This window comes from Oryctolagus cuniculus, chromosome 1 (genome assembly GCF_051225735.1).
Source record: "Oryctolagus cuniculus isolate XC-2025 breed Fujian yellow rabbit chromosome 1, ASM5122573v1, whole genome shotgun sequence".
Taxonomy (NCBI): Eukaryota; Metazoa; Chordata; class Mammalia; order Lagomorpha; family Leporidae; genus Oryctolagus; species Oryctolagus cuniculus.
This window is the reverse complement of record NC_142867.1, coordinates 6,255,201-6,321,820: the sequence shown is the minus strand read 5'-3', so window position 1 is coordinate 6,321,820 and position 66,620 is coordinate 6,255,201. Positions and strand designations below refer to the sequence as shown.

The window sequence follows — 66,620 nt, the reverse complement described above, 5'->3', positions numbered from 1 at the left end:
CTCCCCAGTCCCATCATGCACTCCGTACGGTGCTCAAGCCCCCAGACCCGCTTGCCCCTTCGGTGTAGAGGTTTTTTCTTTGCCCCGCCCCACAGGGGAGTGTGCCCACCCCTCTCCTGCCTGCCCAGGAAGCCCTAGCGCACAGCCAAGCCGCTTCTAGCCCAGCCGTGAACCCCTCCTCTTGGTGCGCGGGGCATTTGACCCAAGGTAAACACGGCCCTCCCTGACTCCATTGGTCACTTCCTGTGCCCATGACCTCTGCCACTCACACTCTAGAAATCAGACAGATGTCACAGGACTGTGTCTTGGTCAATGACAGACCACATACACAACGGTGGCCCCAGAAGAGATCCCTCGGGGGCCAGTGTTGTGGCGTGGTGAGTTAATCTTGGACACAGGTGTCCCATATGGGCAAGGTTTGGGTCCCAGTGGCTCCACTTCCAATCCAGCTCTCTGCTAATGCACCTGGGAAAGCAGCAGAGGATGGCCCAAGTCCTGGGGGCCCCTGCACCCACGTGGGAGACCCAGATGGAGCTCCTGGCTCCTGGCTTCAGCCTGGTCCAGCCCCAGTCATGTGGCCGTTTGGGGACTGAACCAGCAGATGGAAGATCTCCCTCCCCCGTAATGCTGTCTGTCAAATAAATAATATTTTTTTAAATAAAGCAAGCAAGCGACCCCTCAGTGACTTTGTAGCTGAGTTTGTGAGAGTGCACTCCAGGGCTTTGCACAGGGAGAAGATTCCTAGTGATGTGCTTCTCTTTTTTAAAAAAAGATTTACTGGGGCCAGTGCTGTGGCATAGTGGCCATTTGGGGAGTGAACCAGTGGATGGAAGGCCTCTCCCTCTCTCTGTCTGCCTCTCTGTAACTCTGCCTTTCAAATAAATAAATCTTAAATTTTTTTAAACATATTTATTTATTTATTTGAGAGGCAGAGTTACAGAGAGAGAGGGAGAGACACAGAGAGAGGTCTTCCATCCACTGATTCACTCTCTGAATGGACAGAGCTGAGCCGATCCGAAGCCAGGAGCTTCTTCCGGGTCTCCCCTGTGGGTGCAGGGGCCCAAGCACTTGGGCCCTCTTCCACTGCTTTCCCAGACCCTCAACAGAGAGCTGGCTTAGAAGAGGGCAGGTGGGGCACGAAGCAGGGTCCGTATGGGTGCAGGCTGCGGGCGGAGGCTTAGCCCACGGTGCCACAGCGCCCGCCCCCTAGTGGTGGTTTTTCAGAATGGGTCCCCGTCATCGCTGGGTAGGGAGTTAGCAATCAGCCTGTGTATGAGAGGGGCCTACGGAAAACAAACTTCCGTGGAAAGGCGTGGAGCAGCCTCCCACGCACGCCTGGAAGCAGCCCGGTATTTTACACTTCGAGTCCTGTCCACAGCCCAGCAACTGCGCCCTCTGCCCGGAGCCCAGGGGCTACTGCGCCCGACAGCACTGGCGCTCAACCCCCACAGCCTCCCCCACGGACACGCGTGCCCGGCGCCGCGAGGGCTGCTCAGCCTGGTAACGTGGCTGACACGACCTCGGGAGGAATTTCACCTGTTGCACGCCGGCAAACCCTTTGTCCAGGGCAAGCAGGAGGAGGGGCAGGAGAAGCTGGACCCCACCCTCTTGTGAGCCCAGGCTGGGTGCGGAGCGTGCGCTCGGCCCTTTCCTGAGACGCCCCCCGGGCTGTCAGGGGTCTGGCTGGCCCCTCACCTCTGCTTCTGTCTCACGGCTGAACTCCTGTGTGAAGACAAGGACCCGGGGCAGCCGATCTCTGGATTCCCGGGGACATGGCTGAGGGGTGCGGGCTCTGGTTAGAAGCACACACAGAGCTGAGTGTCATTAGAGCAGCCCCACACCAGGCTACGGCTGTAGTTAGAACAACCACACAGTGAGCTCCGACTGTGGTTAGAGCACTCACGCCGAGCTCTGGCTGTCCTCGAACAACCACACAGCCACGTGCACTGAGCTGTTTGCAGTGCACACAGCAGGCCCACGAGCCACGCCCACTCCCTGACTGTCCCGCAGCTGAGGCCCAGGGAGAACGAGGCACCCGCCCGAGGTGTCAGGTTTACTTCCAGGCGCTGTCTGCCTGTCCACTGGATCCATCCCCAACAGCCAGCCCAGCAGTGCGGTAATGAGACCCAGATGCTCCGAGAGGCTGAGGAACTTGGCCGTGGTCACCCCCTGGGGAATGACCTCGCTGCACCGCAGGCGCTGGTGGTGAGGGCCCGTGGGGCGTCCTGCAGCCCAGGCCCTGTCATTCCCCTGAGGGTCAGGGTGAAGCCAGGGACAGCCACCTTGGGCCCCCTGGCAGGCTGCCGCTCTGGACAACCCTTGGCCTGGCTGTCCTCAGAGGATGGAGCGGGGACAGAAAGCTGGTGTCCCTCCCTTCCACTGTGTGGATGGCAGCCGATGGCCAGGTGACCAGTGGTCTGGGTGTCTGTGAGAGGGAAGTAGGGTATGGGATGGCAGCACGTACAGCCCACGTCCAGAACGGAGGAGGCTTCTGGGGGCACCGAGTGCAGGCGGGGGCGAGCGGCTGGTGCCCAGTGAGTCAGCACACACAGCAGGACCTGTCCCAGGCCAGCGCAGGGCAGGGGCGCAGGGACTCAGCACCCAGCACAACGACGCCTCCGCCCTCAGGAGCCTTCTGCCTGGCGCAGGACACCCAGGGACGCGCCTCGCTCCCGCCCCTCATTCCTCCTGTCTGTTAGATGGGTGGGTCCCCGCCTCCCTCTCACTCACTCATTTGTTCATCCAAGGAATCTTCATCGAGTGCCCATCATAAGCCAGGTCTTCTCTGCCCCCATGGCGCGTACAGTTCACAAAACACTGAAAACAACCCAGGAAACACAGGAGGGGACTTCGCAAAGTGTGTGGAAAATGGAATTAAAAGGTAAGTTTGTGGGGCCAGCGCTGTGGCATAGCGGGTAAAGCTGCCTCCTGCTTTGCCGGGATCCCATATGGGTGCCGGTTCGAGTCCCGGCTGCTCCCCTTCCAATAAAGCTCCCTGCTAATGGCCTGGGAAAGCAGAGGAAGATGGCCCAAGACTTTGGGCCCCTGTACCAGCGCGGGTAACTCAGAAGAAGCTCCTGGCTCCTGGCTTCGGCTTGGCTCAAGCCTGGCCATTGCACCACTTGGGGTCGCACCACTTCCACTGGATGGAAGACTGTCTCTCTCTCTCTCTCTCTCTCACTCTCTCTCGCTCTCTCTCTCTGCCTCTGCCGCTCTGTAACTCTGCCTTTATTGATGTAAATAAATAAACGTTTTTTTAGAGAAAGGTGAGTTTGCCTTGCTGTAACCAAAAGCTGAGATCCATCACAGGTGTGGGATCTCAGACGGTTCCTAGGAAACACGGGTGAGATGCCTCTGCACGGATTTCGATGGTCTTGGGAACAAAAGCATCTGTTAATCCCATTTCCCGTGAAGGCGAAGGCTCAGGTAGCTGATGAGGACTTTGAGAACCCGCAGGGGAGAGGACGCCGAGCCGGGGAGGACCCAGCTGCTCTGGGGGAGGCTGTTCCAGCCGGCGAGGGCAGGGAGGGGGGCACAGAGCATGTTCAGGTGGGCAGAACAGCGAGACCCGCGGAGAAAGGAACCCGGGGGCTTTAGGAGCAGAAGGGTGAGCAGTGTCTCGGGGGGAGTGCTGGGGAGGCCGTTTGATGGGTTCCAGTCTTTTTTTTTAATATTTATTTTATTTATTTGATAGAGTTACAGAGAAAGGTAGAGACAGAGAGAGAGGCCTTCCATCCTCTGGTTCACTCCCCAATTGGCTGCAGTGACTGGAGCTGCATTGATCTGAAGCCAGGAGCCAGGAGCTTCCTCCAGGTCTCCCCCGTGGGTGCAGGGGCCCAGGCACTTGGGCCATCTTCCACTGCTTTCCCAGGCCACAGCAGAGAGCTGGATCAGAACAGGCAGAACTCGAACCGCATCCATATGGGATGCTGGCACTGCAGGCGGCGGCCACTTTACCTGCTATGCCACAGCGCCAGACTTGATGTTGGATTCTAGTTGCCAATTTTTTTTAAGATTTATTTATTTATTTGAAAGAGTTACACAGAGAGGGAGAGAAGGAGAGGCAGAGAGAGAGAGAGAGAGAGAGAGAGGTCTTCCATCCACCGGTTCACTCCTCAGTTGGCTGCAACAGCCGGAGCTGTGCCGATCTGAAGCCAGGAGCCAAGAGCCAGGAGCTTCTTCCTGGTCTCCCACATGGGTGCAGGGGGCCAAGGACTTGGGCCATCTTCTATTGATTTCCCAGGCCATAGCAGAGAGCTAGATCGGAAGTAGAGCAGATAGGACTCGAACCGGCGCCCATATGGGATGCCGGCGCTTCAGGTGGTGGCTTTACCCGCTCTGCCACAGCACCGGTCCCTCTACTTGCCTTTTTTTTTTTTTTTTTTTTTTTTTTTTTGATTTTTGCATCAATGTTCCCGAGTAGTGTGAGTCTATAGCTCTCTCCACGCTGCCATCCAGATGTAGGGCTCAATGTTTGTCTCGTTTAAGGAGAGACATCAGCCGTGTTCTGAAACAGCTTACAGATCATTGGGATTTTCTGGTCTCTGGGTTTTCAAAGACTTCCCTTATGAAGCCATCTGTGCCAGTGCTTTTGTTGTGAGGTAGTTCTTTAACAATGTTCTTTATTGTTTTGTTTTTTTGATTGGATATAGATTTGTTTTAAAAAGGAATTTTCCTGGGGCCAGGTAAACACCCTGGCCTGAAGGCACCGTGCTGATCTGAAGCCAGGAGCCAGGCGCTGAACAGGAAGAGGAGAACTGGGACAGAACTGGCGCCCCGACCGGGACTAGAACTCAGGGTGCCAGCGCCGCAGGCAGAGGATGAGCCTAGTGAGCTGTGGCGCCAGCCAAGTTGGCCTTCTCTCACTCATCAAGGCAGCGTGCTGTGAAGATTCCTCTGATCTCCACACCTGTAGAATCCACAGATTCTGATCCGCACTGTTGTCATTATTGTTACTTTTTAGAATTTTTTAAGATTTATTTTTATACTATTTATTTGAAAGAAGAGTTACAGAGAGAGGCAGAGCCAGAGAGAGAGACAGAGAGAGAGAGAGAGCACTCTTCCATCCGCTGGTTCACTCCCCAAATGGCTGCAATGACAGGGATTGAGCCTGGCTGAAGCCAGGAGCCAGGAGCTTCCTCCAGGTCTCCCACATGGGTGCAGGGGCCCAAGCACTCGGGCCATCTTCCACTGCTTTCCCAGGCCACAGCAGAGAGCTGGATTGGAAGTGGAGCAGCTGGGACTTGAACTGGCGCCCATCTGGGATGCCGGCGCTGCAGGCAGTAGCTTTACCCGCTACGCGCCAGCGCCAACCCCTCTCTGTTTACTGTCCTCTCTCTTCTGCTTGTGAAATCTGTCCCTTCAAACGGTGCGTTCGTGCCCCCACCCGCCGCAGTCCGACCTCTGAGTGCACATTCTCAGTCTTCAGGAGGACTTGGTCTTGCCCTTGGTGGTTCTAGATCAGCCTCAGGCCCAGTGGCCACACTGTCCCCTCTGTCCTCGTTCCCGGTTCCTGGCTCAGAGCTTGCGGGCAGAGAGAGCTGCCCGGGGATTGGGTGCTTTCTTTTCATGCGGGGCGCTCTGGAAGCGTGGACACGCTCTGCTTTCTGGTCCGCTGAGGCTGTGGCTCGGGCGTGTGCGATTGCTGGCACTGCTGGGAGGGCGCGCTGGGGGCAGGCACCAGGCAGCCTGGTCCTCCGCAGCTGCCCCGAGTCCCTCTGTGGGAAGTCTCTGCCTTGGAGCGTGACGCACTGGCTCTGTCACTCCTTTAAATTCCATCTTATTTACTTGAAAGGCAGAGTGGCAGGCAGAGAAACAGACACAGAGTGAGAAAGAGATTTTTCACCTGCTGGCTCAGTTCCGAAATGACCGCGGAGCCGGGGCGGGGCCAGGCTGAAGCCAGGATGCAGGAACCCCACCCTGCTCTCCCACGTGCGTGGCACCTTCTGCCGCCTCTCTGGGTGCGTTGGCAGGGACTGGATCAGAAGCAGAGCAGCCGGGGCTCACGCTGGCACACTGACACGGGATGCCGGTGTCCCAGGCGGCGGCCTGACCCGCTGTGCCACCGTGCCCACCTCCCTCCCGAATTCCTAACACGCGCCTTGGAGCCCACAGATTCCGCCCTGAGAATTGCTAGCTGGGCCCCCGACCTCGGCAAACAGCACTTTCATTGTGATGCCTGCTTGCTAATTTCTGCTTGGGCCCAGAAATTTCGTCAAACAACCTTTCTTCATTTCAAAATTGCTCCTGTTTGCTTGTTTACCTTATGTCCCGTGGGGAAAGCAAAGAAGCGAGCTGACAGCCGACATGCGCTGACAGGTGCTGCAGGCTGCGTCGCCTTCGTTAAAGAGAATTAGTTCTTAAAGATCGTCCCAGATCCAGCAAGGGCTCATTGCACAAGGAAGTGCGGAGATGGGTTAGGGGTCTGTGACGGCAGTGGTCTTGGCCTAGCCTTGGCCCAGGGAGGAGGCCGTGGGCAGGGGAGGAGGGTATGTATTTGGGAGATATTTTTGAGCTACAGAGGATTTAGTGAGGAACTGAATGCTGGGGGTGAGAAAGAGGGGGAAATCCTCCTAGCCCTCCCCCAAGAAAGAGCTGGCTCCTCCAGCAGGGAGAATGCTCTCCCAGGGCTGCAGCAGCCAGGACGGGGCCCGGCCAAAGCCTGGAGCCAGGAACACCATCCCGGGATCCAACTCCTTAGCCGTCAGCTGCTGCCTCCCGGGAGTTTCCGCCATCAGCAGGCTGGAATCAGGGGCCAGAGCTGAGAATCAAACCCAGGCAGCGGGGCGTGGGATGCAGGCGCTCTCTCGTCACCAGCATCTCAACTCCCCCCACCCCACCACGCAAAGCTGTTGCTTTGTGAAAGATGATGTTGGGGCCGGCGCTGTGGCACAGCGGGTCAGCGGCCTGGCCTGCAGGGCCGGCATCCCACATGGCTGCCAATTCAGTCCTGGCTGCCCCACTTTCGATCCAGCTCCCTGCTAATGCGTCTGGGAAAGCAGTAGAAGATGGCCCGAGTGCTTGGGCCCCTGCTACCCACTTGGGAGACCCGGAAGAAGCTCCTGGCTCCTGGCTTGGCCTGGCCCAGCCCTGGCCATCGCAGTCATTTGGGGAGTGAACCAGCAGATGGAAGATCTCTGTATCTGTCTCCCTCTCTCTGTAACTCTCACTTTCAAATGAATGAATAAATCCTTTCAAAAAGAAAGAAGAAAAGAACAGCTGAGAGAGCAAGGCAGAAATATCTTTAGGGCCAGCTCCGTGGTGCAGTGGGTTAATCCTCCGCCTGCGGTGTCAGCATCCCACATCGTGGGTGCCGTGTTCGAGTCCCGGCTGCCTCTCTTCCAATCCCGCTCCCTCCTGATAAACCTGGGGAAGCAGCAGGAGATGGCCCAAACTTGGGTCCCTGCCACCCACGTGGGAGACCTGGACGGAGTTCTTGGCTTCTGGTTTGGTCCTGCCCCAGCCCTGGCCGTTGCAGCCATTTGAGGAGTGAACCAGCAGATGGAAGCTCAATCTCTCTCTCTGTCACTCTGCCTTTCACAATAAATAAATAATTTTAAAAAACCACAAAAATAAATAGCAAAGAAGTTTGTGGAAAATGAAATTAAAAAGCTTACTTTGGTAAAAAAAATTTAAATCCAATCATAAGATTTTTCATATGCATTTTTCATGAACTTTTTTGACACCTCACATAAGTGCACCAACCTGATGGGATTTCAAGAGCATTGTGGTGAGTGAAAAAGCCAGCCTCGGGCCTGCCCTGTGGCGCAGCAGGTAAAGCCTCCGCCTGCAGTGCCTGCATCCCATGAGTGCTGGTTTGACTACTGCCCTCCACTTCCGACCCAGCTCTCTGCTGTGGCCTGGGAAAGCAGTGGAAGATGGCCCAAGTGCTTGGGCCCCTGCACCCATGTGCACGACCTTCATCATGACTTTAGATCAGCCCAGCTCTGCTCTTTGCAGCCATCTGGGGAGTGGACAACTGAGTGGAAGATACCTCTGTCTATTTGTATTTCTTTCAAATAATGAAATAAATCCTAAAAAAAAATGTTGAATGCCCATAAAACTGGGACATCTGAATTAGGTCTGCCATGTACTTGTAGTTGTCTGTGCTGTGAATACAAACCAAGATGGTAACACAGCAGGAGGAGGGGAGAGCCACGGTTGTGTTTTGCTGTTTTAAAACATGATGCTAATTTTTGTATAAGACTCTAAAAAGATTTATTCATTTATTTTCATTTATTTGCAAGGAACAGTTACAGAAAGGCAGAGAGAGAGAGAGAGAGAGAGAGAGAGAGAGAGAAAGATCTTCTATCCAATGGTTCCCTTCCAAAATGGCCGCAAAGGACAGAGCTGCGCCGATCTGAAGCCAGGAGCCAGGAGCTTCTTCTGGGTCTCCCACACGGTGCAGGGGCATCTTCTGCTGCTCTCCCAGGCACATTAGCAAGCAGCTGGGATGGGAACTGGTATCCACGTGGGATCCAGCGTCACAGGCAGCAGCTGAACACACTGCGCCCCAAGACCAACCCCAAACCCACATTGCCTTAAGTGATATTTATGTGATTCTCAATTCTTTCAAAATAAAAAAAAATTAAAACTCTTTTTCCATGATGTGGAGATGTCACTGGCTCCCAAGGAAGGGGTGGAGGCATCTTGGGGGTGGGGATGAAGCCATGGACCCGGTACGGACTCCAGCCTGATTTTGGGGGGCCGGCCTGTCTAGGGGATCCATCCGACTGTAGCGAGTATCCTCTCGTGTGGGGCTTTCCAGAGCCCCCGTGGAACCTTGGCTCGGCCCAGCTCTCTGCTGGTGGTTGTCGCTTTCCGTGGGGCTGCCCTGGGCGACACGAAGCACGGCTCCAGCCTGGGCACCCGTGCCGAGGCCCCGGGACCCTCAGCTTCCTTCCTGGGGGAGGCCGGCGACCAGCCCAGGAATGGAACAGGAGCAGGCTCTTAGTGGGGTCCGGGGGGGCGCGGAGGGCAGGCCACGGAGGCAGAGGGAGCGGGCCGCTGGGCGTGGCTGCAGGATCTACAAGAAGCAAGCCATAGGTGGAGCCAAACCCCTCCCCTTCCAAAGCAGAGGCCTGATTGGTTGGAGCGAGGGTGCGGCGGGGTGGGGCAGGGAGGGGCGGGGCGGGCCTTGGACTATAAAAGCTGCTGGCTGCACGCAGTTCTTCAGACGCCTTCTGAGCTCAGGTAAGCCAGGGTTCCTGCGGGAGCCAGAGTGGGGGTGGAGGGGGCACCAAGGGGCGCGACAAAGGTGGGTGCTTTGGGAGGCGGGCGGCCTCCATCTTTAGCTGCTTGTGAGGCCTCAGCCTCAGTTACTTCCTTTGAAAAAGTATCTTCCGCTGCTCCCACCTGCGGATGGGATCAGACCCAGCCCTGGCCTTAGGAAGCCTCCGCCGGTGGCTGCAGCGCGGGGCTCGGGCCAGGCTCGGTGCACCGGTGCGCAACCACCAGCGCCTCTTTGCTTCTTTCTGGCGTCCCGGGCCCCCTATGCATCCTCCCAGCTGCGTTCTCTGGGTCCCCAACTTCTGCCTCCCCACCCTGCACTCCCGGTCCTGGTCTCCGGCGGACCAGCCTTGCCATCCCTTAACGTGGGCGAGGCCCAGGGGCCAAGGTGTGGAGTCCTGAGGCTGTCTTCTCTGCAGGTCGCCCTGCTCCCGCCCCTCGAGATGAGTGACAGCCTAGTGCCTGCCTCGGTCTCCATGCCGACTTCTCAGGAGGGGCTGGAGGCCTGGGGCTTTCCAGACTGGAACTCTGGGCTCCTTCCCTTCCTCCAGCGCCGCCAGCTCCGGGTTTTCCTCAACCTGCTGGGTGAGTGTCGGGCTTGGTGGTGGGGCTGGCAGGGGAGGAGTGGAGGGCCAAAGGTGAGCACAGAAAAGGGCTACCCCCTGCCCACGCCCTCCCGGGCACCCCCAGGATGGCAGGCGGGAGGCCGTCAGTAAGACGTGGGCTCCGTGGCAGCCTGGGCCTTGGTGCGTCTGATGCCGCTCGTGTCTGAGGCCGGCCGTGGAAACCGGGTCCCCTGTGTCTCCTCTCTCTACCCCAGAGAACAGAAGGATCTGGGACTGCCTCCACGAAGACCGATGCTTCAAGTATTCAGACAAGGTGAGGGGGCAGAGTGTGGGTCGAGGCTGCGGTCCCCTGAGGGGAGGTCGTGGGGTGGAGCGCTGCTCTTTCCCGGGGCCCCCTTGCCTTCCACATTGAAGCCCCTCCCCACCGATGGCCCTCTCTGTCCCTGCACCCAAGCGCTCCGGGCGGGAATGAAGCCAGCGGCCAGGGGCCAACTCTAACTGCCCATGTCTCCGCAGTACCTGCTGGCCATGGTGCTGGTCTACTTCCAGCGCGCCCACCTGCTGCTTCACGAGTACACCCAGGACAACTTCTTCCTGGCGCTGTGAGTGGCGGGGGTGGGCTGGGGTTGGACGATGAGAGGGCAGCGGCCTGGCCTCTGTTCCCTGACCCCACGTCTCTGGATTTAGGTTCCTCGCAAACGACATATATGAGGACCTGCAGGGAGCCAAGGTTCAGATTATCATATCGGCCCTGGGGGAAGACTGGTACAATCAGAAGAGGTGGTTCCTGCACCAGAGAGACAAGCTGTGGGCCCGCATGGACTTCCGGGCCATCGTGAGTCGCCAGAGCTGTGAGGAGGTGCGGCTGGGTCTGCACGCTGGGGGTGGGGGGCCAGGCCTGCACCCCACTCACTGTCCCCCCCACCTCCAGGTCATGGCCGGTGAGCCCAACCACTGGGCCTGGTCTCGCGAGCGGTGCCCCCTCCACGTCGGGGTGCGGGTGCATTACCCCTGGTCCCCGCGCTGCGACCCCCTCTGCTCCAACCCCCGCTGCGCCGTGTGCCCCTTCCTGGGCTGGCCCAACCTGCCCAGCACCAAGCCGGCACCACTCCCCTACCTTCCCCGGACCCCCCCTGAGTGCTTGCCCTGCTTCAAGTGCCTCTCGGTGGTCAGAAGTTTCCCTGAGGGGAAGATTCTCGTCATCTTGTCCCCAACACCTGCAGACAGAACCTGGCCCCGGCTCCCGCCACAGTAAGTGGGGCACAGCAGCCACAGGGAGCCCGGGGGGGGGGGAGGGTTGGAACCAGTGGGAATCCGTGAGCTCTGCACTCCCTCTGCGACCCTCACTGTCCTCTCTGCCCTTCCCTCAGCATGGCCTGGGCCTCCAACCTGGCCTGGGGCTCCAGCCAGGCCTGGGTCTCCTGGGCAGTGGAGCCCACGGAATAAACGCCGCCTGCCTGCCCACCAGGACTCTGCCGTCTGCACCCTTCCCGGACCTCAGCCCTGCCTCCTCCCTGCCTGCCCCTGTACTCATCTGGTTATGGCCCCTCTAATAAACTTGCGTCCTGTGAGGTCCTGGCCTGGCTCCTCGTTCTTGGATGGCAGTGGGAGAAGGGTTCACCTATGGGCACAGTGGCCATTCGTGGCCTGTAGCCCTAGTCCTGTGAATGATGAGGTCTGCACGGGGAAGATGGGGTGAAGTGAGACGAGATATCTGCAGTTCTTGGAGAGGGTCTAAGAACTGCCTGGAAAACCCTGCATTGGGGTGCAGCTCTAGAATGAATCCAGAAAGGTTCAGGACTTGGTCTGCTTGGAATAAAATCTGGGCCTTCCCTGAGCTGCAAGCATGCGTAATATAAATATTATTGGGCCCAGAGCTGTGGCCTAGTGGGTAAAGCCACTGTTTGCAGTGCCGGCATCCCAAAGGGCATGGGTTCAAGTCCTGGCTGCTGCACTTCGGATCCAGTCTCTGCTGTGGCCTGGGAAAGCAGTGGAAGATGCCCGAGTCCTTGGCTTCCTGCACCCGTCTGGGGTACCTGGAAGAAGCTTTGGCTTTGGATCAGTGCAGCTATGGCCATTGCGACAAGTTGGGAAATGAACCGGCTGATGGAAGACCTCTCTCTGCCTCTCTGTATCACTGACTCAAATAAATAAATCTTTAAAAATGTATATATATATAATTATTATAATACACCTGCCCCCCAAAAAATTAAAAAAAAAAAACCACAAAAGTCATGGGTGGGGAGAACTCAAGAGTGAATTTCTTGTGAACAGAAACGGGACGCCTTCCAGAGCAGGTAGAAATGGGGCCTGCGGACCCCGAGAAGCCAGCCTAGAGGGGTGGTTGCAATGTGGTCTTTGAGCCGGCTGGTTTAATTTCATTTATTTATTTATTTGCGGAGTGCTAAGGCTTTATTGGAGAAAGGGCATCCATCAGGACGGAAGGCACAGAGAGACAGCGCCCAGTCACTCATACTGGGGGCAGGCCATCGGGAGGCTCAGCCGAGAGCAGAGGGCCCAGCACCAAGCCGGTGGTTTAAAAGTTCCAGGTCCCTGTGGGGTGAAGTCCTATGCCTCTAGGGCTTCATCTGTAGAATGGGTGTAGTGTTGAGATGGAGGTCTGAGTGACAAAGAGGATTATATGTATATTTTTTAGATTTATTTATTTGAAAGTCAGAGTTACAGAGAGAGGAGAGAGAGAGGCCTTCCGTCCAATGGTCCACTCTTCAGATGGCCGCAACAGTCGGAGCTGCACCAATCTGAAGCCAGGAGCCCCTTCTGGGACTCCCATGCAGGTGCAGGGGCTCAAGGACTTGGGCCATCTTCTACTGCTTTCCAGAGAGCTGGTTCGGAAGTGGAGCAGATGGGACTAGAACCGGCACCTATATGGGATGCCAGCGCCTCAGGCCAGGGTGTTAACCTGCTGTGCCACAGCACTGGCCCAGAGAGGATTATTTCTGACCGGGAAGCACAGTTGCAGGTCTGCCTAGACCGGAAGTCAGCCTCCTGTTCGGGACGCCAGCCCCCCCCCCTCCCCCCCCGCCTCCCTGCTCTGGAAGCGTGACAGTGACCACACACAATCAAATGTAGCTCTAGTGAAACCAGGGACACGTCTCTGTGCCCGGGTCCTAAGATCCATGACCACTTCTTAAGATTCAATTTATTGGCCGGCGCCGCGGCTCACTAGGCTAATCTTTGCTTTGCGGCGCCGGCACACCGGGTTCTAGTCCCGGTCGGGGCGCCGGATTCTGTCCCGGTTGCCCCTCTTCCAGGTCAGCTCTCTGCTATGGCCAGGGAGTGCAGTGGAGGATGGCCCGAGTATTTGGGCCCTGCACCCCATGGGAGACCAGGATAAGTACCCGGCTCCTGCCATCGGATCAGCGCGGTGCGCCGGCCGCAGCGCGCCAGCCGCGGCGGCCATTGGAGGGTGAACCAACGGCAAAAAGGAAGACCTTTCTCTCTGTCTCTCTCTCTCACTGTCCACTCTGCCTGTCAAAAAAAAAAAAAATTCAATTTATTTGAAGGCAGAGAGAGAGCTCTTGTATCCACTGGTTCACTCTCCCAATGTCCACAGCAGCCAGCCATGGACCAGGGCAAAGCCAGGAACCAGGAGCTCCATCCGGGTCTCTCACGTGGGTGGCAGGGACCCAAGCACTTGGACCATCCTCCACTGCTCTCCCAGGTGCATTGGCAGCGAGCTGGATCAGAAGTGGAGCAGCCGGGGCTCCATACGGGAGGCCGCACCACAATGGCAGCTTACTGCCCTGCACCGCTCGCCCCTAAGAGGTTTTGGTTTGTTTGTCTGTTTGTTTTTCCAAAGGAGCGAGAGTTTTATCGTAACCAACAATACATAACAACTGTGCCCATCCTGAGCAGTTTCTCCGGGACTCTGAATCCCACAGGACGTCTAAACTCTGCTCTGGCTAAGAAGCATCCGGAGCGGGCTCTGACCGTGGAGTGCCGTGGCGCCGCCGGCCATCCTCGGCACGGTCAGGGTGGAGGCCGCCATAAGAGATGCGCTGGGTGCTCAGTAGCAGGACAGGGGTCTCCACGGGGTCTCCACAGATGGCCGCGTCCAGCCAAGTCGTGGTGGCATCTCCCAGCTGTCTGCGGATCGAGTCGAGGACCATGCTTAATTGTTCAGAGGGTTGGGGGTAGTGTGGGTACACTGCTTGTGAGGATCCATATGGGTTAAGCCCCAGTCTGCAGGAATGGCAGCCCTGGTTTGAGTCCTGGCTGCTCCACTTCTGAGCCAGCAGCCCGCTGATGCTCCTGGGAAGGCGGCAAGGGAGGGCCCCAGTGCTTGGGCCCTGCACCTGTGTGGGAGACGGAAGAAGCTCCTGGCTCCTGGCTCCTGGCTTCAGACTGGTGCAGCTCCAACCACTGTGGCCATCTGGGGAGGGAACCAGCAGATGGAAGACCTCTCTCTCTCTCTCTCTCTCTCTCTCTCTCTCTTTGCCTCTGCTTCTCTTTAACTCTGCCTTTCAAACAAATAAATAAATCTTAAAAAAAAAAAAAAAACAAAACCCTGTCTAAAACCATGCTCTGTTGCTGTAACCAAATACCACAAACCACATGACTTGTTAAGGACAGGGGTTCACTGTGTGGTGGCCAGGACCTCGGGGAGTGGGGTCTGGTGTCTGGGGTTGGTCTCGGGTGGCCGTGCTCAGCGTCTCCTCCCTCTTCTTACAAAACCACAAATGGCTTTGTGGGCATCACCATCATGACCTCATCCAACTCCAGTCAGCTCCATTGTCCTATGAATGGGAGGATTACGGGCTATTTTTTTTTTTTTTAGATTTGTTTATTTATTTGCAAGGCAGAAAAACAAAGAGAGAGAGAGAGAGAGAGACCTTCCATCCTTTGGTTCACTCCCCAAATGGCTGTGACAGCCGAGGCTGAGCCAGGCTGAAGCCAGGGGCCTGGAACTTCATCTGGGCCTCCCACGTGGGTACAGGGGACCGAGCACTTGGGCCATCTTCTGCTGCTTTCCCAGGTGCATTAGTAGAGAGCTGTAGCGTGCAACTTTATCCACTATGCCTTGGCACCGGCCCCCAAGCTTTTATTTTTTATTTATTGTAGAGGGCAAGATACAAAAGAGAGAGCAGTCCTGAGATACCGCAACAGCTGGGGTTGAGACAGGGCTGGGTCTCGAACCAGCGCCCATACGGGATGCTGGAGCTGCAGGAGGCGACTTAACCCATTACACCACGACCCCAGCCCCCGATGCAGCTGTCTTAACCACTAGGCCACATGCACGCTCCTCACCCCCAACTTCTCCCTCCCACTCTCTCCCGCCTGCCAGGACCCCCCAGGCACCTGCTGACCTGGGTGCATGCTAGATTAGTGTGCACTTTCCAGAATGTTCCAAGGAGTGCACTCACATCTGTCTTGTGCTCTGTAGAACTCAGGATGCCCCTGGGGTGCTGTGTAATGCCGGGTTGCCTGCTACCTGCCAGGGAGTTTTGTTGCGTATCCGCCCATTGGTCCACCCATCGCCCGCGGATGCCCATTGGTCATTTCCAGTTTGGAACCAGGCCGTGAACGCCTCCACACCAGTCCTTCCATGCCTTCGCTTGTTTTCAGTAACTGTTTTTTTTTTTTTTTTTTTTTTTTTTTTTTTAATTTAATTTTTTTGACAGGCAGAGTGGACAGTGAGAGAGAGAGACAGAGAGAAAGGTCTTCCTTTGCCGTTGGTTCACCCTCCAATGGCTGCCGCGGCCGGTGCGCTGCAGCCTGCACACTGCACTGATCCGATGGCAGGAGCCAGGTGCTCCTCCTGGTCTCCCATGGGGTGCAGGGCCCAAGCACTTGGGCCATCCTCCACTGCACTCCCTGGCCACAGCAGAGAGCTGGCCTGGAAGAGGAGCAACCGGGACAGAATCCGGCGCCCCGACCGACTGGCACTAGAACCCGGTGTGCCGGCGCCGCAGGCGGAGGATTAGCCCAGTGAGCCGCGGCGCCGGCCGTTCAGTGACTGCTTAGCACCGGAAGGATGGGTCCTGCAGCAGCGGGCATCTCTGGGCGCCTGCCTCTTGATCTTGTTCCTGCTTCCTGATCCACAGCTCCCCACCCCCACCCAAGGCCAGCCTCAGAATCTAGAATTTCTCCGACCTGCCTTAGGAGAGCAGGGCCTAAGCCCTTCCTCGCGGCAGAGGGCTCCTGCGCAGACAGGGCCGGGAGGGTGCGCGGGCCCCGCCGGGCTTCCCCATTCACTTCCCAGCATCCGGCGGAGCTAGCTTCCCCTCTGCGATGAGCACTCCATCCAACCCCCAGAGGACAGGACCGGGGCTCCTGCAGGGTGACCCGCTGGGGGAGGGCCTGGAGGCTCCACGCCCCTTCCGCACCCCTGTCCCTCACCTGCAGCCCTGTTCCCTCTGTGCGACACGGCTGGCTGTTCGGGGAGTTCGGGGAGTGGGGGCCGGCTCGGAGGCTGAGCACTCAACTTGTGGGATCTGCCGCCGCCTTCAGGCAGGTGTCGGAACTGCAGGGCGTTCCCGGGCACCGGAGAACCAAGGCTGCACTGGCGCTTCCCACTCGCATGTGTCTGTTTCATTCTTTTTTCTAAAATACGCTTTTTTAGAGCAGTTGTAGGTTTATGGGTCGTCATATGCAGCTCTTGCACCGGTTTGGTATCCTGGTTACAAGCCAGCACCAATCCTGCAGCGATGTTACCCACACTGATACACTGTTACTAACCGAAGCCTGCGCATTTCGACAAATGCAAGGTGCCCGGTGGGCAGCAGCACACAGGGCGAGCCCACTGCCTAAAAACGCCTCCAGCGCCGCCTGCTCCCCTCCTCCTCTCACCCTGGTCCCCACTGGGCCTCTTCAGAATACCACGGCTCTGGAATCACACACTACGTAGCTTTTCACGCAGTAGCATCGAAGGTTGCGCCGTGTCTTTTCATTTCTTTTTATTGCTGAATTTTAAACTTCTGACCCGTATCCAAAGTGGTGGCTTCATCACACACACACACACACACACACACCCCAGTGTAGGAGCGCTCCAGGCCTCCACATCCCTGACGCTTCGTGTGGCCAATTTTTGATGTGTTAGTCTCTCTAGCAGGAGTTTTGATCTGTATTTCCCCAATGAGTAGTGTGCCGAGCATTTTTTCATGTGCTTGTGTGCAATCCATGTATCTCGTGGGATGAAGTGTGTTCTAATGTTTGACCCACTTTATTGCTTTATTGGATTTTTTTTAAAGGCCTAACAGTTCTTTGTAGAAGTTCTAAGCACAAAGCCCTACATCAGAAATAGTTTCTTCAAATATCTCCTCCTGGCCTATGGCCTGTTTTTCATTTCTATTTAATCATGTTTTGACAAACAAAATTGACTTTAAAACATTTTTTTAAAGATTTATTCATTTTTTTTTAAACAGGCAGAGTTAGACAGTGAGAGAGAAAGACAGAGAGAGGTCTTCCTTCCGTTGGTTCACCCCCCAAATAGCCTCTATGGCCAGTGCTGCGCCTATCCGAAGCCAGGAGCCAGGTGCTTCTCCTGGTCTCCCATGCGGGTGCAGGGCCCAAGCACCTGGGCCATCCTCCACTGCACTCCCGGGCCACAGCAGAGAGCTGGACTGGAATAGGAGCGACAGGGACAGAATCCGGCGCCCCAACCAAGACTAGAACCCGGAGTGCCGGCACCACAGGAAGATTAGCCTAGTGAGCTGTGGCGCCGGCCAAGATTTATTTATTTTGAAAGTCAGAGTTACAGAGAGGCAGAGAGGTTTTCCAGTCCTCTGGTTCACTCTCCAAATGGCTGCAACGGCCAGCGCTGGGCCAGGCGGAAGTCGAGCCAGGAGCTTCTTCCACTTCTCCCACATGGGTGGCAGGGACCCTAGCACTTGGGCCGTCCTCTGCTGCTTTTCCCAGGCACATTAGCAGGGAGCTGGATTGGAAATGGAGCAGCCGGGACTGAGTCGGCACCCATATGGGATGCTGGCATCGCAGGCAACAGTTTCCCCGGCTACACCACCATGCCAGCCCCATTATGTTTAAAATGTATCTGGGGGACCAGCATTGTGGTGCAGTGAGTTAAGCCACTGCCTGCCACACTGATATCCCATGTTGGAGCACTGGGTTCAAGTCCTGGCTGCTCTGCTTCTGATCCAGCTCCCTGCTCATGCACCTGAGAAGGCAGCAGAAGATGGCCCAAGTGTTCAGACCCCTGCACCCACGCGGGAGACCCGGATGGAGCTCCTGACTCCTGGCGTTGGCCTGGCCCAGCCTCAAATGTTACACCCATTTGGGGAGTGAACCAGCGGATGGAAGACCTCTCTCTCTCTTGCTCTTCCTCTTGCTCTCTATGCCTCTTCTCCTTCTGTGTAACTCTGACTTTCAAATAAATAAATAAATCTTAAAAAAAAAAAAGAAAAGAAACGAGGCCCTCTGAAATGGGAAGTGGGTGTACCCACTGCTGTCTTAACTGTTAGGCCAAACATCCACCCCCCAAATGTTTTGTTTTGAGGTTCGGTTTACTGATTCTTTTTTGTTTATGCTTTCCATGTCACATTTAATAAACATTTGTCAAACTCAAGATTAGGATTTTCTCCAGTGTTGCTTTTAGGAATTTTAGTGCTTGGGGGGTTACATCTAGGTGCACGGTCCCGTCTGAGTTAGGTTTTTGTCTGGGGCATCCTAGGCACAGCATCAGGGCCGGCCAGCCAAGGAGAGACCAAGCTGACACAGCAGTGACGCCGCGTGACCAGGACGGAGCTGGAGAACCACCACGGTGACGCTGGAGCTGTCCCAGGGTCACAGCTGTCTCGTGACATCGCAGCACGGTGGCTGCTGTGTTGTCATCGCGCAGCGTCTCCATGGTGACGCTGCAGGAACAAGCCTGGGGCGCCCAGGCGTCCACACTTGTTGCACACGGCAGGAAAATCGATCTTGATGCTGAACAGCCGGGGGTGGGGTTCGCATTTAGTGTCTTATGCCTGTTATTGCTATTTTCGGGTGTCCTCCTTCTACTAACAAAGGTTCAAGTCCTGGCTGCTCCACTTCCGATCCAGCCCCCTGCTAATGTGCCTGGGAAAGCAGGGGAAGATGCCCAAGCACTTGGGCCCCTGCGCCCACGTGGGAGACCTGGAGGAAGCTCAAGGCTTCCGGCAGAGGGGACTCTGATTATAGAACGTGGGCGTCCCAGGTAGTCACCTAACTGCTGTGCCACGGTGCCCGTCCCTACCACATCTCTTGGTGGCATCCAGAGGCCACACGGGGTGACTGACCTACACCTTGTAGCCGTGTGGACGCTGCCCCTGTGAAGTCCGCACAGTGACACACTTCTCCAGCTTCCCCATAGATAAGCGATACCTGACTGCAGTTGTCAACTTCATCTACCGCCGGCTCCCAGGCACCCCCCGAGTGGCACCACCATCCTCTGTCCGTGGATACCCACGACAGCCACTTGGTTGGTTAGTTTTGCTTTGCCTTTTCTTGCTTTAAGAGGCAGGAAGAGCGTGAGGGTGAGCTCCTACCCGCTACTTCACTCCCCCGTCCCAGGAGCTGGAACCGGGCTGGGCCTCAGCAGGCAGCTTCATGCAGGCCGCTGGCGTGGACTCAGGGACTCAGTTACTTGTGCTGTCGCCGCTGCCTCCCGGGGTCTGCATGAGCAGGAAGCTGGAGCCAGGTGTCGAACCCAGGCAGGCCTGTGTGGGCGTGGCCATCCTGGTCAGTGTCTCGGGAACTGCCCGGCCAAAGCCCAGCCTCGTGGAGTGTTTCACCCTGACCCTCTGCTCCCCGTCTGCCCCCGCCTGCAGCCCCTGCCTTCATTCGTGGTCCTGCCCTCCGTACCTACCCTTTCGCCTGCGCTGGGTCCGGCTTCAGCGAGGCACTTCCCCAGCGGCCCTGCGTGGTCCAGTTGCCCCGGGGATGCCTGCGTCCTCCAGGGCAGCCAAGGCCTTGGGCACTCACGTCCGCCTGCACATGCAGCACCTGGCCCAGGCCCGCGCAGTCAGCAGCAAACACAAGGCGTGGGCGAGTGGCGGTGGGGCCGGTGGGGCTCACGGGCTGAGCCAGGGCTCTGAGGGGAGGATGGCTTTCGCTGCCTCCTGTGACCTACCCCCAGAAACCCCTCACCGACGAGTGTCCCCAGCCCCTCTCTCTGCTCTTGTCCCTTCTGCAGAGAATCCTGCCCAGCCCCTGACTACACAGCCAACTCATATTCCTCTACAGCCAGACTCTGCCTCCTTAATCACCTCCCCCCCACCACTGGAGCCTGCACAGGGGAGGCTCCACCTTAGCCAGGGGTCTCTGCTCTGCAAACACCGGCCAGCGGTATGGGGGCTGTGGCCGGAGCGGATCCTGGCCCTGACACCCGCGAGGGGCTCAGGCAGGCTCCGCCCTCCCTGGCTGCAGTCCCTCCTAGACCTGATCGATCGGCTTCGCTTTGGGAGGTCCGGAATCCCAGGAGAGCTGGGCACTGTCCCCGCGGCTTGCGTGTAAGCCCACGGTCCCGACACCCACCAGCCAGGAGCTGGGGGCCCCTCGCAGCCCCCTCCCCGTACTCCAATTTCTTGCAGCCTGCACGGCAGGTTCTGCGGGTCCCGGGTGGGCCCGCGGTCCTGCTCGCGGCCTCTGCCGCCCTCTGGTGGGCGAGCCGGCCGCACACGGCGCCCGCAGGCGGGTGGGCCGAGGGTTCGGGGGACACCCAGGACAGGGGACACCCAGGACAGGGGTAGCCGCCTCTCCCCGATTCCCGGTTCAAGAAGCTCCAGGAAGGTGGGGTCCCACCGTGGCTCACGTTCACCCCACTCGCGACACGAACAGGAGCGTTAAGGCCGAGCGGGACGGAGACTTACCCAGGGTCACGCAAAGAGCCCGGGCCGGGGTGGGGGGCCGCCTCCCGCGCCGCGCCCGGGAGTCCGCAGCTCCCGGGACCCCTGGCGGCGCGGGGGTGAGGATTGGGCTGCGGTTGCTGGTTGCTCGGCGGCGGGAATCTCGGCCCCGCTCTGGGGGCGGCGGGGCCTGGAGGGCGGGGGTGCGCGCAGGCTGCGGGCCCGCGGGGAGAGGGGCGCGGGGCGGGGCGCGGCCCATCGCCGGGAATACCCTGCAACCCGAGCTACTGGCCCCGGTTAAAAATACCCGGGCCCTGCCCTGCCCCACCCGCACCCCCTCCTCGTGCCCTTCCGCCCGGGCCCAGGCCGCCCCGCCCGAGCAGCGCTGGCCCCTCCCCGGGGACAACCCTGCCTTGGACTAATTTGTCCTCTCGCGGAGCTGGCCGGGGGCCTGCGGAGGGAGGGGCGGGGAGCCGGCGTGAGCTCGGGGCGGCCGGGAGATAAGCGAGGCCGGGGGTGGGAAGCCTGGTTGGGGGCCGAGGAGGAGGAGGAGGAGGGAAGGAGGGAGGGACGGCGCAGAGGGGCGGCGGGAGGAGGACTGGGAGGAGCGCTCTTCCTGGTTGGGCCCTGCTCTGAGCTGCCACCGGGAAGCCAACCCCAGGGACTGCGGCGACCCCCACCTCCCCTCCCCCAGGTAAGGAGCGGCACTTCCTGACCCGGGCTGCCCCTCGCCAAGCCTGGGACCGAGTCGGGGGCTCCGGACGGACGCGGCACAACCCAGTCGCCCAACCCCAGCCTGCGCTCACCACCGTCCGTGGGGCTGGGCTGGGGCCAGCCCTGATCTCCCAGCCCATCTCAGGGACCCCGACTGCCTGCGGTTTTGCGTCCCCAAGCCAGAGAGAGGGGCGGTGTCCAGGGGCTTGGGTAGTTTGGGGAGGGGGGTACAGGCGGGCACACAGGGTCAGGGAGGCCTTCCCAGGGGTCTCCCAACAGCCAGTGCCCTGGAGGAGGGCTCCGCCCTGCCGCACCTGACCTGGCTGACCGCAGGCAGGAGGCTCAAGACAATGGGAGTGGGGAGAATGACTGGCTCTGGGCAGCACACTTGGGAGCCGGGGAGCCCCCTTCCCGGATCCTGGGAGCACAGGGCGACCGCCCAGCTCCCTGACGGTGGCCAGGGGTGGGAGTCTGCGTCTGGTGCCGGGGAGGCCTGGCTTCCAAGCCCCGGTTCTGCCCTGCAGGATGGCCGAAGAGATCATCACGCCGGTGTACTGCACCGGGGTGTCGGCCCAAGTGCAGAAGCAGCGGGCCAAGGAGCTGGGCCTGGGCCGGCATGAAAACGCCATCAAGTACCTGGGCCAGGATTACGAGCAGCTACGGATGCACTGCCTGCAGAGCGGGGCCCTCTTCCGCGACGAGGCCTTCCCCCCGGTACCCCAGAGCCTGGGCTACAAGGAGCTGGGGCCCAACTCCTCCAAGACCTACGGCATCAAGTGGAAGCGCCCCACGGTGAGAGCCCCCTCCCCTGGCAGGCCCTGGCCGACCCCCCTTCCAGGGTGAAGAGCAGGGTGGGGGCTGCAGGCCCCTGGTGGGGAGTGGGCTCCGGGGTGGGAGACAAGCCTCTGCTCTTGTAGGAGCTGCTGTCAAACCCGCGGTTCATCGTGGACGGAGCCACCCGCACAGACATCTGCCAGGGAGCGCTGGGTAGGTCCCTGGGGACTGGGCTTCTGGGTGTTTTGTCCACGAGAGTCCCCATCCCCTTTCCGCTCCTCTGGGCTCTGCCCAGCTCCTCCCTTCCACAAGCCGGGACAGGCTCTGGCTATCGGTGCTGCGGCTGGTTGGCCCAGATTCCTGGGTATTTTCTGTAAGCCAAGGGGGACCCCACCCAGGGAGCCCCGGGTTCTCCCCAGCATGGGCACCCTGGGGCGCTCTCCTGGGGCGGAGTGGAAGAGCCGGCCTGACCAGGGTCCCTGCCCTCCCAGGGGACTGCTGGCTGCTGGCTGCCATCGCCTCCCTCACCCTCAATGACACCCTCCTGCACCGAGTGGTCCCACACGGCCAGAGCTTCCAGGACGGCTATGCCGGCATCTTCCACTTCCAGGTGAGAGGCCCTGGGGGGAGACAAGCGGGTTTGGGGGAGACGCTGGCAGGACGCGGGGAAGTTCCGGCGGCTGAGGGCCCTCCCCGCGGGCGCAGCCCTCCCTCTCACAGGTATGTGACCTCTGGGTGCCATCTCAGGTCTGTCGTGTGTGAGGCAGCTGGGCGGCGCTGGGCGTGCGCTGGGCGGGCAGGTCTCCTGGGTAGAAGCCTTGTCTTCCCCCCGGGCCTCCGCTTCCCCGCTAGAGAAGAGAGCGTTCTGTTCTCTCCGGAAGACGCAAGGCTCTGTCCACCTGGCCATCGCCCGACCCACAAAACCCCTCGAGCGCTCTGGCACCCTCAGCCAGAGCCCAGGCGGGAAGAAGGGCTCGGCCCAGCTTTTCCTGACGCTGTTTGCTCACAGTTTTGGGGTCGTGTTAATGGCTTCTCGGTGTTGGCAGACAACACACCCAGCGACCCTGGGTGACATCTTGGGGCCCTGCTGGCCCTAGCTCTGCTCGAAAGACTCTTGGGCGCCCCCTCCTTCCGCTTGGGTAGCGACCCCCTCACCCGAGCCGTCCTCACCCGCCTTGCGCAGGAGGAGGGGGCTCACAGACCCACCGAGCGGAGAGCCGCACCTGCCGGTGTCTGGTCCGCAGGGGCCTGGCCTCCCCGCCCCTCTCCCCACCCCCTTTCCCGGCTCCTCCAATCCAGTTCTCCCCAGCCTCCGATTGGCGCTTTCAACACTCCCTCCGCAAACCCTGCTCCTTGGGCCCGCCTCCGCGCTTTCCCGCACTGTTCCGGCCCCAGCCCCTCCCACGGTGCTGGGAGCGCTGGGTGGCCCCTGGCCCACGGAGCTGAGATCCTGGGCCCCCCGAGCCCTGCTCCTGGCCTGGAAAAGCCGTCCCCGCAGCACACCCAGCGTTTGCCAGAGCCAACCCCGCCGTCTTGAGGCTGCAGGGTCTGCAGGCCAGGTTTTCTGTCCGTCCCTAATGGATCCCCTGCCCCCCACCCCCAAGCCCAGATGGAGCGAGAAGTAAAAGGCGGGGGGGGGGGGGGGGGGCTTTCCAACTCGCCCATAGCTGAGGAGGCGCCCGATTACGGGGAAGCTGGGGCTGGGAGAGGCTGGGCAGCCGGGACCACCCCGTGCACACGTCCCTAAGTTTGTGTGGAAGCTCTCCGTGCAGCTAGGACACTCCAAATACGTAGCCCAATGGCGCGGTCTGTTACACGAGGGTACTTCAAGAAGCTTGTGGAAAATGGAATTAAAAGTTTATCTTGGTGCAGAAATAATAGAAATCCATAGGGGTTTTTTTGGCATAATGTGAATTTTCATGAATTTTTAAAAGGATGTTTATTTATTTGAAAGGGGGAGAGAGAGACGGGGATTTTCCATGCACTGGCTCACGTCTCCAAGGCCTGCAGTGGTCAGGGCTGAGCCAGTCTGAAGCCGGGAGCCAGCAACTGCACGCAGGTCTCCCACGTGGAAGGCAGGGATCTGTGTACTTGAGCTGTCACCTGTTGCCTCCCAGGGAGGCAGGAAGCCAGGACAGAGGGTGGAGTAGCCTGGACTTGAACCAGGCACTCCAGTGTGGGATGAGGGTGTCCCAAGCGGCGGCTTAACCCACTGAGCCACAGTGCCCGCCGCTGCCAGGAACTCTAAGGCTCCCGTGTAAGCCTGGCTGTCGAGCCTTGTGTCCACTTCCCACAAGCTGTGCAAGTCCCCCGCGCGTGACCAAGTCCTTATCCGAGGGGCATACACTAGAAGACCCCCGGTGGATGCCCAAGGCCGCGGGGAGTGCCGAGCACCCTGGGCAAGCAGAGTGCCCACAGCTGCCTGACGCTGAGGCAGTTACTGACCAGCGGGCGGGAATCGTGTATGGTGTGGGTGCCCGGGTCAGGGGGCGGTACATGTCTGGGGCGATCAGAGCGGCATGTGACTTCAAATGTACCAATTGTCTATTTCTGGAGTGTTCCGTTCAACACCCTGAGTTACTTAGTGAGTGAAACCCTGGGTAACGGGGGGCCTTCTGTACCTGCCCCCGGCATGTATCTTGCACATGCGAATACACGCATGTAGCAGCTTCTAGCTCCGTGCGCTGGAACACATGCAGCCGGTGCAGGTCCGGGTACCCGACCCAGGACCGAGCATCCGGCAAGCGGCAGGGCTGAGGGCGGGGACTCACTGCGCCCCTCCCCCACAGCTGTGGCAGTTCGGGGAGTGGGTGGATGTGGTCGTGGACGACCTGCTGCCCACCAAGGACGGGAAGCTGGTGTTCGTGCACTCCGCCCAGGGCAACGAGTTCTGGAGCGCCCTGCTGGAGAAGGCCTACGCCAAGTGAGTAGGGCCCCGAGGGGGAGGGCCCTGGCCCCGCCTGGCGCCCCCGCGCTGACCCGGACCTGCCGGCAGGGTGAACGGCAGCTACGAGGCCCTGTCCGGGGGCAGCACGTCCGAGGGCTTCGAGGACTTCACGGGCGGCGTCACCGAGTGGTACGAGCTGCGCAAGGCCCCCAGTGACCTCTACCAGATCATCCTCAAGGCACTGGAGCGGGGCTCGCTGCTGGGCTGCTCCATCGACGTGAGTGCCGCCCCCTCGCCCAGGCTTGGCTGCAGCTCCGCCTCCTCCCCGCCTCTGTTCCACCTCCCGCCTCTTGCCCGGTGTCTGACCTCAGCTCCCTCCAGACTGGGTCCCCACCCGGCTCTGCCACCTTCCCGCCATTGCCACTGCCTCCGCTTGCATCTCTCCCCTGGGCCCTGCTCCCCACCCAGCCCTCGCTGCATCCCAGTCCCGGCTGCATGCCCCACGCGCACCCCCGATCTCAGGCCTCATTCCAACGTCTCTGCTGCACGGCCCTCTTCCCTGTCTGAGGGCCGTGTGGCGCTAGGCGCTGTGCACAGCTCTGCAGGTGCGTCCCCCCAACCCCGAGTGTTCCCTCAGAGGCTGACCAGCCCTGACCAGGAGCGCCCCCAGCCCCAGACCAGTGTCTGTCTGTGAGGGTGAAGGACTGGGCGGGTCAGGAACCTCACCGGCTGCTCCGGGCACCTGCGGTGGTGCGCACAGTCGGAAATGTCGGAGACCGCGCATGCTCAGGGCGCCCGCGGCCCCCACCCCTCCCCCACCCGGTGCTCCCGTCTTCTGCAGATCTCCAGCGTTCTCGACATGGAGGCTGTCACCTTCAAGAAGCTGGTAAAGGGCCACGCCTACTCTGTGACCGGCGCCAAGCAGGTATTGCCCGGGGTGGGGCTCCCCTGGGCAGGGCTTCCCCCCGCGGGGCTCTCCCTGCCCCTTCACCTGCCCTGCCTCACTGGTGTGTGAGGGAGGCCGTGCAGGGCGCCGGCTCCTCCTCGGGCCTCCTGCAACACGTTATCTGTCTCCCTGGGCACGCCCGTCCTGATGCCGCCCGTGCCACCTGGCTGCTGCGGTCCATGTGCCCGCCCCGGCGCCAAGGGCCTGGGGTGCAGGCTTCAGGCCTGCCATGGCCTGGGAGCTGGGCCGGGAAGGGGCACTCACAGGCGTGCCCGAAGCCGCGCTGATGGGAGCTCCCGGGACAGGTGAACTACCAGGGCCAGATGGTGAGCCTGATCCGGATGCGGAACCCTTGGGGCGAGGTGGAGTGGACAGGAGCCTGGAGTGACAGGTGAGGGGCAGAGGGCCCGGGGGCTCGGGGAAGCCGAGCCAGGGTGGGCTCCGGTTGAGCAAAGGGGCCTGTCTCCACGGCACTGGGCCCCGGGGCTATCCGGAGGGAGCCCAGGCCACGTGTGGGCCTGCGGGCACGTGGCTGATTAGACCAGCTTTGGGACAAGGGACTGTGGGGCTTCACCTTGAAGAGGCCTCCTGCCCCGGGCCAGGGTGGATGGGCCCCAGGGCCCGAGCCAGGCAGGGCAGTGCCCCGCAGCCCTGGCAACGCCCGCTGCCCGCATGCAGCTCCCCGGAGTGGAACTACGTGGACCCGTACGAGCGGGAGCAGCTCCGGATCAAGATGGAGGACGGCGAGTTCTGGTGAGCAGCCCCCTCCTTGGCCCTGTGCCCCCACCAACTCCCTGTCCCCACCAACCCAGCCCGTGCCGCCCCCTTGGCCCCCAGGATGTCCTTCCGCGACTTCATGCGGGAGTTCACCCGCCTGGAGATCTGTAACCTGACGCCCGACGCGCTCAAGAGCCGGACCATCCGCAAGTGGAACACCACACTCTACGAGGGCACCTGGCGGAGGGGCAGCACCGCGGGCGGCTGCCGCAACTACCCAGGTGGGCGCCGCCTCCCTCGCACCGCAGAGGTAGCTGTGGCCGCCTCTCCCTTGTCCCTCTCTGTGGCCCCGGTCCCTGTGTGAGTCCTCCTGCTCACCTGGGCAACCTCTGCCCTAGCTCGGCTCAGCTGCGGCCTCGGGCCGCCCCAGGCTGCTCCCTTGCAGGAGCTCCCGGCCCCTCCCTCTCTCTGACCTGCACCTGTTCCACCCCTTTCGCTGCAACCCTCGGGCTCCTTCATCCGGGGGCCACCCCTCTTCTCCCATCTTGCCTGCCCTCCTTCCCCGGGTTGGACTCATTCTGATCTTGTCCCTGCAAATGTCTCCTGCCACTGGCTCGCCCCCCCTCCACGTGCCACATGCCACATCCGTGGTCCTGGCTGGAGCCAGCTCCGCACTGGCTTAGGAGCCATTGAATGTGGCTATAGCGAAGCCACATCACAGAGGCCGGGTGTCTCCCTTGAGTTCACACTCACGAGTGTCCAGTGAGCGCTTTGCCGGGTCCCCGTGCTGTCCTCAAACCTCCCTCGGCTGCTGCTGCCACCCTGACCTGGCCTTTGCTTCCCCAGCCTGTCTCTCTGTGCCTGTCCTCACTGCCCCCCACCTGTGACCGTGGCAGAACACTTCCCGCACCAGGGGCCTCCCCTCTGCTCCGGGTCCCACCCTCCCCCGTTCTCATGCTGTGTCCTGGTGGAAAATTCCTTGTCCCACCTGCCCCCTCCCCCGGCAGAGCCCCAAGCCCTGTTTCCTTCCTCCCTCCTGGTCTTTTTGTTATGACTTAACTCGTGAAAATTTATTTGTATTTTTCTAAAGTTATTGTCAATTTGAGACAGAGAACAGAGAGTGAGTTCCTACCTGCTGGTTTAGTCCCCAAACGCCTGCGATCGCTGGCACTGGGCCAGACCAAAACCGAGAACTGGAAACTCAATCCGGGTCTCCCACGTGGGTACCGAGATCCCAACTGCTAGAGCCATCAGCGCCGCCCCTCCCAGGTCTGCACCAGGAGCTGGAGGCAGGCGTGGAACCCAGCTCCCCTGATGCGAGACACGGGCATCTGAACCACTAGCCAGTGCCCGCCCCCGGCTTTTGCCTTAGTACCATACAGATACGTCCTGGATCGCTCGGACGTTTTTCAGGAAATCAAAGGGCAGTTCTTATCTCCGATGAACTTTAAACACTAATTTGGAAAGGCAAGCCATGCAGGCTTTGATGGGGCACCTCAGATCGCAGTGACCACCTCTGAGACCTCATTTCGTCTGCAATGTCTGCGGACACCCAGTTTGTAAAAGCAAAATGTAACTCTACCACACGTTTCGGTTTGTAGCCTTTAAAAGGAAAGAGTCGGCTGCTTTGTAAAGTGGCCCAAGACACGGATCGCGCAGCTGGCTCACTCGCGCCAGCTCCTTGCCTAGTTAAGAATTGGACTGATGTTTTTTAGGGTATCGTTTTGTGAGTATGTTTTCCTTATATTTGTCCTCCAAGTGCCAGGTTGACATTTAGAAGAAATGGTTGTTTTGGGGGTTTCATTTTCCACTGCACGCCGTTGAACCTGCTCTCTGCAAGGCCACTGGCAGCCTTTGCTCTGTTCCCCTCCAGCGGTGAGTGTGGCTCCCGCCCCGTCTCCAGGCATGCTTCTCCTCTTGTTGGATCCGGTTTCAGGTTTTCCCTGAAGTGTCCCCGGTCCCCCCTGCCACAGAGCCGCGCCCGGGCCGGGCTGCCTGGGGCACAGTCCCCGGCCTGGGTCTCTGCCAGCACATTGATTTCCTTCCTGTAGGTTTGTAACAAGGTCTGCTGTCAGGGCAAATTCCTTCTGCGGGAGCCTCTGTTCTTGTCCTTGGCTTTTCCCTGTGAATTTTAGCATCATTGCTCCAAGTCCTAGGAAAACCATTTTGAGGTTTTAGTTTGGAGTTGCATTAAATTTATAGACTGATTTGGGAAGAGTTGACATGTTTGGCAACTTGGAGACTTCCTAACTGCAAATGTGGCATTTCATTGTTGTTTTTTTATTATTATTATTTTTTAAGGTTTATTTATCTATTTGTAAGGCAGAATTACAGAGAGGCAGAGACAGAGAAAGAGAGAGAGAGGTCTTCCATCCACTGGTTCACTCCCCAATTGGCTGCAACGGCAGGAGCTGTGCCGATCTGAAGCCAGGAGCCAGGAGCTTCTTCCGGGTCTCCCACATGGGTACGGGGATCCAAGCACTTGGGCCATCTTCCACTGCTTTCCCAGGCCACAGCAGAGAGCTGGATTGGAAGTGGAGCAGCCGGGACTCAAACTGGTGCCCATAAGGGATGCTGGCACTGCAGGCGGTGGCCACAGCGCCGGCCCCATATCATTGTTTTAAATTTTTATTTATTTATTTATTTGTGAGGCAAAGAGAGAGAGAAAGGCAGACAGAGAGAGCTACCATTTCCTGGTTCACTTCCTAAATGCTCATGGTGGCCTAGGCTGGCCGGGGCCGAAGCTGGGAGCCGGGCACCCCATCCGGGTCTCCCATGCTGCTGGCAGGAACCCTGAAGCCATCCCTGCTTCCTCCCAGGGTCTGCATTAGCAGAAAACCACAATCAGGAGTTACAGCTGGGAATTAACCCCAGGTGCCCTGCTATTATGGGATGTCCTTGTCTTGTCTGGCATCTTAACACCTAGGGCAGATGCTTGCCCTTCTTTATTTGTTTTGGTTTTTAGTATTTTTGGATAGAATTTTATACATTTTTTTTTGACAGGCGGAGTGGACAGTGAGAGAGAGACAGAGAGAAAGGTCTTCCTTTTTGCTGTTGGTTCACCCTCCAGTGGGCACCGTGGCCGGTGCGCTGCAGCCGGCGCACCGCGATCCGATGGCAGGAGCCAGGTGCTCCTCCTGGTCTCCCATGGGGTGCAGGGCCCAAGCACCTGGGCCATCCTCCACTGCACTCCCTGGCCACAGCAGAGAGCTGGCCTGGAAGAGGGGCAACCGGGACAGAATCCGGTGCCCCGACCAGGACTAGAACCCGGTGTGCCGGTGCCACAAGGCGGAGGATTAACCTAGTGAGCCGCGGCGCCGGCCCGAATTTTATACATTTTTAAAAGAGTTACTTAGTTACTTGAAAGTCAAAGTTACACAGAGAGAGAGAGAGCGCGCTTCCATTCATGGTTCACTCCTCCATGGCGGCAACAGCCTGGGCTTGGCCAGGACAAAGCCAGGAGCCAGAGCTGCTTCCTGGTCTCCCGCACAGGTGCAGAGGCCTAACCACTTGGGCCACCCTCCACTGCTCTCCCGGGCTGTTAGCTTCAGCGGGAGCCTTTCAGCTCTTCCTGTCCTAGGCTGAATTGGAAGTGGAGCAGCTGCGTCATGAACCTGTGCCCATATGGGATGCTGGCGTCACAGATGATGGCTTTATCCACTAAGCCACAGCACCGGCCCCTAGAATTTTCCACTTTGTTGGTGCTCCAAAAATTTTAGAAACAGAAGCATTTCAGATTTTGCATTTTTGGATTAGCGATGCTCAGCCTGCAGGATCTTCCTTAAGATTACATTTCTCGAGTGACAGCTGCTAATACAGTAGCGGGCAGAAGGCCTTTTAAAGGTGCTTTTTGTCTGCAAACTTGTTAGACTGTAACTAATCTTACTGCTTTGTTCGTAGGTTCTTTCTGGTTCTCTAATCCATAGTATTGGAAAGTAATGACACGTTTTCTTCTCCATTTCTTACAACCTTTGTGACTTTTTCTTGTTTAGAACTGCCTCTCCCTAGAAGGAAAACTTGTCACTAATAGATGTTTACTGTAGGTTTCATCACTAGTTGCTTTTTTTTTTTTTTTTTTTTTTTTTTTTTTTTTTTTTTTGACAGGCAGAGTGGACAGTGAGAGAGAGAGACAGAGAGAAAGGTCTTCCTTTGCCATTGGTTCACCCTCCAATGGCCGCCGCGGCCGGCGCACCGTGCTGATCCGAAGGCAGGAGCCAGGTGCTTTTCCTGGTCTCCCATGGGGTGCAGGGCCCAAGCACTTGGGCCATCCTCCACTGCACTCCCTGGCCACAGCAGAGAGCTGGCCTGGAAGAGGGGCAACCGGGACAGAATCCGGCGCCCCGAGTGGGACTAGAACCCGGGGTGCTGGTGCCGCAGGCAGAGGATTAGCCTAGTGAGCAGCGGCGCCAGCCACTAGTTGGCTTTTAAAATTTTTGTTTATTTGTTTGAGAGGCAGAGAGAACGAGAGCTCCTATCTGGTTCACTCCTCGGATTCCTTCGACAGATGGGACTAAGCCTGGGCCAAAGGTGGGAGCTAGGAATTTAATCCAAGTCTCCCGTGGGGGTGGCAGGAGCCCCATTATTGAGCCATCACCTGCTGCCCACCAGGGTCCTTGTTCGCAGGAGTGGGAGTGGGAGCTGGGCCCGGGTTCTCCGACACGGGATGCGGGCGTTTCAACTGCTAAGCTAAACACCCGCCCCAAATGCCTTTTTATGCTAGGTTTTCTGTAGACAATTTTTTTTTTTTTTTTTTTTTTTTTTGGACAGGCAGAGTTAGACAGTGAGAGAGAGAGACAAAGAGAAAGGTCTTCCTTCCGTTGGCTCACCCCCCAAATGGCCACTACGGCCGGTGTCCTGTGCTGATCTGATGGCAGGAGCCAGGTGCTTCTCCTGGCCTCCCATGGGGTGCAGGGCCCAAGCACTTGGGCCATCCTCCACTGCACTCCCTGGCCACAGCAGAGAGCTGGCCTGGAAGAGGAGCAACCGGGACAGAATCCTGTGCCCCAACCGGGACTAGAACCCAGGGTGCTGGCACCGCTAGGCGGAGGATTAGCCTAGTGAGCCGCAGCACCAGCCGACAATTTTTTTTTTTTAAGTTTATATTTTTACATCTACTTGAAAGGCAGAGCAACAGAGAGAGAAGAGGGAGAGAGAAAGCTTCCACCCATTGATTCACTCCCCGGATGCCTGCAACAGCTAGGGAGGTGACAAGGCCAGAGCTCAATCCAGGTCTCCCAAGCACTTGAACCCTCCTCTGCAACACATTAGCAGGGAGCTGGTTCACAGTGGAGGAGGGGCCGGTGCCATGGCTCACTTGGTTAATCCTCCACCTGCGGTGCCGGCACCCCATACGGGCACCGGTTCTAGTCCCAGTTGTTCCTCTTCCAGTCCAGCTCTCTGCTGTGGCCTGGGAAGGCAGTGGAGGATGGCCCAAGTGCTTGGGCTCTGAACCCGCATGGGAGACCAGGAGGAAGCTCCTGGCTCCTGGCTCCTGGCTTCGGACTGGCGTGACTTCAGATTGGCGTAGCTCCGACTACAGTGGCCATTTGGGGGGTGAACCAATAGAAGAAAGAGCTTTCTCTCTGTCTCTCTCTCACTGTCTGCCAAATTAAAAAAAAAAAAAAGTCTCTAGAAGCCTTCTAAAAATTAAGATAATAATAAAAAAATACAAGTGGAGGAGCCAGGACTTGAACCTGACACTTTGATAGGGGATGCCTGTGTCCCAGGCAGGGGCTTAACCCACTGCACCTGCACCCCAGTGCTGCCCCAAGGTCATGGTCTTTAGTGTTTCCTGTGCACTCTGCAAGCATTGCTGTCGCCCAGCTCCAGAACAGGGTGACAGCAAGAAGTCTTTCATCTGCTGGTTCACTCCCCAAGTGGCCCCAACAGCCAGGCCAAAGCAGGGGCCAGGAATTTGTTTCCATCCTGGTCTCCCACGTGGGGGGCAGGGGCGCAGGCAGTTTTGCAGGGAGCTGGATGGGAGGCAGAGGAGGTGGGACCCTAATCGGCACGCTGGGCACCCCAGCAGCGGCTTAACCTGGGGGGCTTGAAGCTCTGTTCCGTTGAAGTTCTGATTTGCATTTCCCTAGTGACTAATGATACCGAGCATCTTTTTATTGGCCATTTGTAGCTCTTTGGAGTATCCATTCGGATACAGTATCCCAGTTGCTGGTAACTTTGGTGTCATAGCTAAGAATCCATTGTCAAAGTTCACCCCTGTGTGTCCCTGAGCATTATGGATTTAGCTCCCATCTCGAGGTCACAGATGCTTTCTGACTTGATTTGTATTTAGTGTGAGGTGAGGGTCTGACTTAACTCTTGCTTGTGGAAATTCAGTTGTCTTAGCACCATCTGTTGAAAAGGCTATGCTTTCCCACTGAATGAGCTCGCACCCATGTCAAAAATCATCGTAGATGTATGGGCTTACTTTTGGACACTCCGCTCTACTCCTTTGGTTGTATATCTTTGTATATAATTGCCACACTGCTTTGATAACAACAGTTTTGTAGCGAGCTTTGAAATTAGAAAGTGTGCGTCCTCCAACTTGGTCCTTTGTCAGGAGTGCTTTTGCTTCCATATGAATTTGGGGACTAGCTTTTCGACTTCTGTGCACAAGGCTGCTGGAATTTTAATACAGACTTCACTGACTGTTACTTTGGGTAGTATTAACTGTAAGTCTCAATCCATGAACATGGGCTATTATTTGATTTGTTGTTTTGTCTTTAGTTTCATTCAGCAATGTTTTGTGGTTTTCAGTTTATAAGTCTTCCAATTCCTTAGTTAAATTGATTTCTAGGTATTGTATTCTTTTGGGTGCTATTATAAGGGAGTTGTTTTCTTAGTTTTCTTTTTGGGTTCCTCATTGTTGGTATATAGGAATATAATCTTTTTTTTTTTTTTTTTTTGCCATGCAGAGTTAGACAGTGAGAGAGAGAGAGAAAGGTCTTCCTTCCGTTGGTTCACCCCCCAAATGGCCAATATGGCCGGCGCTACTCCCATCCGAAGCCAGGAGCCGGGTACTTCCTCTTGGTCTCCCATGTGGGTACAGGGACCAAGCACTTAGGCCATCCTCCACTGCCCTCCTGGGCCACAGCAGAGAGCTGGACTGGAAGAGGAGCAACCGGGACTAGTACCCGATTTCCCAACCGGAACTAGAACCTGGGGTGCCAGTGTCACAGGCGGAGGATCAGCATAGTGAGCCAGGGCGCCGGCCCACAATCTTTTTTTTTTTTTTTTTTTTAAGATTTATTTATTTTTATTTGAAGGCAGAGTTACAGAGAGGCAGAGGCAGAGAGAGAGAGGTCTTCCATCCACTGGTTTACTCCCCAGATGTGCTGATCCAAAGCCAGGAGCCAGGAGCTTCTTCCAGGTCTCCCACGCCGGTGTAGGGGTCAAAGCACTTGGGCCATCTTCCACTGCTTTCCCAGGCCACAGCAGAGAGCTGGTCGGAAGTGGAGCAGCCAGGACTTGAACCGGCGCCCGTAAAGGATGCCCGCACTGCAGGTGGTGGTTTTACCTGCTACACCACAGCACCGGCCCCCAGAACTGGTTTTTGTGTCTTGATCTGATAACCTGAAACTTTGCTCTATTCATGAGTATCAGTCAGCTTTCATTACTTTAACTGCAATGGCTGAGAGGAAAAGGAGGCTTGGAGGCTCACAGAGCCAGGGTGGGCGGCCCCCTGCCCGGCGTGTGACGAGGGCGGGGATGGCTGGGCACGCACAGGGGGAGGGCAGCCTGGCGGGCAGAGACTCGCACTGGCTTCCCATTGTGTGCCACTCTTTGTAGAACCACAGCGACTCCATCCTAGCGCCCAATCCAGTCTGAGCTCCTGAGACTGCACTTTGGACACCGTAATTCAGTTAGACTCCATCCCTAGTCCATTAACATACGACTCCAGGGAAAAACCTTAACAGTTGGATTTTGGGAGCCTCCCGGGTTACTTTCTGAACATAACAGATGCTCTTCCTCGTGTTGCAGTTCCATTCTATTCCTAATTTTCTCAGTTGGTTTTTATTCATGAAAGAGTGTGGATTTGGTACCTTTCTGTTGCGATGGTGTGCGTTTCCCTTGTTCTGGACGCGGTGTTACATCCACGGCATTTCCTCTGCTGAGTTCTCCTTGCCTTCCTGAGACAAGTCCTGCTTTGCCGTGGTGTCCAGTCCCTTTGCTACGCCCCTGGACGAGGCTGGCTGGTGTTTTGTTGAGGATTTTGGCATCTGTGCGTACTGACCACCATTTCCTCTCGCTGATGTCTTCCTCTGGCCTTGCTGACCTGCTGGGGTGAGTTAGGAAGTATTCCTTATCCGCAGTGCTTGGAAGAGTGAGGATTGGTGTGAATCCTCTTTCAATGTTTGATAGAACTCAAGTGAAGCTGACTGAAGACCACATGGATGCTGGTTGGGGTCCCCACCGTCCCATGTTTGTCTCACGTATCTGCTGATGTTCCCAGTTTAAGGGCAGGAATCCCCTGTTCTCCTCTCTGGCTCTGTGCCCAGGCCCGCAGGGGTTGGCAAAAGTGAATACATTACTTACCTAGCAGGGCTCCTAGTTTCTCGCTCTCTTTATAGATTTATTTTATTTATGTGAAAGGCAAAGTGATAGAGAGATAGAAAGAGAGATCTCCCATCTGCTGTTTTATTCCCCAAACGGCCAGAGCTGGGCCAGATTGAAGCCCAGAGCCAAGAACTTACCAGGGTCTCCCACGTGGGTGGCCAAGTCCATCTTCCGGTACTTTCCCAAGTCCGGAAGTGCAGCGGGGAGCTGGATTGGAAGTGCAGCAGCCGGGACTTGAAGCTGTTCAGGGTTTGGGATGCCTGCATGGGAGCTGGTGGCTTAACCAGCTGCCTCGCATCTCTGGTGCTATAGTTTCTATCTTTTTTTTTTTTTTTTTTTTTTTTGACAGGCAGAGTGGACAGTGAGAGAGAGAGACAGAGAGAAAGGTTTTCCTTTGCCGTTGGTTCACCCTCCAATGGCCGCCGCGGCCGGCGCGCTGCTGCCAGCGCACCGCGCTGATCCGATGGCAGGAGCCAGGAGCCAGGTGCTTTTCCTGGTCTCCCATGGGGTGCAGAGCCCAAGCACCTGGGCCATCCTCCACTGCACTCCCTGGCCACAGCAGAGGGCTGGCCTGGAAGAGGGGCAACCGGGACAGAATCCGGTGCCCCGACCGGGACTAGAACCCGGTGTGCCGGTGCCGCTAGGCGGAGGATTAGCCTAGTGAGCCGCGGCGCCGGCCATAGTTTCTATCTTTTAAAAACTGCTTTGGGGCCAGCGCTGTGGTGTAGCGGGTAATGCCGCCACCTGCAGAGCCGGCATCCCATATGGACGCCGGTTCGAGTCCCAGCTGCTCCACTTCCAATCCAGCTCTCTGCTGTGGCCTAGGAAAGCAGTAAAAGATGGCCCAAGCCCCTGAACCAGAGTGGAAGACCTGAAGGAGGCTCTTAGCTCCTGGCTTTGGGTCAGTGCATCTCCAGCTGTTGTGGCCATGTGGGGAGTGAACCAGTAGATGGAAGGCCTCTCTCTCTCTCTCTCTCTCTCTCTCTCTCTCTCCCTCTCTCCCTCTCTCCCTCTCTCCCTCTCTCCCTCTCTCTCCCTCTTTCTCTTAATCTAACTCTGCCTTTCAAATAAATAAATACATCTTTCAAAAAAAAACCCTTTGTTGGGATTTAATGCACACAGCATTTAATCTACCCATTTACAGTGTGCAATTCGAGACTTTACTATGGGTTGAATATCCCTTTACTGAGATATCTTAGATTTGGGTTTCTTCAGATGTTGGAATATTTGAATATACATAATGGAGTATCTTGGGGATGACCAAGTCTAACGTGAAGTTCACTTACGTTTCTTGTACACGTGGTCTGAAGGTAACTGTATGCAGGGTGTGTAGTGTGCCTGTGTTTTGGCTGCAAACCGTCACACAGGTCAGGGTGTGGTCAGCTGTGGGGGTTCCCTCGGCCTCATGCTGGTTTCAGAATTGGCTCGGGAGTGTTTTTGATTAGAGATGCGATTCCGATTGGGAGCGTTTACAGAGTTGTACGACCTTGGCCACAGCCGCTATTTCTATTTTCATTTATTTGAAAGGCAGAGACAGAGAGGGCGCCCATCCACTAGTTCCCTCCCCCAGTAACTGCGACAGCCAGGGCTGGGCTGGGCCAGAGCCAGGAGCTGGGACTCCATTTGGGCCTCCGATGTGGGTGCAAGGGACCCAACTACTTGACCCATCGCCTGCTTCCTGCCAGGGTGCACATCGGTTGGAAGCTGGGGCTGACAGTGGAGATGGAGCTGGCACTGACATGGGTATCCCAGGGGACAGCTTACCCACTGTCCCAACGCCCACCCCCATGGCAATCTTGGATCGCGTCGTTATCCCAGAAGCAACCCTGAGCCCACCCGCCCAGCCCCGCCTCTGGCAACCACTAACGGGCGTTCTGCCTCCAAGGATTCGCCTTTTCTGGATGGTGCCTGTGAGTGGAGTCTCACGACAGGTGGCCCCCGTGGCCTGTGAGTGGAGTCGTGGTCTGTGGTCCCCATGGTCTGTGGTCCCCATGGTCTGTGAGTGGAGTTGTAGCCTGTGGTGTGGCCTATGGTCCCTGTGTCCTGTGAGTGGAGTCTCATGACAGGTGGTCCCCATGGCCTGTGAGTGGAGTCGTGTTCTGTGGTCCCCATGGTCTGTGAGTGGAGTCGTGGCCTGTGGTCCCTGCAGCCTGTGGGTGGAGTCATGGCCTGTGTTCCCCATGGCCTGTGGTCCCCATGACCTGTGGTCCTCATGGCCTGTGGTCCCCGTGGCCTGTGAGTGGAGTTGTGGCCTGTGCTCCCCATGGCCTGTGAGTGGAGTTGTGGCCTGTGGTCCCCATGGCCTGTGTTCCCTGTGGCCTGTGGTCCCCATGGCCTGTGGTCCCTGTGGCCTGTGGTCCCCGTGGCCTGTGAGTGGAGTTGTGGCCTGTGCTCCCCATGGCCTGTGAGTGGAGTTGTGGCCTGTGGTCCCCATGGCCTGTGTTCCCTGTGGCCTGTGGTCCCCATGGCCTGTAAGTGGAGTTGTGGCCTGTGGTCCCCGTGGCCTATGAGTGGAGTTGTGGCCTGAGGTCCCTGTGGCCTGTGGTCCCCATGGCCTGTGAGTGGAGTCGTGGCCTGTGGTCCCTGTGGACTGTGAGTGGAGTCGTGGCCTGTGGTCCCTGTGGACTGTGAATGGAGTTGTGGCCTGTGGTCCCCATGGCCTGTGAGTGGAGTCGTGGCCTGTGGTCCCTGTGGACTGTGAGTGGAGTCGTGGCCTGTGGTCCCTGTGGACTGTGAATGGAGTTGTGGCCTGTGGTCCCCGTGGCCTGTGAGTGGAGTTGTGGCCTGTGGTCCCCGTGGCCTGTGAGTGGAGTTGTGGCCTGTGGTCCCCATGGCCTGTGAGTGGAGTCGTGGCCTGTGGTCCCCATGGCCTGTGGTCCCCATGGCCTGTGGTCCTCATGGCCTGTGAGTGGAGTCGTGGCCTGTGGTCCCTGTGGCTTGTGGTCCTCATGGCGTATAGTCCCTGTGGCCTGTGAGTGAAGTCGTGGCCTGTGGTCCCCATGGCCTGTGGTCCTCATGGCCTGTGGTCCCCATGGCCTGTGAGTGGAGTCGTGGCCTGTGGTCCCCCTGACCCACCCCTTTCAGTGAGCAGCCTTGGCAGGGCGCCTCCATGTCCATGCCCGCGTCCGTACTTTGTTCCTTTTTATTGCTGAATAGCAGCGCTCTGTTGCCGTCCCTGTTGTGTACCCCTCAGCAGTCGCCGGGTGACCGATTGGGTGGGGCCCCCGGCTGTTAGGAACGGGGCAGCTGTGAGCCTTCGTGCCCTGTGTTTGTGTGGACACGCGTTTCCCTGTCTCCGCTGTGTGCCCAGCAGTGGAACCCGGGGTCCCCCGGCAGAGACCCTACCCCTTGCCTCTCCCTCCGGCAGCCCCTGAGGCTGCGATCGCCCCGTGTCCTCACGGTGACACCGGTCACTTCTGGATTATTGCTGCAGGGTGGGGAGGGGAGATGCGGCGGCTTTTCAGGGCCTTTAAGAAGGAAGCTGAGTGTGTTCTGTGCTGAGCTTGCTGGCTGCAGGCCCGGGGTGGCGCAGGCAGCTAAGCCAGAGAGGTAGGCGCCGTCACCCCTTGCTGGCTCCCAGTGGCCTCCTGTCCACCCCCGCTTCTTCTAAGTCACAGCCCACGGGCAGACCCAGCCTCTCCGGGCAGCTGGTCCGAGCAGCCACTTGGTTCTTCGATTCGGTCCGCTGCTTTAGCCCCAGCGAGTCCTGCTCACCTCTGCCCACGTTCCCTGAGCCTCCCTCGCCAGACACTTGCTGTCCCTCCTGGGCAGCCTCTGGCTGGCCGCCTGCCCCGCTGGTCTCGGCTGCCTGTCCCTGGCCGGTGCCAGCTTGCACCTTCATTTCTGGAGTGTGAGCCTTGAGGGGAGGGGCAGTCCCTGTGAGCTGCCGGCCACCTGCACAGGATGGACGCCGAGCAAGGGCTGCTGAGTGAGTGAGTGAGAGAGTGGACACGCCTGGGCAGTGTGGCCCTGCCTCTGACGCCCTCCCCGCCTTCGGCAGCCACCTTCTGGGTGAACCCCCAGTTCAAGATCCGGCTGGAGGAGGTGGATGACGAAGACGACTATGGCAGCCGCGAGTCGGGCTGCAGCTTCGTGCTGGCCCTGATGCAGAAACACCGCCGGCGCGAGCGCCGCTTCGGCCGCGACATGGAGACCATCGGCTTCGCGGTGTACGAGGTGAGCGCCTCTGGCTTCCGCCAGGGGGCGCCACTGAGTGCCACTTGGCCCTGGGCCACCCGGGTTCATCTCGAGGCTGCTCCAGGAAGGGAGGGTCCTGGAATTTGCCCAGAGGGTGGGGTGCCATGAGGGAGTTGGCTTGGCGGACACCTGGGAGTGACGTCTGCGGCCAGCGCTTGGCTGAGCGCCAGGGAGCAGTGAGTTCCCGGCTTTGCAAGTGTGTGCGCGAGCAGAGAGGCAGGGCTGGCGGCTCTGGGGCGACTCCTGACTCTGGCCCTGGGCCTGTCCTGGCTCATGCACTGTGTTCAAGACAGGGACAGAAACTTCCGGACTTTTCTGGTGGTGGCGGGGGATGGGGGGACAGAAAGAGCTGCTGGCCACCTTGGCACTGTCCTGGTCCTCTGACACAGAGAGCCCAGCTGGACCCTCTGCCCTGGGGCCAGTCTCTGGCAGAAGGATGGGTCTGGGTCACTGCTGGCCCCCGACTGCTCGTCCTGCTGCTCTCTCGAGCTCGCCCCCGGACACTCACATCTCTCCCTGCCCTGGTCTCTGTTGCAGGTCCCTCGGGAGGTAGGTGTGGCTCCTGACTCACCTGGATTTCCTGCCCCTGAGTGCACACATGGCCCAGAGGGCAGCCACCCCGCCAGGCTGGGAACTCCGCCTTGTCTCACTTTCTCGTTCAGCGGGCAGTACACTCCCCACGGGGCTGGATTTGAACCTGGGACCCCAGAGCCCCATCCTGACAGGTGCAGGGGGGGGGGAGGTGCTTCCTTTCCTGGTGTTTAAAGTGCGCCTGGTGGGGGCGGGGCGTTGGCTGGGCCGAGTGGTCTGTGCCCTTGAGTCCCACTGTTCCCCCGGGGGCCATGGTGAGCGTTCGGAGGGGCCACCTGTGTGGTGCCCTTGTGGGGCCTGGGGAGGCCGCCATTCAGAAAGAGAACGTTGTGGAGAAGCGGTCTGAGGTGGTCACGGGCACCGTCTGCACCCACCCTCTGCGGAGGCCAGGTGACTGGTCGGGGTCCCACAGGCTGCGAGTGACCCGGCTCTGCAGCTCTGGGTGGGTCCGGGCTGAGTCAGGGGTTGGCCGGGCGGCCGCTGCAGCCCCACTCCCCCTGCCTCCCGCCAGCTGGTGGGCCAGCCCGCCCTGCACCTGAAGCGTGACTTCTTCCTGGCCAACGCGTCTCGGGCGCGCTCGGAGCAGTTCATCAACCTGCGAGAGGTCAGCACCCGCTTCCGCCTGCCGCCCGGGGAGTACGTGGTGGTGCCCTCGACCTTCGAGCCCAACAAGGAGGGCGACTTCGTGCTGCGCTTCTTCTCGGAGAAGAGGGCAGGGACCCAGTGAGTCACGGCCTGGGCGCTCCCCCCACCCCCCCTCCCCATCTGGCCCCAACCCGCCAACCGGCCCCTCTTTCTCCCCTGTCCGCAGGGAGCTGGACGACCAGATTCAGGCCAATCTCCCTGACGAGGTGCGTGGCCCCCCTCGGCCGACGGGGCCCTGGGGTGCTGTCCCCTGGGCAGGCCCCGCCCCTCACAGCGTCCCTCACCTGAAATGCTTGAGACCAGAAAGACTTCAAATTTCAGAACTTTGCAGAAATTAGGGTCTACAGCAGGGGTCATCGCTGAGCGAAACTGTGGGAGTCCTGGCAGGGGCTGGGGCAGGACCGCTTCGCAGGCAGGAAGACGGAGCTGGGCGGCCCCGGAGCCGTCCACGCCCCACTGCCCCGCTGTCCTGGGCGGGGCTGCAGCTCCGCTCACCTGCCCCCTTTCCCCGTGCAGCAAGTGCTCTCCGCAGAAGAGATCGATGAAAACTTCAAGGCTCTCTTCAGACAACTGGCAGGGGAGGTAGGCGGGGGGAGGGCCGGCGGGGGCGGGAGGCGGCTCAGGGCACAGCGGTCCCCCGGGAGCCGGTGCCACCCTCCCTCCGTCCTCCCCCAGGACCTGGAGATCAGCGTCAGGGAGCTGCAGACCATCCTCAACAGGATCATCAGCAAACGTGAGTGTCCGGGCGCCATCGCCGTGCCCAGTCGTGCCCCGCCGCCTCCAGGTGTCACACCCGGGCTGCTGCCCCCACGCGTGCGGGGCGGGACCGGCCCCTTGGTCTGTGTGCGTGGGGGCCCTCTGCAGTCTTCCCGAGCCCGCCTCGCTGCCATTTGCATCCGACCGCCTGGGCCCCTACCCTCCGTGCGGCGGGCGGGAGTGTCGGCCCGGCTGAGCGGTGGGAACCGAGTGTCGGCCCGGCTGAGCGGTGGGAACCGGCTTTTCTTACAGACAAAGACCTGCGTACCAAGGGCTTCAGCATGGAGTCGTGCCGCAGCATGGTGAACCTCATGGACGTATCCTTTCCGCGGCTTTCGTCTCCGAGGGGCTCAGGGCCGGGGCTGGGGCTCAGGGCTGGGGGCTCAGGGGAGGCGCTCCGTGAGCTGTCCCAGGAAGAGTGCAGAGGATGGGGCGCACGCCCTCTGGGCATTTTCTGGCCAACGATCGAGTGAAGGATGGAGCGAGGCCTGGGTCCTCAATACCCCCTCCCAGCCCGTCAGCTCTGGGGCAGGGGGGCAGCCTGGCTGGGGGCCGCCCCTCCACGCGGTCTTGCTTCTTAACACCCGCCCAGCGTGATGGTAACGGCAAGCTGGGCCTGGTGGAGTTCAACATCCTGTGGAACCGCATCCGGAATTACCTGGTGGGTGCCCCGCGGGCCGCGCCCAGCACACCCAGCCCTGCTTCCCTCAGTCACAGCAGCCCTGCCCACCCCACCCCCCCGCCACGTGTGACCTGACACCCGCCCACCCCCGGGGTGGGGAGGCCTTCTTCCCACTACTGCCCACCTCCCGGGCCTCCCCTTCCCCGTGGGACAACCTGGGGGAAGGGAGGGGGCAGGAAGAGTTGGATGGCTCATCCCGGCCCTCGCCCCTGCCCCTGCCCCTGCCCCAGGCCATCTTCCGGAAGTTTGACCTGGACAAGTCGGGCAGCATGAGCGCCTATGAGATGCGCATGGCCATCGAGTCTGCAGGTGAGGCCCCGCTGCTCCTGCACACACACACACACACACACACCCCGGCTGCTTCCCTGACAGCTGCGCTGGGCAGCGGCCCTGGCCCTGGCCCTGGGGAGCTGCGGGGATGGTGGTGCCGCCCTCTGCCTTCTGCCCCGTTCCCGAGCCTGGTGAGGGTGGGGCCGTTTATTATCCCCAGTGTGCACGTGGGGAAGGAGGCTCGGAGGGGAGAGTGACTGACCTGGCCTGCCCAGCCGGGAGCGCCTGGGCCAGGCTGCCCCGGGGAGAGGTGTCGGCCCAGCCCCCCAGGCGCCCCTGGCCAGCTCCCGAGTCCCTGGCGCCCAGCCCCAGACCCCGGGCCGAGGCTCAGCCTCCCCACATCACCCGCTCTCCCCACCAGGCTTCAAGCTCAACAAGAAGTTGTATGAGCTCATCATCACCCGCTACTCGGAGCCCGACCTGGCCGTGGACTTCGACAACTTTGTGTGCTGCCTGGTGCGACTGGAGACCATGTTCCGTGAGTGTCCCCAGCCGCCCGCGCTGTCCCTGTGCAGACTGTGAGTGGCAGGTGTGGCGGGCCCGTGGGCCAGGTGGGCAGTGTGCCGGGGTTGGGGAGGAGGAGGGGTGGGGCTGGAGGCGGGGTGGGGGTGGGGTAGGGGGTGTCTCGGGCAGCAGGAGGAGCTGTTCCTGGACTTCTGGTGGGGGACAGAGCTCGGGGTGCCCCAGCAGTGGGCGCGCAGGCCCTGCCCTGGGTGACTGCCCCACCGAGTCTGAGCCGCGTGTCGTCTTTGCTTGCACACACAGGATTTTTCAAAACTCTGGACACCGATCTGGATGGAGTCGTGACCTTTGACCTATTCAAGGTGGGAGCCTCCTGGGGGCCCCCGCTGGTCAGGAGTCTAGGGTCTCCTTACCTGTCCCGGGTTCTCCTGTCCTTTCGCGGGCAGGGAGGCGGGATCGCGGGGCGGAGCACCTGAGACAGCAGCCCCCACTGGGAGAGGTCTCTCCCAGGCAGTGAAGGGGTGGCTCCCCGCGTGGGGCTGGGGCTGCCTGGTGCAGAGGCTGACCCTGCCTCTCCCCACAGTGGCTACAGCTGACCATGTTCGCCTGAGGCGGGGCCCTGCCCCTCTCGCTCTCGCCACGCCTTCCCGCCACGCCTTCCTGCCACGCTAGGCCACGCCAGGCCGGGCCACGCCAGCTACAAGTGCCTTCCTTGGAGCCTGTCCCCGCCTCCCCAGCGGCCGTGCCCTCCGCCCCCTTGGCAGAGCTGTGTGTCGCCCCCTGCCTCCTTCAGCTGTGGGCTGGGCAGGGAAGGCAGCTTCCGCTCCCCGGTTCCTGCCTTGGGCCGGGGTCCCAGGGAAACGGACACCCCAGGCCCCCAGCTTCCTCATGTCCCCTGCTATCCCCGCAGAGGCCGCCCCGCCCACTGGCCTCACCTGCAGACTCTAACCACTAGCTCCGCACAGCGCAGGTGGGACTGGGGTCGCCTGTGTCTTCCGTGGAGAAGCCAATGCCCCCTGCCCAGCCCAGCCCAGCCCCCGCCCTCTCTCCCCTCTTGCCTCCTTTTTTATATATTGGTGATTTTAAAGGGGACTCTTACGGTACTGGGTAGGGGTGCCAGAGGCACTGGGGTGGGGGAGGCCCATGTCTCCATGCAGGGGAACCCCAGATAATAAAAGAAAAGGCCCCACGTCTGTGTGTGGAATGTTTTTCCCAAACCTGCTGCTACAGGGCTCCTGGATTCTCTGCCTGCGGGGACCGGGCAGGTGGCCTGCACCTGCAGCCCTCTGGCTCCCCCCCCCCCAGTGTGCAGCACCCTGGGGGGGGCTTCTCTGGATGGATGGGTCCAGGGCCCAGCTACAGGGACTGGGTCACACAACTGGGACCCACGTGGCCCTGCTGGTCCCAAACGCCCTCCTTTTTTTTTTTTTTTTTTTAATTTTTGACAGGCAGAGTGGACAGTGAGAGAGAGAGACAGAGAGAAAGGTCTTCCTTTTGCCGTTGGTTCACCCTCCAATGGCCGGAGGCCATTCCAGGTGCTTTTCCTGGTCTCCCATGGGGTGCAGGGCCCAAGCACTCGGGCCATCCTCCACTGCACTCCCAGGCCATAGCAGAGAGCTGGCCTGGAAGAGGGGCAACCAGGACAGAATCCGGTGCCCCGATCGGGACTAGAACCCGGTGTGCCGGCGCCGCAAGGCGGAGGATTAGCCTAGTGAGCCGCGGCGCTGGCCCTCAAACGCCCTCCTTGTCTTGCTGCAGGCTCCCACGTGGTGGGTGAGGCTCCTGCCACCAGCTGAAACCCAAACCCCTACTTAGCGCAGACCTGACCCCCCAGGGAGCTCCTGGCCAGAGCCTCCTTCAGGTTCCCCCCTGGGGGTGGGGCTGCCCTGTAGCCCAGACACCTGCAGTTTATGTAACCCCTCCCAGGTTCCTGCTTTCCTGAGATAAGAGTGGGCCAGGGGCAGGAGAGGGGTGCAGAGGGGCGGGGCAGAGATACTAACTGGGACAGCCGCTGCAGGGTGGGGGTGGAGCTGGGGGGCTGCCCCCCCCCCCCCGGCTGCTCTGGCGTTGGGAGAGGGAGCTGGACGCCTGGTGCCGGAGTGGCAGGCTGCCTGGGCTCTGTGGCCATCTGGAGCTGGCATTTTGCCCCTGTCTCCTCCTCACTGGGAGTCCCTGGCTGGGTTCTGCGGGGTCTCACGTCCTCAGTGAGAAGGGGTAGGTGGGTGTCCCAGGCCCCGCCCTGTCCTCTGCTGTGAGTTTTATTTGAGGGAGGGGTGGGAGCCCTACAGGTCCCAGTGCTCTCCGAGGCCTGCACCCTCACACACCCCAGTACTGAGGCTGAAGACTGCTGGGGTGGGGGCAGGGAGATCAAGGCTGCCCCCCTTGGGGGTTCCTAAGCTTCCTTCAGAGTCTCCCTGACTCCTGCAGTGGGCAGGGAAGGTCACCGGGGTTCCTGGCACCCCAGGGCTCTGGCCTCCACACCCCTACTGGGGAAGAGGGTCACAGTTCCCCGTCCCTGCTGGGGGGAGGGGGTGACGGTTCCCCATCCCTGCTGGGGCCTGCCACCGAGGGCAGTGGGCAGGGTGGCTGGGCTGGCAGATCAGTCCCTCCAGGAATTGTATTGTCCTCTGGGAGGTGAGAGATAGAGAAAGGGCCTGGGGGTGGGGAGCCCTGCAGAGGAGGGGCCACCAGGGGCCTGGCGAGGTGTAACTGGACCCCTCTGAGCTGCGGCCACCACCGGCTATCTGAGGTCCTGACCCCCACCCTGTTCCTCCACCTCCGGGAGCCCCGCCTAGCCTGTCTACTTAAGGCCCTGGGCAGGCTGGGCCCCGGATCAGGCCCGTGGCCATGGCCTTCACCGACCTGCTGGACGCCCTGGGTGGCGTGGGCCGCTTCCAGCTCGTCTACACGGCCCTGCTGCTGCTGCCCTGTGGCCTGCTGGCCTGCCACAACTTCCTGCAGAACTTCACAGCCGCCATGCCTCCCCACCACTGCCGGGGGCCCGCCAACCTCACCAACACCTCGGGGGTCTGGCTGCGGGCCGCCGTGCCCGTGGACCGGCTTGGAGCCCTCGACTCGTGCCGGCGCTTCACAGAGCCTCAGTGGGTCCTCCTGCTCCCCAACGCCTCCTCCGGCCACGGGGCCGCCACGGAGGGCTGCGTGGACGGCTGGGAGTATGACCGCAGCGTCTTCCCGTCCACCATCGTGACGGAGGTCAGCGGGGCCCCGGGCGGCGTGGGGGCTGCTGCCCGAGGCCCGGCTGAGTCCCCGTCTCCTTGCAGTGGGATCTGGTGTGTGAGGCCCGCACGCTGCGCGACCTGGCCCAGTCCATCTACATGGCGGGGGTGCTGCTGGGGGCTGCTGTGTTTGGCAGCCTGGCAGACAGGTGAGCCTTGGGGGTGGGGAGGAGGGGCCCAGCCACCCAGCATAGGCGAAAGCTTGGGGTCCGAGCCTTCATTTTTTTCCCTTATGAGAGTTTTTTTTAAATATATTTTCTAATGCATATGTAGTGGAGTATTCCTAATCGGAAAACCCAAAACCCAAAATGCTCAAAAAGTTGAAAGGGAGCACCGACCTGAGGCACACCTGAGCCCAGGTGAGAGCGGCAGTCAGGATCAGGTACTCTAGGAATAGTGTGTGCAGCTCCCCCCAGCCCACGCGGGCCGGCGAGGTGTCTGTGAATCGGAAATCAGTGCTGGGTCCTATCCCAGGACATCTCGGCAGGTCTATGCCAACATTCCCAAATCCAGAAAATGCCTCGGTCTGCAACGCTCCTGGTCCCAAGCATTCTAGGTTGGGGGCACTCCCACCTCAATGCACTCACAAGGTCAGCGAGGACAGCAGGTGCCAAGGGGGCGTGGGGATGCATCCCCCTCCTGCCCCGCCCTCCGGAGGTGCCCAGAGGGACGCCGTGCCCAAGGCCCTTCCGCAGATGGTGGCGCACCCCACGCATGACCTGGGCCTTTGTCTTCACGTTGGAGCTCTCCTGTGCTCCCGTCTCCCCCCTGCATCCAGCGGCACCGACGAGCCGGAACCCAGACGTACAGCCTGGCGCTTGGCTCCCAGGCCCCTTCTTGGTCCCTCTTTCTCCTCCCCTGCCTGCTGGCCCTCCTCTCCCCTCCCCCCACCTCCTCTCCCAGCCCAGGTGGGTCCGGGGTGAGGACAGTTTCCGGTGCTGCCCGCGTGCCCCGGGTTCCATGAGGGGCTGGGTCATGGCCATCAGCACACGTCACAAGGCCTCCCCTCTTTTCCACCTGTGGGCCCTCAGCTCAGGCCTGTCACCTGCAGGTAACCAGTGGACGCTTGTGTACCAGTGAGTCCTGGGCACAGAGAGGGACCGTGGCTTCTGCTCTCCCCTAGGCCTCTGCCCTCCTGGCAAGGCCGGGGCCACACGCTCTGGCCCTGGACCCTCATTGGCAAATGGGGCAGCGCCAAGGCCAGAGCAGGCTGCCCTGCCAGCCTGGCCTCAACCCCTCTGGTGGAGCAACCCCGGCCCCAGCCGCCCCCACACAGTCTTGGCCCTGGGTCCTGCTCCCCTGGCCAGGACCGGCCACGGTTCCCCTGTTCTGAGTTCCGGTTCGAGGCCTGATTTGAGGGTGGCTTCCCTGGGTACCCCACTTCCCCTCGGCTGCCACTCTGCCCCTTTTGGGCACTGCCACTGCCGCCTGCTGGATCCCTGATGGCCGTGCCGTTCCTTGGGCTCAGGCTGGGCCGCAAGGCGCCGCTGGTCTGGTCGTACCTGCAGCTGGCGGTCTCGGGGGCCGCCACGGCGTACGTCAGCTCCTTCAGCGCCTACTGCGTCTTCCGCTTCCTCATGGGCATGACCTTCTCCGGCATCATCCTCAACTCCCTCTCGCTGGGTAAGGCCCGCTGCCAGCCCACCTGCAAGGCCGGCTGGGACTCTCGGGGGCGACCTCTGCTCACGACCTCCCACCGCGGTTCTGGGCTCGAGGGAGCCGGGCTCCGGGACAGGGACCCCACGGCAGCTGGCAGTGACCCTGGCTCGGGTTGTTGTTCACTCGCCTGTGAGCGGAGGGAGGGAGGTGCACTCCGCTTGCGAGTTAGTGGACGCTAGCCACTTACTAACCCCATGGCGGGCCAGTCTTGGTGAAGGGATACCGAGGGGACCAGGACAAAGGGAGCGGTGAGACACGGCGGCCCCTACAGCCACAGACAGCCCCCAACTCCTGTGGCTCCCCAAAGGGCAGGGCTCCCCCAGCCTGCAAAGGTGATTCCTCCCCTTGACAGCGCCGCCCCTGCTCCATCATTGATCCGGGGCCTCCTCGAGCCAGGCCCGTTCTGGGTACCAGAGATGCAGCAGAGGGCAGAGTCTGGGTCCCAGTGAGGGAAAGGTGGGCCAGGGCCGCTGAGACTAAGGGACCGTGTAGGACGCCGGTTGGCGGTTAGCATTGGGGTGCAGGGGCGGGACTGCGATCTGAACTGCTTTGCTGAAAAAGCGTCATTTTGAACCAAACTTGGTGGAGCTGAGAGAGCACTCAGCGTGAAGACCCTGAGTGGGGGGCGCGCCCAGGGCCAAGGACAAGGGGTCCCTGTAGCTGGAGCCTGGCTGATGAGGGCGCAGGTGGTGACAGATGAGTCGGGGGGGGGTGCAGCTCCACGGGGCCTCGTGTTCAATTTAAGGACTTGCCTGGGACACTAAATGAGATGAGAGCCACTGGGGAATTCTGATCTGACGAGCCCCGAGAGGCTGCCAGGTGGCACCGGGACAGAGGCAGGGAGGCCCGGTACGGGGCCTCTGCCGTCATCCCAGCGAGATGGGCCTGAGCCGGGCCGGGGGTGAGGACAGCAGCAAGGGCAGGTGGAGCCCGAGGCAGGCTCCGGCTGGAAGCGGAAGCCCCAGGGTTTGCTGATGGATTTGCCACCCCAGCTCAGGGCTCATCACTGGTTGGCGAAACCAGGCCCCTGCTGATGGACGTTCAGGTTTGTGCAAGCCGTCAGCGTCAGCATGGAGGTGCTTGTGTCAAGCCCTCACCAAAGCAAGCAAGACAGACAGACGGGAAGTTGGGAAGGAGGGGCCCTCACGCACACGCCTGGTGACTAGAGCTTCCCGCACTCTCAGAGCCGCAAACTGACCCAGACAGCCCCAAGCACAGGTACCCCACAGCCGCCAGCTGCCTCTTTAACCCTGGGCCAGCACCACCCTTGCTATCAGTCCTGGTGGCCAGGGATTGTGGTTTCAGATAATTTACACAATCCTCCTCATTTTGCCTTTGAAAACTTCCTCCCCCACCTCTAATAGGCCCAAGGTTCCCTAAGGTGTTATATTCCCATCACCACGCCCACTCCCAATTAAATTCCTTTATTCCTTAGAGGGTTTCCTTTGGGCCTGTTCTTTAGGTCGACAGTTTGTGTCAAATTTTGCTGTTTACAAAAAAAAAAAAAATCCTGCACTTTTTTTTTTTTTTGACAGGCAGAGTTAGAGAGAGAGAGAGAGAGAGAGAGAGAGAGACAAAGGTCTTCCTTCCGTTGGTTCACCCCCCAAATGGCCACAGCGGTCAGAGATGGGCTGATCCGATGGCAGGAGCCAGGTGCTTCTCCTGGTCTCCCATGGGGTACAGGGCCCAAGCACTTGGGCCATCCTCCACTGCACTCCCTGGCCACAGCAGAGAGCTGGCCTGGAAGAGGGGCAACCGGGACAGAATCCGGCGCCCCGACCGACCGGGACTAGAACCCGGTGTGCCGGCGCCGCAGGCGGAGGATTAGCCTAGTGAGCCGCGGCACCGGCCAATCCTGCGCTTTTTGTCTTTGCATGAATATGAGCATCCCTGCATCTGATGGAGACCCATCGATCAGACGCGCGGCAGAGAACTGCCCGTTTCCTTACGGCTGGCTGATCATTTTCCTGTTGATTCATAAGAACTCGTCCAATATTAGGAAAATTAGCCCTTTACGTGTTATTTGTTACAGAGAGAGAGGGAGAAAGGGAGAGAGGGAGAGAGGGGGAGAGGGAGACAGACAGGGAGAGAGAGGGAGGGGGTGGGGGATGGGGAGAGGGAGAGTAGAGAGGGAGAGGGAGAGTAGAGAGGGAGAGGGAGAGGGGGAGAGGGGGAGACAGGAAGAGAGAGATCTTCCGTCTGCTGATTCACTCCCAAAAGGCTGCAACAGCCAGGGCTGGGTCGGGCCAAAGCCAGGAAGGAGCCTGGAGCTCCACCCGGGTCTCCCACCGGGAGGCCGGGACTTGAACTGTCACCTGCTGCCCCCGGGATGTGATTACAGGAAGCCGGATCAGAAGAGTAAATGGGACTCAGCCAGGCACTCCGAAATGGGATATGGGCATCGGCACTGCGGCTTACCCTGCTGAGCCCCCCACCCCCACCCCTGCTCCTGGGGTTTGCGGCATTCTCAGAGAAGCCTTTCCCTCCTCTAAGATTGTTTTTAAAAATCTACCATGATTTCTTCTAACCTTTCTGTGGCAACATTGTATTCAGCCAATTTCCCCGGCAACAGGAGTGAGGTGGGGAGGAGCCGAGCAGGGGCTGGGGTGAGGTGGCCACCCAGGTGGGGGGGGGGGACTGAGCACTGCTGTTCCCTCCCTCTGCAGTCGTGGAGTGGATGCCCGCGCGGGGCCGGACCGTGGCGGGCATCCTCCTGGGCGTCTCCTTCACGCTGGGGCAGCTCGTCCTGGCCGGAGTGGCCTACCTGATCCGGCCCTGGCGCTGGCTGCAGTTTGCCGTCTCGGCTCCCTTCCTCATCTTTTTCTTCTATTCTTGGTAGGTCTTCAGCAGGGCAGGGTGGGGGAGGGTGCACCTGCCGGGCCCTGGGAGCGGCTGGAGTGTGCACTGCCTGGGTCCTGCTGGCCTGGGAGTGGGGGGACATAAAGGACTGGAGGCGACGGTGGAGGCCGGGCAGCTCTGGGACAATCCCTTCCTCTGGGGGGTGGGGGCTCTAGGGTGCGCCGAGCGCTCCTGCCTTTGCCAACTCCTCTCTGCCTCACAACCCCGTGGCGCTGATAACAGGGGGACTTGGGCACGGCCCAGAGAGGCTCTGCCACACGGCTGAAGTCGGAACCAGCAGCAGAACTGGGTCCGTCCGAGTCTGAAGTCCTTTGTGGTCCTCAGGACCCTTCCGTGATTTCTGTGCCTCAAAGGAAGGGGAATCCAGCATGTCCCCCCCCCGTCCCCCTGTCCCTCCGCCCCCCGTCCCCTCATCCCCCCGCACCCCGTCCCCCTGTCCCCCCACCCCCTGTCTCCCCGTCCCCCTGTCTCCCCATCTCCCCATCCCCCCGTCCCCCTACCTCCCGTCCCCCTGTCCCCCCCCCCCGTCTCCCCGTCCCCCTGCTCCAGCCCCAGCTTCCTGCCGCGCTCTGCACCAGGAGGGCATTTCGCCATTTTTGGGTCTGAACGAACGTGGCTGAAGGTGTGCCTGGGTTTAGGGACTGGCATGAGCTCCACCCGGCCCTGGGTCCTTCTCCCTCCTTCTCTGGGTCCCAGGTGGCTGCCAGAGTCATCCCGGTGGCTCCTCCTGCACGGCAAGTCCCAGCAGGCCTTGCAGAACCTGCGCAAGGTGGCCGCCCTGAACGGAAGAGAGGAGGAGAGCAAGAGGCTGACCACGGAGGTGAGCGGGTGGGCAGAAGGCAGGGTGGGAGCAGGCTTCGGGCTGGCCGGCCACCTCCCCTTATGCTATGCATTAGCAGCTGGCAGCCAGGTGCAGGGGCTGGCAATAACACAGTGGGCAGAGCTCTGCTCTGGGTCGGGGCTGTGTGACCAGGGTCATCAGTCTGTGCATCTCAGCAGTGAGAAAGTGGCTCCACTCAAAATGTTAATGAAAGGATTAGGAAAAGACAAAATTATTGGAGGATCAATTGAAATAAAGTACAACTATTGTAAAGGCTGCTTATTGTAAGACAGTCACTGGGACTCTTCAGTGTGGGATGCAGACGTCTCAAGCGGCGTCCCCAGCGCTGTGCCCACACCCGCCCCCTTCTAAGACAGACACCGTTCAGCATCATAAGTCCCAAGTGCGGCACAGCTAACTATGCTAAGAGCTTTACATTTATAACCCCATGGGATGCCTCAGATTTGCTAACGAGGACACTAAGGCTTGGACAAAAGTGGCAGAAGCCTTCGGGACGCCTGCTCCAAAGCGCTGTGTCACACTCTCCAAGTCTCCACCTGCAGTGGGGTGAGGGGGCCTCCCCTCGGAGCCTCGGCTTCACCTCAAAGCCCTGGCAGCTGCCCGCGAGGGCCATCAGGGCGGGATGAAGAGGACCCTGCGGCCAGCCCCAGCCCCGGCTGTCTTCCCAGCAGGGACACGAGGCCCCAGAGCCTTGGCTGTCCCTGACCAGATGTTCCTGGCCCAGGCGGTGAGCGCCTACGTCCAGAGCGAGTTCGCAAGCGTGCGCGCCTCCAGCTCGGTCCTGGATCTCTTCCGAACCCCGGCCATCCGCAAGATCACGTGCTGCCTCGTGGGGGTCTGGTAGGTGATGGGCTCGTGGCCACCTCTTTGGACCAAGGCAGGAATGTGCTCCCGCCTCCCACCGACGGGCTGTGTTGAAATACTCCTGGGAACTCAGTCTCACCCCAGACTCGTGCTCTGCTGGGTGCTGAGTCCTGCACACTCTGGGAGGGGCTCTGGGAATCCCCCAGAATGCACCTTGTCCCTCCTGATATGTGCTTGGGGCTCTCCTGGGAATTCTGGGAAGCATCGCACTCTAGAAAAATCACGTATAGGGCTGGCGTTGTGGCACTGTGGGTTAAGCTGCCACTTGCAATGCCAGTATCCCAAACAGGCACTGGTTCAAGTCTTGGCTGCTCCACTTCTGATCCAGCTCCCTGCTAATACACCTGGGAAAGCAGCAGAAGACGACCCAAGTCCTGGGGCCCCTGCACCCAGGTGGGAGACCCAGATGAAGCTCCTGTCTCAGGGTTTCGGCCTGGCCCAGCCCTGGCTGTTGTGGCCATTTGGGGAGTGAACCAGCAGATGGAAGATCTCTCTCTGTCTCTCTCTCTGTAACTCTGCCTTTCAAATAAATAAAATAAAAACTTAGAAAAGAAAACCACTTCTGGATCCAGATGGGACAGGCAGGGAAACAATACTTTCCATGAACCCCGGCAGAGTTCTCCTGGGTGGGGCTGGTGAGCACTTCCCGGAGAAGATGGCACGTAGGGGAGATCTATTTGTTTATTTAATTGCTTAATCTGAGAGGCAGAGAGCGAAAGAGAGAGCGAGCGAGAGAAAGCTCCCATCTGCTTGTTCACTCCCCAAATGCCCACAACAGCTGGGGGCCCTGGGCCGGGCTGAAGCCAGGAGACAGGAGCTCACTGAAGGCAGGTGTCTCATGTCGGTGGTCGGGGCCCAAGCACTCGGGCCATCAGGCTGCCTCCCAGGGCATGCATCAGCCGGAAGCTGGAGCCAGGAGTGGGAGGCGGGCCTCAAACCCTGGAGGTCTGATGTGGGACACAGGTGTCTCGGTTGGCAGCATAACCATGAGGCCAAATGCCCCCCCCTCCAGTTTTGGAATATTCTGAACCACAGAATTGTGAGATGGAAGGGAGCTTAAAGCCTAGGACACCTGGTCCATTGCCCCTGCCCACCCAGCCTCACTCCCTGGCTCCCAGCTCGTCCTGCTGCCGTCTCTGCGGGACGACTGCGTGTCGTGTGGAGCTGGCTGCTCACGGGCTGCCCCTCATCCGCCCCCCACCAGGTGGGCAGACACTTTGTCAAGGGAAGACCGGGAATGGAGCCCAGGGAGCTTTCGACGGAGTGTCCCTCTGCCTTCCCAGGGGTCACCACTCTGTGAACAGCAGTTATGCTGTGCTGTTTAGGGAATAATGACAAGGGAAAAAAGCACCTGCTCAGTACAGACACTGCTTTTTTTGTAGTATTTTTGATCTGGGTGAGTTGAATCCTTGGGTGTAGAACCCTTGGCTATGGAGGGCTGGCTGTGTGTCTTCCGGATTAATTCATGAAATTACTTATTTGTGTGGACGCCCGTGGTTTGGCCTGTGGCTTATCCTTCCGGAACATTCTTTACTTTATTGAGTACCTGTTACATTATGACTGTTTCTCAGATGGTCCTGGCCGTGGCCAGTGGGGGTGCTTCCAGCTGGCTCCGTGCCCTTCAACAAGTCCCCAACCTCCTTCCCTTTGTATTGTTTAGCACTGCCTTCCTTTTAATGCTAAAACGGTGCTGACACAGAAAACCAAGCCCAGGGCAGGGTCTGCAGACTGGGTTCGGGGCAGTGGGTGGTTGGAAAGGGATGGGCCTGGGTGCCAAGGCCAAAGTCGGGCATCTTGGAGACCAGGAGAGAGGTTGTGGGAAGTCAGGGGAACTTTAAGTCCCAGAGAATAGGTGTTCCTGTCCCCCATCCCTGTGGTTCCTGTCCCCAGCCCACAACCTTGAACCGTGGGGCAAACAGACCCGTTCTGCCACCTCTCCCAGGTTCTCCAACTCCGTGGCTTACTACGGCCTGGCCATGGACCTGCACAAGTTTGGGCTCAGCCTCTACCTGGTGCAGGCGCTGTTTGGGATCATCGACATCCCGGCCATGCTGCTGGCCACCATCACCATGATTTACGTGGGCCGCCGGGCCACGGTGGCCTCCTTCCTCATCATGGCCGGGCTCACGGTGATCGCCAACATGTTTGTGCCTGAAGGTGAGCCATCCTCTGCTCCTGCCCTCACCGTGCGCCGGGGCTCCCGGACACAGGGCTCCAGGAGAGGCAGGTGCCTCGGGCCCTCACAGGCACGTTTCTGGGTCTGGAAAGAGACTGGCAGTGAGCAGAGTTTATTAAGCACTAAGTGCCCAGGGAGGCTCTGCCGAGGACGTGAGACCACACAAAGCCACAGCCGTCTCTGGGCGGCCAGACCATGTGCGTCGACCTGGAGTCTGGCCAGGCAGCACGTGCAAGGGTGGAGAGGCGAGGGTCTGGACCTCTGCCAGACCTGGCCCTGGAGCAGGGGCTTGCAAACCTGGATGGATGGAGCTCCTTTCTCCTGGAGCCCTTGGAAAACTCCAGTGCCCAGGCGTCCGTGCCAATGCAATGGGAATCTCCAGGAGCTGGGCCCACCCTGCTGGTGTTTTCAACACCGTCCGGGGATTCCAGCAAGAAGCCGGGGCTCTGGATCAGTGACCTCAAGTGTGTGCTGACCCGTGTGCCCACGCGAGACCCCAGCTTTGCCACTCAGATGTGAACCCGGCTTGGCCTCCACGGCCTCAGCGGGCTGTCCAGCTAACTTCTCTGCACTTGAGTTTCTCACCTGTAAAACGGACAGATGTTATGGATACTTTGAGATATTTTTCAAATATTTTTTCTTATGCATAGATTTTGGCCTTGAGATCATATTTTTGATACGTGTGTGTATATATAACTAGGACCATACGGGAGTGAGTGGATACATGGATACCCCCTTTTTCGTTATACATTGTAACCCACACATGCCTGTAGCAGGTTGCATGCCTGATGTCCTACCCCTATATTTTGTCTAGTTTGGTGTTTCTTAACTCTGGCTACATTTTAAAATTCCTGGGGGATCTTTAAAAAAATACCTGACCTTGAGCCTTGCTCAGCTGGATGGGGGTAGGCCCAGGTGAGTGTGTTTTGTAAAGTCTCCCCACCTGATTCCATGACCCCCTTGACCGCGGCGGTGATGAGGCACAGCTGCACAGGGACCTGTTAGCCATGGCAGCCGCAGAATGGGCGCACGCGCTAACAATGAAGGTAACCGCAGAAGTGTAATGAGCCCCCCACGACCGTCCCCACGCAGGAGGACCTAGGACAGAGAGGCTCACACAAGGTGAGCATCAGTGGCCAAGGTCACCCAGCAGGGGCGCAGCTGGGCTCCAACCTGGACTCAGGCCTGACACCAAAGCCTTGTCCTGCCTCCCCCCCACTCCCCGTAGACTTAGGGCGAAGGGGCACCGAGCCCGGAAGGAGGCAGAAGTGGGCGCAGTTTTGGGATCTCTGCGTCCCAGGTGGAAACAAACCCAGGCTGTCTTCGCGGTTCTGCCCGCCCCTGCCCCCTCCCACGTGGCTCTGCCTCTGACCCCCACCCTTGTGCCCCTGAACGTCACCCTTTCTTGCCCCCTTCCCTCCTGAGACCCCCACCCTCAGCTCTGCCTCCCTCCACCCTAGCCATGCAGACGGTGCGCACTGCGCAGGCGGCGCTGGGCAAAGGCTGCCTGGCCAGCTCCTTCATCTGCGTGTACCTGTTCACGGGCGAGCTGTACCCCACGGAGATCAGGTGCGCACAGGGCAGGAGCGCGGGGCGGGTACCCGCTCGGCCCTCTTGGTGTCCCTGGCCGGCCACCGGCCCTGCCCGACCCACGCGCGTGCCTCTCCCGCAGGCAGATGGGGATGGGCTTTGCATCGGTCAGCGCTCGCCTCGGGGGCCTCGCAGCGCCCCTGCTCACCACACTCGGGGAGGTCAGCGCCTTCCTGCCACCCGTGAGCTTCGGGGCCACCTCCATCCTGGCCGGAGTGGCTGTCCTGTGCTTCCTAACGGAGACCCGCAACGCACCGCTGGTGGAGACGATCGCCGCGATGGAGAGAAGGTGCGGAGCCCCTGGCGCGGCGCGGGGAGGGGCGTGGAGCCCCAGGGATGAAGGAAAGGCCCCCAGAAGTATTGGGCAGCTGTGCACCCGTCTGCGACGCCTCTGCGGGCTCACCCTCCTCCAAGCCGCCATCCTTTCTCCTCTGTGCCGGATCCTGGCACCGCCTTCCTCCAGAACCCCTCAGAGGTTCCCTTTTGCTCTGAGGATAAAATTGAAAGTTTACGAGGCTCTCCTCCTGTGGCCCCTGCATTTGTCACCATGGTCAGCCTGCTGCCCCAGAGCCTGCTCCCTCTGCCCAGAATCCTCTCCCGCGTGCTCCTTGTCCGTTCGACCCTTGCGTATCCCACGGGTAACAGGTGCAGGCACTCCTGATGCTGGGTGAACTTTTGCCTGCAACTCACTCTGGAGCCTCCTTGTTGGACCTTGAGATACAGAAAACTGAACTAAAAGAGAAGTTTATTTGGGTGCAAAACATTTTGAAATCCATGCATATGTAGAATCTTCAAAATTTTCATGGGAAATGCGTGTTATGAAAACTATGCATGGTTTTCAAAATTTTTGCACCCAGATCAACTTATCATTTGAAGTCTCCTTGTACATGGGGGGGAATGTCCTCCCCTACTATTTGTTGTTTAATTTTATGTGATTTATTTATCAGAGAGGCAGAGAGCAGAGGTCTCCCATCCACTGAGTCCTTCCTCAAATTCCCACAATAGCTGGGCATGGGCTGTGCCGAAGCCCAGAACCAGGAACTCCATCCTGGTCTCCCACGTTGGGGGCAGGGACCCAGCTCTCTGAGCCATCACTGCTGCTTCCCCAGGGTGTGCATTAGCAGGAAGCCAGAATCAGGAGCAGAGCCAGGACCGGGACCCAGGCACTCCAATATGGGGCACTCGCAGGTCGTAACAGGTGTTATGGCTACCCCAGGACACTGAGAAAGCAGAGCCTGGCCTTGGGCCGAGCCCGGCGGGAGCCTCTGCAGAGGAAGACGGGTCACCACTGGCCAGGAGGGGCCGTGGATTTTACCTGGGGTTTGACTTGGGCTTTCTGAACCCTAGTTTGTTTGTTTGTTGTTTGTTTACTATTCCTTGAGGTGCAGCCCCAGTGCTAACAGTGTAGGGAATAGAGTGAGCAATGCAGACGCGACCTCTGCTCTCTTGGAGCTTACAGAATAAGGGGCCACACCAGGAAAACACGCACACACCTCAGTGGAAGGAAGAGGGAATGGGTGGGTGGCTGGCACTGCCTCTGACACAGTCTACACTCCACGGAGGAGGAGTTAGCTTGGGAGGGGGAGAAGTGGGTCCCTGGATGGGGGAACAGGTGTGAAGCCCCCTGAGGTCCCAGCCAGGCAGGAAGGCAGGGAGAGGTCAGGCAGGAACCACTCCAGGCCTCAGAAGAAGGGATTGATGTGGTCTGACTTTTAAAAAGATCTTTATGGGGCAGATTTAAAAAAAATATTTATTTGAAGGGGAGAGTTATAGAGAAAGGGAGGTAGATAGAGAGGTCTTCCATCTGCTGGTTCACTCCCCAAATGGCTACAATAGCCTGTCCAGCCCTGGTGAAGCCAGGAATCTGGGACTCCATTTGGGTCTCCCACGCAAGTGCAGGGGCCCAAGCACTTGGGCCATCTTCCGCTGCTTTCCCAGGTGCATTAATAGGGAGATGGATCAGAAGCGAGGCAGCCGGGACTTGAACCGGCACCCATGTGCGATGCCAGTGTCACAGGTGACAGCTTAACTCTCTGGGCCACTAGGGCAGATGCTTGTGTGGCTGTTGAGTGCTCACATCCTATGCAGGAGTGCCTGGGTTCAAGTTCCAGCCCCCTGCTCATGCACTCCCCGGGAGGCAGCATGGGATGGCACAGATGGTTGGGTCCCTGCCATGTCCGGAGAGATCTGAATGACGACCTAGGCTCTTGGCTTTGGCCTAGCCCAGCCCTGGCTGTTGCAAGTGAATGGAAAATGTCTGTCTTTCAAGTGACAGGAAATGAATAGAAAGAAGAACTCTCTCCGTCTCCTTAGCATCCGTGCTGCTCAGCCTGCCGGGACCCTGGTCCTCCAGGCAGTGGCTTTGGGACCGCGTGTGTCAACCCCTCTTCGGGAGACCCAGTTAGGGTGATGTCCCAGTTACTGGAGCAGCAGAGGAGGCAGAGCAGCTGACGGTGCTCCCCAAGCAGCCACAGCCGAGCACGGCGGTGCCGTTTCCCTATTCCCAGCCGCAGAGACTGGAACAGTGACGCCAGTGCGGGAGCACCTGTGGGGATGGGGGAGGAAGCTCCCGCAGTCTGTCTGGGAACTTCCTCGGTATTACAGGTCGTGAGCGGTAGCAAAATTTTCATTTTTTTTTAACTTAAAAAAAAGAGATTTAGGGGCCGGGGTGCTGACACAGTGGGTTAAGCTGCCTGCGACACTGACATCCGTATCGGAGTGCCGGTCCAGCTCCCTGCTAATGTACCTGGGGGGCGGTGAAAGATGACCCGAGTCCTTGGGCCCCTGCCACCCACATGGACGAGCAGGCTGAAGTTCCTGGCTTCTGGCTGCTGCCTGGCCCAGACTCAGCCATTGTGGCTGTTTGGGGGTGTGAACCAACTAGTGGGAGATCTTTCTCTCTCTGTAACTGTCTTTCAAAGAACTAAGGAGACAAGAGACCTGGGCAAGATATACAAAGGAAGGGGCTGGCACTGTGGCATAGTGGGTAAAGCCGCTGCCTGCAGTGCCAGCATCCTGTATGGGTGCCAGTTCAAGTCCCAGCTGCTCCACTTCCCATCCAGCTCTGCTATGGCCTGGGAAAGCAGTAGAAGATGGCCCAAGTCGTTGGGCCCTTGCACCCATGTGGGAGACCTGGAAGGAGCTTCTGGCTCCTGCCTCCTGGCTTCAGATTGGCCCAGCTCTGACCATCTGGGGAGTGAACCAGCAGATGGAAGATCTCTCTCTCTCTCTGTCTGCCTCTGCCTCTCTGTAACTCTGCCTTTCAAATAGAAGATACGCAAAGGATTAAAGCCAGGAGGTGACAGACTGAGAGATGCAGTCTGGGTGTGGCTGGAACACTCAGCATTGCTGACACTGGAGGACTACAGGAGAATCAGGCACAGCGGGGCCGGGGCCAGGCCCCCCAGGGACCCCTGCTGTCCTCCATCCCCCCACCACTGCCTCCTTGCAAGCAGCCCGGGCATCTCCACTGGTGCCCCGGCCCACAGGCCAGCGCATCCGAGGCCCAGCGCCTATCACCAGCCAAGCTGGGCTGCATGGGCCTCGAGGTCCTCATCGTGGGTTGGACCTGGTAAACCTGTAGCCTTTCCAAGGCCACGAGCAGCCAGGCCAGCCTCTGCCGCTGTCAGACCTCAGGGGTGCAGCAGAGTGGAGGTGCAGCTCGAGGGCTGGCGTGACGATGCCCAGGGGGTGCCCTGAGACAACCCCGGCAGCCACCTCCCCTTGGGAGTTGGAGCTGGGACACAGCCGTCTCGCCAACGGCAACACTGTCGCCGAGACACGCACACCACCTGCCGGCCACCAGTCTTTTCCATTGACCTTTTTATTTCAACAGAGGCAAAGAAGGCGCCCCCAAGAAAGAGGTGGAGGAGAAGGGTGAGGACGTCGCCCTTCAGCCGCTGGGCACGTCTCCCCTCAGAGAAACCATCTGAGCTGCCAAGGGCCCGGCCCCTCAGCCCGCGTCCACCCTGCTCCTGGGGACACCTGGGGCCAGGTCAGCCAGAGGACACCGTGAGCCGTCCACCTGCAGGGCAGCCCCAGCCAGCAACAGCTGATCCGCCTCCCAGAGGGGCCCAGGGCAGACTGCTTCCCCCGCAGTCAAAGGGCTGTCGGGCAGGCGTTGGGCCTCGTGGTTAAGATGCTGGCCGAGACCCCCGTGCCCCCTCTCAGAGAGCCTGAGTCGGATCCTGGCTCCAGCTGCCCATGCACGCCTTGAGAGACTGCACAGATGGCCCCGGTGATTGGGTTCCTGCCACCTGCGTGGGAGACCTGGATTAAGTTCCTGGCTCCTGGCTCCAGCCCTGGCCCAGGCCCAGTCATTGTGGACATTTGGGGATGAGCCAGCAGGTGGGAGAGCTCTCTCTGTCTCTCCCTCTCAAATTAAAAAAAAAAGAAAAAAATATTTGTGTGTGTTTTTTTTTTTTAAGTAGTTTTTCTTTTCCATCTCTGGATCTGCCCCTGGAACACTTGTGTTTATGCTTGTTCACCTGACACATCTGCCCGGCAGCTGTCCCTGGATAGCTCCCTGTGTCCTTGAGAAACTTCTAGAACTCATTCTGCTCCACCCCGTTGGAAAGAGTGAATGCTGGGCGGGCGCTGTGGCACAGTGGCGTCCGCTGCTGTCTGCAATGCTGGCGTCCCATATCGGAGCGTGGGCCAGGTCCCCGCTGCTCCACTTCTGATCCAGCTCCCTGCCAATGCACTTGGGAGAGTGGTGGAAGATGGCCCAAGTGTTTGGGCCCCTGCACCTGCGTGGGAGACCTGGATGGAGCTCTTGGCTCCTGGCTTCGTCCTGGTCCTGCCCAGGCCACTGTGACCAGCTGGGGAGTGAAACAGTGGATGGAAGATCGTTCTGTCTCTGTGTCTAACTCTGCCTTTCAAGTAAATGTATAAATCTGAAAGAGAGAGACAGGGAGACAGAGAGAGCAAGTACTGGCTATTGGCCTGCAGGAGATGCTCCTTCCCCCAGCCTTCTTGCCTACTGTGTAGCCTGGCAGCCCCTCAAGCCAGCTTAGACTGCACAGGCTCTAAGGAGTTGATGAGTAATAACGCAGCCCGACTTGGGACCGGGTGGAGACCTTGCCCGCCCTCCTCCTTCCCAGCAGTGCCACTTTGCAGACATGGGATCTGGCTCCGTCCCCCAGGGGCCTTCCCGGGGGGAGAACCCCTGGTGTGAACAACACCCCTCTGACCGCAGCTGCAGCCCAGCCCGGCTGTTCCTCATGTGCCTGCGCCCCTGACCTTGACCTTCGCCAGAGTTCAGATTCAGTCCCCCGGGGCTTCAAATCTTGGCCTGCTGCGTGGCCTTGGCCAAATCTTCTCGTCTAATTCCTTCCTCCTGGGGTTGCTGGAGAATCCCATGTCATCACTGCTCGGTTCCCGACCACCCACAGAGGAGCACAGAATAGGGAGGAGGTGGGAGTCCCAGCTGGGGAGGAGCCGTGTTGCCCAGGTCAGTTTCCCAGCAGCTTGGACTCAGGTCCAGAGCTGGGGGGGTGTCTCCCCAAGTTCTCCCAGGCCCAGCTTTGCTGTACCAAATCCTCAGTGCCTCCCGGGATTTGCCCTCCCGGGCTGAGCTCGTGGGGAACGTCCCTCGGCAATCCACCACGTGAACTCTATTCTTCTTCAATTTTTATTTATTTTATTTGAAAGGCAGAGACACCAACAGATATTTTCCTTAGCCAGGCCAAAACCAGGAACTGGGACTCCACATGCGTGGCAGGGACCACCCCTGGTGCCCCCCTGAGTGTCCCTTAGCAGGGAGCTGCAATTGGAAGTAAAGCCAGGGGCCGGCGATGTGGCATAGCAGGGAAAGCCACTGCCTGCAGTGCTGGCATCCCATATGGGCATTACTTCGAGTCCCGGCTGATCCACTTCAGATCGAGCTCCCTCCTAATGCCCTGGGAAAGCAGTGGAAGATGGCCCAAGTCCTTGGGCCCCTGCACCCGCAGGAGAGACCTGGAAGAAGCTTCTGACTCCTGGCTTCAGATCAGCACAGCTCCGGCCATTGCAGCCAATTGGGGAGTGAACCAGAGGATAGAAGATCTCTCCCTCTCTCCCTCTCTCCCTCTATCACTTTCTCTCCCTCTCTTTCTCTCTGTAACTCTGACTTTCAAATAAATATCCTTAAATAATAAATAATATTTTCAAATAAAAATCCTTAAAAAGAAAAAGTAAAGCCAGACCTCGAACCCAGGCCCTCCAATATGCGACCCTGGCAGTCATCCCAAGCGACATCTCAGCACTGCACCAAATGCCGCCAGTTCTCTGCCTGAGCTTTCGTAATTGAGTTATTCTCAATCCACAGCCCTCAGCAAACCCGTGACCCTAAAAGGCTGCTGTGCCTGGCCATTCTTCATGATTCACCTTGGGGTTGCCTCGTCCAGATGGCGCCCCCGCCCCGACCTCGCATGCTGGCCTCTGGGCTCCCATGAGGCCCTCTGCACACCATCCCGTTGCCCTTTTGCCGGTGGGTTGTAAAGGGTTCTGTTTGCACACGGATCTCGCTGGTGTCTCCTCAAGGCGGGTGGGCACACCTTGGCACTCAGTAGGCACTCAGCTCATGCCGGGGGAGGAGTGAAGCAGTCGGGGGAGAGAAAGACCTGGACCTGCTGAAGGCCTGGGAGGGGGCAGAGCAGCTTGCTGGGAGTTGGACCTGTGGCTAAGTCACCAGTTGGCAAGCACGCATCCCGCGGCGGGGCGCGGGGCTCAGTCCCTGGCCAGAGCTCCTGGTCCCAGCTTACTGCTAGTGTGCACCCTGGAAGGCAAAGATCATGGCTCGAGGGGTTGAGTTCTTGCCACCCACATGAGAGACCTGGATGAAGTCCCTAGCTCCTGGATTGAGCCCAGCCCAATCCTGGCTGTTACGGAAATTTGGGCAATAAACCAGCATATGGGAGTTCTTGCTGTCACGGGCTCTGTCTGCTGTCTGTCTGTCTGTCTGTCTCTCTGCCTCTCATAAATAAACATTTTTTTTGCCGGCATCGTGGCTCACTTGGCTAATCCTCCGCCTGCAGCACTGGCACCCCGGGTTCTAGTCCTGGTCGGGGCGCCAGATTCTGTCCCGGTTGCCCCTCTTCCAGGCCAGCTCTCTGCTGTGGCCCGGGAAGGCAGTGGAGGACGGCCCAAGTCCTTGGACCCTGCACCCCATGGGAGACCAGGAGAAGCACCTGGCTCCTGGCTTCGGATCAGTGTGGTGCGCTGGCCGTAGTGGCCATTTGAGGGTTGAACCAACAGAAGGAAGACCTTTCTCTCTGTCTCTCTCTCTCTCTCTCATTGTCTAACTCTGCCTCTCAAAAAAAAAAATCTATGGGAAAAAATGGAATTAAAAGATAAGTTTAGGGGCCGGCACTGTGGCGTAGTGGGTAAAGCTGCCGTCTGCAGTGCTGGCATCCCTTTTAGATGCCAGTTCAAGTTCTGGCTGCTCCACATCCGACCCAGCTCCCTGCTATGGCCTGGAAAGGCAGCAGAAGATGGCCCCAGGGCTTGGGCCCCTGCACCCATGTGGGAGACCCGGAAGAAGCTCCTGGCTCCTGGCTTTGGATCAGCCCAGCTCTGGCTGTTGCAGCCACCTGGGGAGCAAACCAGCAGATGGAAGATCCCTCTCTCTGTCTCTCCCTCCGTCTGTAACTCTGCCTCTCAAGTAAATAAATAAATCTTTTTTAAGAAATATATTTATTTTGGTACAAAAATTTTGAAATCCCTGCAGTTTTCCATAATATGCATTTTCTATGAACTTTTTGAAGACTCTTCATGTGTTTTTTCTAATCTGTTACACCATTCAGATTTTTTTCTTTTTTCTTTTTTCTTTTTTTTTTTAAGATTAGTGGACATTGAGAGAGAGACAAAGGTCTTCCTTTTCTGTTGGTTCACCCCCCAATGGCCGCTGCGGCCAGCGCGCTGTGGCCAGTGCACCGCACTGATCCAAAGCCAGGAGCCAGGTACTTCTCCTGGTCTCCCACGTGGGTGCAGGGCCCAAGGACTATGGACCATCCTCCACTGCCTTCCCGGGCCACAGCAGAGAGCTGGACAGGAAGAGGAGCGACCGGGACAGAATCCGGCGCCCTAACTGAGACTAGAACCTGGAGTGCCGGTGCCGCAGGCGGAAGATTAGCCTAGTGAGCCACGGCGCTGGCCACCATTCAGATTTTTTAAAGATTTATTTATTTGAAAGCAGAGTGGCAGAGAGAGAGAAATCATCCATTCACTGGTTCACTCCCAAATTCCGGCAACAGCTGGAGCTGGGCCAACTGAAGCCAGGAGCCCAGAACTCCATCCGGGTCTCCCACGTGGGTGTAGGCCCAGGACTTGGTCATCTTCCGCTGCCTTTCCAGGTGCATGAGCAGGGAGCTGGGTTGCAAGCAGAGTGGCTGGGACTGGACTCGGCACTGACACAGGAAGCTGGCGTTGCCAGCCTCAACAAAACCCGCTGTGCCACAAGGCTGGCCCCAAGTAAGCAATCCTGAGGGTAGACTTGGCAGGCCCCGGGGTAAAGCATAAGCTTCTGACCGCCATGGTGCTTCTCAGCAAGAAACCCTGGCCAGGAGCCCGCCCGTGAAGAGGAGCGCCCTCTGCTGAGCCACAGACGCCATGGACGGACCCCTCGGCTGGTGCCCTCACCCCGCTGATGGTGACAGGGACACGGTCCCAGAAAGGCACTGGCTGGCCGGGGTGTTTCATTTTCAAGAGGCCCGGGGACAGCAAGCATCTGCTAAGGGTGGGGCCACAGGGCTGGGGTTCCGGTGAACCACTGAGGGCCTGCGCCTGGCTCTTGGGCAGATCAGCTAAATGAACAGCTGGCGCTGTCCTGGGCTGTCCTGTGGAACCCCACAGGGACTTGCTGACAAAGGTGACGGAAAAGGGAAGCCTGCTGAATGCAGGCTGCGGCGCTCGCCCCGGACCACAGTTCCCGGAAGGCATCCCGTGACGTCTCCACTGCCCGTGGCGGGGAATCGGAGCCCTGTGGTGTCTTTGCTGTGGGCGCTGCACTCCCGCATCTCTTCCTCCCGTGGCTTAGAGTTTCTTCTTCCTAGAAGTGACGCAGTTGGCCCCGCGCTGTCCCTGATCCTGAGGCCCATGAGGTCATTTTATCTCCTCAGTCGATAACAGCTTGATGTTTGCTTTTGTCTTTTTTTTTTAAACATTTATTAATTTATTTGAAAATCAGAGTTGTAGAAAGGAACATTTACCCCGACCCCGTGCAGAGCCTGGGACTTAAGCAGAGATTTGCCCAGCTCCTCGCTCTGCACTTTGCAAGTAAGTACCTGTTTTCCTCCACCACCCCCAGCCAGTGATCGGCTCACTCTGCAAGTCACGAGCAGCCTGTGTTGAGTCCTACAACAATCATGCGTGGCGTAGGCATTATGGCTCCATGGGTAAAGCCACCACCTACAAAGCCACATCCCATAAGGATGTCGGTTCAAGTCCCGGCTGCCCCACTTCCGATCCAGCTCCCTGTTGAGGCGCCTGGGAGAGCAGTGGAAGATGGCCCAAGTGCTTGGGACCCTGCACACACATTGGAGACACAGATGAAGCTCCAGGCTCCTGGCTTTGGCTTGGCAAAGTCCCAGCCATTTGGGGGAGTGAACCAGCAGGTGGAAGATCTCTCTGTGTGTAGCTCCGTCTTTCAAAAAAACAAAACAAAACACAATCATGGGGGGGGGGTGTCAGGCTGGGCGGTCAGACGTAGGGGGTCAGGCTGGGCTGCCAGGCGTAGGGAGCCAGGAAGACAACTGGGCGGCAGGGCTTAGGGCTCAGCTCAGCGCACGGTTCCAGTGCCCCCAGAGTATCCCACGCAAACCGAATTTAATGATAAGGTCGGGAGAGGTGAGGAGGCCCTGAGACTGCAAGAGATGAAACTTTGTAATTAACCCGGATCCCTGCATTGTTTCCTTTCCTGTCTGGCCCAGGAAACTCAGCTAACCCGACTCTATGTTGCAAGGCAGAGTGGGGAGAGGGAGTGCAGGGGACCTAACCTTTTTCTGGGGCTTTGCTGGCTGGACTGGGCAGTGATGCATCTTGATGATAATGAACACACTCTGGGACAGCTCCTAAGGTGGACCCGGCAGCAGGTGTTAAAGGAAGAAGCTGCTGCGGCTCCCAGGGACAAGTCCAGGCAAACGGTGGGAGGAAGACATGGGGAGGACTAGGGAGGGGGCAGAACTGTCGGAAGTGGCCGGAGGATGCTGGCTGTGGAAAGACAGCAGCAGCCAGGGCTGAGGGCAAGGGCGCGCCCTAGCCCGGGGAGGCCGGGGAGACAGGGACCTCTGGCCTTAGGCTCTCAGCCCCTGTCCATGGGACATCTGGCCGGTATAACTCAGAATACCCTCAATCTGAACACTAATCAATGTAAGAGCTTGCTCAAAATGACAGAGCCAAGGAACGGCACCGTGGTGTGGCAGGTAAAGCTACCGCCAGCAATGCCAGCATCCCATATGGGCACCAGTTCGAGTCCCGGCTGCTCCACTTCCGATCCAGCTCTCTGCCATGGTCTGGGAGAACAGCAGAAGGTGGCTCAAGTCCTTGGGCCCCTGCACCTGTGTCAGAGACCTGGAACAAGCTTCT

At 59.1% G+C, this 66,620-nt stretch overlaps 3 protein-coding genes and 1 long non-coding RNA gene across 10 annotated transcripts; 3 read left to right on the top strand and 1 right to left on the bottom strand.

Annotated features, from left to right (window-relative positions):
• Positions 1-9,107: 9,107 nt before the first annotated feature.
• On the top strand, positions 9,108-11,365 carry SPDYC (speedy/RINGO cell cycle regulator family member C). 2 transcript variants are annotated; one of them, XM_089323946.1, is made up of 7 exons: positions 9,108-9,192; positions 9,648-9,813; positions 10,049-10,107; positions 10,311-10,396; positions 10,482-10,653; positions 10,951-11,045; positions 11,165-11,365. In XM_089323946.1, the coding sequence occupies exons 2-7, from the start codon at positions 9,672-9,674 to the stop codon at positions 11,238-11,240; spliced, it is 630 nt and encodes a 209-aa protein (XP_089180072.1). In that variant the 5' UTR covers positions 9,108-9,192; positions 9,648-9,671; the 3' UTR covers positions 11,241-11,365. The 2 variants fall into 2 exon arrangements, with proteins under 2 accessions (XP_089180072.1, XP_008250015.4); XM_008251793.5 differs by having other exon boundaries at positions 10,726-11,045.
• A 3,489-nt stretch (positions 11,366-14,854) lies between these two features.
• Positions 14,855-20,737, bottom strand: LOC127487008 (uncharacterized). 2 transcript variants are annotated; one of them, XR_016227754.1, is made up of 3 exons: positions 20,600-20,737; positions 19,597-19,821; positions 14,855-19,447 (listed from the first exon to the last, which is right to left on the bottom strand). It is a non-coding gene; the product is annotated as an uncharacterized LOC127487008 (long non-coding RNA). The 2 variants fall into 2 exon arrangements; XR_016227785.1 differs by having other exon boundaries at positions 19,597-19,733; positions 20,600-20,736.
• CAPN1 (calpain 1) lies at positions 20,405-44,021 on the top strand. Of its 2 annotated transcripts, none has more exons than XM_089323746.1 (22): positions 20,405-20,694; positions 21,814-22,081; positions 22,207-22,276; positions 22,555-22,673; positions 24,853-24,986; positions 25,059-25,227; positions 25,792-25,875; positions 26,202-26,287; positions 26,575-26,649; positions 26,734-26,894; positions 39,170-39,345; positions 39,904-39,915; positions 40,469-40,680; positions 40,769-40,808; positions 41,119-41,184; positions 41,278-41,335; positions 41,611-41,675; positions 41,951-42,019; positions 42,271-42,349; positions 42,732-42,848; positions 43,136-43,194; positions 43,416-44,021. In XM_089323746.1, exons 2-22 carry the CDS (start codon positions 21,815-21,817, stop codon positions 43,440-43,442), a joined length of 2,145 nt encoding a protein of 714 aa, XP_089179872.1. In that variant the 5' UTR covers positions 20,405-20,694; position 21,814; the 3' UTR covers positions 43,443-44,021. The 2 variants fall into 2 exon arrangements, with proteins under 2 accessions (XP_089179872.1, XP_051687381.1); XM_051831421.3 differs by lacking the exon at positions 20,405-20,694 and adding an exon at positions 20,915-21,269.
• A 138-nt stretch (positions 44,022-44,159) lies between these two features.
• Positions 44,160-61,528, top strand: LOC100358227 (solute carrier family 22 member 20). 4 transcript variants are annotated; one of them, XR_011386420.2, is made up of 10 exons: positions 44,160-46,045; positions 46,114-46,217; positions 47,537-47,691; positions 50,394-50,562; positions 51,283-51,406; positions 52,152-52,267; positions 54,234-54,448; positions 55,928-56,036; positions 56,144-56,346; positions 59,893-60,451. XR_011386420.2 is itself a non-coding variant. In XM_051831420.3 (10 exons), the coding sequence occupies exons 1-10, from the start codon at positions 45,680-45,682 to the stop codon at positions 59,987-59,989; spliced, it is 1,662 nt and encodes a 553-aa protein (XP_051687380.3). In that variant the 5' UTR covers positions 44,160-45,679; the 3' UTR covers positions 59,990-61,526. The 4 variants fall into 4 exon arrangements, 3 of the variants coding, with proteins under 3 accessions (XP_051687380.3, XP_089179966.1, XP_089180001.1); XM_051831420.3 differs by having other exon boundaries at positions 56,140-56,346; positions 59,893-61,526; XM_089323840.1 differs by lacking the exon at positions 54,234-54,448 and having other exon boundaries at positions 59,893-61,528.
• Positions 61,529-66,620: the final 5,092 nt, after the last annotated feature.

Excerpts from the sequence above, each read along its gene's own strand:
- SPDYC (XM_008251793.5), top strand. The coding sequence starts at position 9,672 with ATGAGTGACAGCCTAGTGCCTGCCTCGGTCTCCATGCCGACTTCTCAG. Across the intron at positions 10,397-10,481 it reads GACAACTTCTTCCTGGCGCT|GTTCCTCGCAAACGACATAT; the intron begins GTGAGTGGCGGG and ends CTCTGGATTTAG. Across the intron at positions 10,654-10,725 it reads GTCGCCAGAGCTGTGAGGAG|GTCATGGCCGGTGAGCCCAA; the intron begins GTGCGGCTGGGT and ends CCCCACCTCCAG.
- CAPN1 (XM_089323746.1), top strand. The coding sequence starts at position 21,815 with ATGGCCGAAGAGATCATCACGCCGGTGTACTGCACCGGGGTGTCGGCC. Across the intron at positions 22,277-22,554 it reads CATCTGCCAGGGAGCGCTGG|GGGACTGCTGGCTGCTGGCT; the intron begins GTAGGTCCCTGG and ends CTGCCCTCCCAG. Across the intron at positions 40,681-40,768 it reads GAGAAGAGGGCAGGGACCCA|GGAGCTGGACGACCAGATTC; the intron begins GTGAGTCACGGC and ends CCCTGTCCGCAG.
- LOC100358227 (XM_051831420.3), top strand. The coding sequence starts at position 45,680 with ATGGCCTTCACCGACCTGCTGGACGCCCTGGGTGGCGTGGGCCGCTTC. Across the intron at positions 47,692-50,393 it reads CCTCAACTCCCTCTCGCTGG|TCGTGGAGTGGATGCCCGCG; the intron begins GTAAGGCCCGCT and ends CTCCCTCTGCAG. Across the intron at positions 51,407-52,151 it reads GCAAGAGGCTGACCACGGAG|GCGGTGAGCGCCTACGTCCA; the intron begins GTGAGCGGGTGG and ends TTCCTGGCCCAG.